This window comes from Botryllus schlosseri, chromosome 10, assembly GCF_051294905.1.
Source record: "Botryllus schlosseri isolate E-star chromosome 10, Bs_hap1, whole genome shotgun sequence".
Lineage (NCBI taxonomy): Eukaryota > Metazoa > Chordata > Ascidiacea > Stolidobranchia > Styelidae > Botryllus > Botryllus schlosseri.
In genome coordinates, this window is record NC_137245.1 from 18,000,513 (window position 1) to 18,053,966 (window position 53,454).

Here is a 53,454-nt window from a genome sequence, read left to right on the forward strand (position 1 = left end):
ATGGTATGTGAGACATCTCTCCAATTCCCCGGGACGAGCCGCCACTGACCAATGAACGAGCGAAGTGTGAGTTTTATTTTATAGATCTGGGTATCTAACAGAAAGAAAAGCTTTCATTTCGTAGCAGAATTATTGTGCATATTGCTTCGCGAACCCGAAAGTGCTGTTCAGTCTTAACTTCAGTCTCATCTCATGTGAAGGAACTGGTAATTGCCGTAACATTCAATCAGTTCACTTCTCAGTCTCAGTGGTCGCCTGTAAGCGGTTCAGAGTGGTACTGCGACCTTCCCAATGCAATCGGTACGAAACAACGATCTAACGGAAATTCGTTGTTGCTCTATTGCTGCGTCAAACCCATGCTGGTACTCGTGCATTATCAGTGCATTGCGGAGGTGGTCAGTAACGAAGTACTTCTACTTTTTGGAAGTACTCAAGTAGTTTTCCTCTATTTCTGGTACTTACTCAAGTAGATCTGATTTTCTCTACTTCTACTTCTACTTCGTAATATTTTGTGATCTACTTACTTACTTTTCGCTATTTTCAGTTTGTCAAGTAGAAGTAGTTTAATCCCTCAATACGAAAGATAGCCTGAGGAATTTCGGGGCTATTTTCAATGAGTACCAACATTTGATATTCATAAAAGTCAAAAAACGCCCAGAAATTTTGTTGCGCTTCGCGCACAGTAGTTCTGGAGTGACATATGTGTTTTCACGAAATTATCAGTGAATATAATTTAGGTACCGGATTGCTTGGTTCCGCTCACACCGCATTGTCGCCCATATCAAATATTCCATCACAGTAAATATGACCCACCATAACGTTTGAAACTACCGTTTCGCAATCTAGCAATTACCTATCATATCGTAATATAGCAGCCCATGACGTGTCCTGCTAATCTGGAAAATCCGGCTTTTTTGATCGTTACACCTGTTTTAGCAGATCACCTTTGAAGCTTTATGGACAAAATACATGAAATATATTTTCCGCTTCTTAGAAGTGGTATTTGTATTTCACTTTCAATTCCGAGTATCATACATATCATACGCAAGGGTTAGTACCGCATTTTCATATCAATACTATAATTTGCATCCCACGATGCAAAAGAATGCTTATTCTGCCGAGAATTGATACCTCCTAGGATGCATCAATACGAATCAAGCTCGCTCTGCGCCTTCCGCATAGCTCAATTTGCAGCTTTTGACAGTCCATGCCAACGAATTAAGACTGTTATCAAAACTACTTACTTAATTGAGTAGATTTAAAGTCAGTCAATTCTACTTCTACTTCAAGTAGTTTTAGGTCGCTTATGAAAGAAGTACTTCTACTCGTACTTGAGTAGATTTTTTCGTCGCTACTTCTACTTCTACTCGAGTAGCTTTCTAGACTACTTTGTGTGGGGGTTTCTGGTTTATTCCCACGGTTATTAGGCTATGCGGCCTCGCGTAAGAACGCGTGCATTCCACGATTGCCATATAACCTGAGGAGTATCCGACTCTCGAAAGATTAAAGGTCAAACAGCGAATGATTAGTGGGCTATGCTATTGTCGTTGGCGCAATTCGAAGTCAATTACGGGATTGCTATGGATTGAAATTGAATACTGATGTTAAGTATTAAATTATGTTTTCAAATTCATTATGGGCTATTGATTGCATAGGAGATATATCTAACGCTGCCAACAAAGTCCATATTTCCGAACGAACATGGTACTATAGCCTACGTTTACATTTACAGGACTTTTTTATATCAAGTGCTCGCGATTGTCGCGAACTATTTGCATGTGCATTGTTCTGCTTTATAGAGGCCAATATATGTAGTCAAACTATATCGTTAGCACAATTGTGGTGCAATACAGACCTCTCCATCGCCTGCAACGTTTTGGAAGCGTCAGACAAACCGCATACTATATTATGTGGGCTTAATCGCTTCATAGGTTTTCTAGAAGATCAGTCGCGCATCGCCGTTTGTATAATAATCCTAATCGGCAACTTTAGAAGGACTAATAATGTGTGAGCTAGGCCTAATATTTATTGCGATATGTAGAGAATATTTAGATTACATTTAGAATATACGAGGACCGACATAGGAAATCAGTAGAATTCAATAGGGACCTATTTGCACGTCCATGCGATAAATACTCCAGAAGTTTGAGATATATGACCAGAATATATGGACGAGCTTTTCTCTTCTGTCACTAACAGTGTTTGATTTTTAAAATATACATCCATATAAGTAACTCTGGTGCTTGAATTCTAGTTTTGGCCACTCCAGTCAAAGCAATTTGGCCTTCTCATATCGAAATGGAAACGTATGTCTATATTTTGTACACATACCGGTAGGTGGTGCAGTGCATGAAAAGAGTGGACGCAGTCGGCAATACTTTATGCAGTGGTTTTTAACCTTTTGCGAGGCACCGAACACCACAAGCAGTGATCAGCGGATCTTAACTTCTGACACTTTGAATCCGTCCGACAGCTTGAGTATCTGAAAGTATGAATTCTATAGTCATTTACACCTGGTCAATTTCCATCATTTTATTCCGTAGCTGCCGATTTGTAGCACGGTCCACTACTATAGTCTTTTATAAAACATTGCTTACACGGATTAGGTGGCGAGGAGGAGCACAGATAAACCTCCAATACTTGGGTAGGAATTCTGGAGTCAACCTCGATCGGACTCGAACCCGCAACCCATTGTGGTTGCAGCCGTGGATTATACCACTACGCTATCTCGCTATCTTGCATACAGTGGGGGCTTTTGGGCAGTGTTGGGATGACTCGAGTCACCTTTTTTGTATGACTTGACTTGACTCGAGTCACTTTGCTAAAATGACTTGACTTGACTTGACTCGGCCGATCAGAAATGTGGATTGACTCGTGACTCGGAGCAAAATCCACGAGTCAATTTCAAGTCATCAAGTAATCGTTGTCGATCAAAATAACTGTATCTTGCATATGTTCGGATTGTTCGCGAAACGCTGGCATAACCCGTCTGAGCGACCAATCATTTAATGATCGTGCGTTTGACTGAGCCGCCATTGTTCTCTCACAAATTAATTGAACGCAAACGAAGTAATCGAAGCTTACAGATCACGTTGTCGAAAACTAGTATTGTAAAGTAATTTCTCTTCTCTGTTTTTACCTTAACCAAACCTCTTGTTTTCTTGAAACTGAATTCGAATATAGTTTATATAGTCCTCAACCATTGGCGCAGGCTCGAATTGTATCGTATCGATTTGTAAGTGTGTAATGTATTGCATCTTATCAATTTGTATCTATTCTCTATCTTGGCTGGTAACTATAAACTTAGGTTTAGCTGATCTACGTATATGTGAGCGATAGAGCGCTTTCTTACGTGTTTATTTAACTCTATATTCGTTCATCGGTTCAACATCAATGACCACTCAATCTGTATTTTAGACAGCTAGCAAAATGCAATGACGTTATCATGCCTCATACTTCGAAAAGGCAACTTGACTTGAATTATGACTTGACTCGTGACTTGACTTGACTTGACTCGACTTGACTCGAGTCACCTCTAAAAATCGAGTGACTTGACTTGACTCGAGTCACCTTTGAATATCGATTGACTTGACTTGACTCGAGTCAAAATGTGTAATGACTCGAAATGACTCGTGACTCGAAGGGAGTGACTTGATCCCAACACTGCTTTTGGGGTGGGCGAGGTGGGCGGTCGCCCGGCCCCCCCCTGGTCGAAGCCCCCCCCCCCCTATTCGGAATATGCGCTTTTTTCAAGAATAATAACGAATATACATGGAAATCCATGTAATAAGCAAGAATATGATTCCACACAGATGTGTCAATCATCATCAAATCTCTGCATTTGTTAGAAAAGTCCCATACACGTCTCTGCATGCGGTAGAATCACTTAGGTTTGATGTAGTCTATCCTTGCACACATGCAATAATAGACATGGCTGAATCCAGCAACTGGCCAAACCTTGCCGTGGTGAAAGATAGATCATAATCACAGATGGGAAAAGGGGGTCTGGGGGGCGGAACCCCCCAGAAGTTACGGTTAGATATTTATAGCCCCCCCCCCCCCGGTAAGTCTCGCCCAGGCTCCCCCCGTTCGTAGGGACACCACTGCTTGCATCGGTAGCCTATAGCGATGTGATCAGCTGTCCCTAGTACTAGCCTAACAGAGTGTTACATCCCATATCACCGTATGAGTTGGATGAACCAAATCGCTGAGTCCACGTTAGCAGTCACCTACGCATATATAGTGTCAGGTGATATTTACAGTTCGGGAACATTCTAATAAAACGTTCGCGGCGAAATTATAATAAATTAGACATGTGCTGTATTCTAATTCAACAATAGCAAAACCACTATGCTAGTATGTTGACCTTTGTGATGAATGCCTTGTAAAAATTACTACTAAAGAAAATGGTATTTGAGCACGGTTTCGACCTGTTGCACAGCGGGGATTCGTTCTGCCACTTGCCGGTACCAATAATTATTTATTTATTACTTTGAAGATACATACCTTTATGATATGTATATAGGCGGTTACGTGACCAGAAGGAGAGGTAGTAAACGAACGTTGTATTTGCAATTTGGCCGATCCTAAATTTCAAACCATGTCTATGTCCCGTGAGCCTCTTTTCTTTAAACGCGTTCAGCGGTCAAGGAGTGTGATATATATCAGTATATGCAGAACATCGCAGTCGGAAAAAAAGTGACTTATTTCCTTATCAGGTGTTCTAAATTTTTACCATTTACAGTCAGTCTTCTGAACCCGAGACAGTTAATTGCTCGTGCGAGGGCTGGGAAAGAGGTCCTCACACGATGAAGACTCGAGCAAGAATGATTTACAGTCAGTCTTCATCAACTTAGCAGGACAGGAAGGACTGTTGTCGAAGCTTCTTCCGCGACACGAGAACACATACGCCATACTTATTGAACGGTTTTTCGAAAAGTTATACCATTGAGCAACATTGGAATAGCATATTCATCGCAAGGTTATAGGCACGGTTTAGGCTTGATGCGTGTTAAGAGGAGTGGAAGAAGGCAGTTCAGTCATAGTGTCCGAGACATCTTCAGCATAAGCTACTTTATTTCCACTTCTGATTGCCGTTCACCATATCAATTGACCACGCATTAGTTGAAGAGCAATACGTGATCGATCTACGCACGATCAACTCTGTGCATAGAAGTGATATATTTCCGATATGAAACGGGTAACAGGATGGCGGGAATGCAGGCCTTGTAGACGAAATTACCTGAATGGAGCCTAAGGCTTCTTTCAATACTCCTTTTACGAGCGAGGTTGAAGTTTTATCAACCTTTGTGTCTCGCTCCAAATTTGAATATTGAAAACTCTTACATCAGCTGGAATATGAAATTACAACGGGACTTGACTAGAATTTGAATTCATTTTCCCACCTACCCATATATTCATTGCCACCGTACGGAGTGTTTCCGAATGTGCAAAAGCTGTCCAGGGCTCCACTCCTATAGCTCATATGTGAATAAAGCAGAACCACGACAAACATTCAGTGTGTGCAAGGATTATACAAGATCATTTCTAATGTTTTCAAAGACATCCTCGTGACTCTAGGGGAAATTCTACTACATTGTTACTTACAATATTATAAATAGAGCCACTTTTCGGTACTGTTTTACAGCTGGACTATTCTGAGATACTTTTTATTGCGCATCCAATTAAAGTATTTATTAGAGCGAGCACATTTAGGTATAATGGTACTAGATTCTAACATTAGTAAAAGCAATATTGATATAATTATATCATGATGCATTGTCTCGCGAATTCAAAATTTACATATTACTATTTATAATTTGCTGTTTCTTCAATACGTAATCATCTGTAGGCTACTAACAGATGAAAAAGATAACTGTACTCAAGAGACTATCATTGTGTGTCGGTAAAATGTTCAATCAGTTTCGTACAAATTTCGATTATTCAATATGGAATTCATGGGAGCCTTCGAATATCGACCATTCAGTCACAAAACTTGTTTGTTTTTAGATAATTATATTCGTGTATAACGACTGTTAGCTCTATTTTGATGGCGTGAAATACAGCTTCCAAACAATGCTGTTAGGGAGAGTTCGAATGAGCAGACCGACAAGAGAATTACTGGTCACATTTTTGGTAATCCAATTCGTATCCCTATCAACGGAAGGTAAGCTTTTCTCATCGGAACTCGTGAAATGATTTAAGTTCTAACGAACTTGAGCAGTCCAGGGGCTTGCAGTATCCTGTGGACGCATTGGTCTCACAATATCTAATATCTAATCCAACATATTAGGGTTGGTGGAGGTGGGATATTAGGGTTGCCGGAGGTGGGATATTAGGGTTGGGGGGATATTAGGGTTGTTGGAGGTGGGATATTAGGGTTGCCGGAGGTGGGATATTAGGGTTGGTGGAGGGGAGATATTAGGGTTGCCGGAGGTGGGATATTAGGGTTGCCGGAGGTGGTATATTAGGGTTGCCGGAGGTGGGATATTAGGGTTGGGGGAGGGTTCGCCGAGGGCCGAGTTTGTAAGGCTGGGTTCACCGAGGGCTGGGTTCACTGGTAATCCGTCAACAACTACCCGATAGGGAAATAGCAATGCCAAATTCAGCGCAATGATTCGACAACGGAAAATGACGACTTATAATCCATTTTTTTTTTATTCATTTTCTATCAATCAATCAGGTTTATTAATATTTTCATCGTTTCAAAACATCACAAGACTACGATACAATGAAAAGATAGGAAGGTGTCGAAACAACTTGGAGTAGACTTTAAGATCAGACACCCACCTTAGCCTAGGCGAAGTAAATAAGAGGCATGCACACTGAATGAAAAGTAATGCAGAGAATTTAAGACGCAAGCGACAAAATGAGGTGGCATGTGGCGGGGGGCGAGGTCGATGTTAGGTCGTGGTCCGGTAATCCTGAAGACTGGCTAGTATTGATTCTAGGCAACAGAATAGATTGTTACAGACGTGGAAAGCATTACCTTACTAAGGTGTAAGGCGGTCGGCATTTGAAATATTTTTGGCATCACTACACTATCTTATCTGTCAGACCACAAGTGCTTGTGCCAAAAAATGGCCTTTTTCATCGATCGAACAATATTTTCTTATGGGGAATTTTCGCTCAAATATCGGCTAGAAGGGTCCACGAGACGAAAATGGTTGGGATCCACTGCGATAGAGCACTGTTTCACTGTCATCGTCAGATTGTTAGCAAACAGGGAGTGAGGCAGAGTAATCTGTGCATCACCTGCTGGTTGTTGTTTCGCACACTGCCATTGTACTCAACAAAGTCAAATTTCACATTCCTTTGGGATTTTGAGAGGGTTCTGGTGCTCTGACATTATTAATGTTGACATTTACGTAACCAGTGAGACGATAGCGTTCAATTGATACCAATTTTTTATGGATATGAATACAAATCTATTTACCCATATGACAGGAGCTTTCTGCAATCTGAGCATTTCCATTGAGAGCGACACTTCTATCAGACTTGAATTGGGCAATATCACCACGCCGTACAACATCAGCATTATACCTCGCCATGACATATCGACATCTGGATTCATTTTGGACACTAAGGAAACTTCAGTGCAGGTTGGTTTATTTCATCCGCCACTCGCTTCCAATTTCAGTGCAGGTAATTGATGTTATGATAAGACGTAAGTAGTATAGTGGATCGGTCGGTCTGGGTGTGCCTGGGGCTCTTATGGGCCCGCTGGTGACTCGCCGCGAAACTCGTGTTGGTGATTCGCCCTTTTCGACCCCCCTATCGCTGGTGAGTCGCCATGTGTTCTTATGGGTGCGGTCATGATTCGCCGTTTCAGGTATAGGCTGCGTCGGTGACTCGCCGCGAAAACTCGTGTTGGTGACTCGCCTTTTTTACTATAGGCGGTGGCGGTGATTCGCCTGTCATGTATTCTTACGCGGTCTCTGGTGACTCGCCATGTGTTCTTATGGGTGTGGCCGTGAATCGCCCCTTCGGGTATAGGCATCTGTCGCACGGTGTTGAATATGTATCAAGTAAATAGTCACGTGGTTGGCCCTTAGTTAATGTGTATATCCCAAATTATTATATATGACCGATTCGAGTTAATCCTAACGTTTACGGCGAGTGCGACTTTAATATATCGTTATTCTTATGGCCGCGGCGACACGGTAACGTAGCTGATATAGACGCGACATGATAGCGTTACAGGTATAGGGATCGCTCACACGGTTCTACATGAAGACGTCGTAGTTTAGTCGTGACAAATGACCGATCGTGTTCTAACTCAAGTCTTTTCGCGCTGTGCCTATTGATTCCTACGTAACCTGAATAGCACGCCGACTTTCAGATCGGATTATTCGCACCTTCCATACCGCTGTTTGGCACCTACAGAATAGTCTGCTGTTTACAGTCGCAGCATTAAGTCGCGATTTGCCACAGAGCCGGCGTAGACGGTGATTCGAATATCAACAATAACCACGCTCACAGACTAACATTTCAAAAAGGTGTGAAATAGTTTGCAAAACCCAGCGTTCGCTGACAAGATAACACCTCAGACATAGCGATCACGCGGTGAAATTTTCGTAAGCAGTTTGTCACAGAACTTGATTTCGCTCGTAAGATTTAATAAGTAACGAATAACAGAACCGCCAGCACCGGTAACTTGAATAGCGACATATTGTCACTTATTTCTGCTCTAACCCTAATGATTTGTGAAGTGAACGCTTATTCAAAAAGGTGTGAAATAATTTTAAAATCCCGCGATCGCTCACAAGATAACACCTAAGACAAAACCATCGCTCGCGACTTGCTGTTACATACATTCCAATCACTCACAAGGTGCTATTTTGGTAATTAGTTTGTCGCAGAACTGGATTTCACTGGTAAGATTTAATATGTAACGAATAACAGAACCGTCGCAGATGGTGATTCGGATACTGACAAATTCTCACTTATTTCTGATCCAACCCTAATCCTCAGTGAAGTTGACGCTTATTCAAAGAGGTGTGAAATAATTGTAAAAATCCTACGTCGCTGACACGATAATGCATCAGACATAGCGATCTAGTTATAGTACGGTGTCGGAATCCATTCGCGAGATGTTCTATAGGTAAATTGAGATAATCCGAAACCGAATATTTTGACTTTGGCGTAGTGTGAATTGAAATAGGATTGACAAACGTGACTACCAACTTTCCACCAGTCCCGTTTCGATATTATAGGCACATTGATTTGAAACAAGTAATGAAACATTGCAACTCTATTCGCGATCCCGCTTTCCGTTTGTCAAAGAGATATTTTAACATCCTACCATACTCAAAAGAATTCTTCACAAAATTAACAATTGTTAAAAATCTAGTTTTCACTTACTTGATTATATCACTACAACTCACAAATTTGAATTAATTCATCCTGGCTGTATTCGTATGATCGGTCTTTTTTATTCGATTGTAAAGGTCGTTACTATTCTGAAGACAAAGTATTTACTAATCGGTACATATACGACTTCACATGAACATATTATATTTTGAGTATACGAGATTTGAATGTCTGAACAATAACTGATAAATAATTTATCACAATTAAATCCGTATATTACGGCGTAAAAGATATTGGAATGTCAGCAACTCTGTAAGGTCATAGTTACTACCACATTACCTAATTTACCCGACCAACTCGTCATGATCATTCCTGAAATCAACACAAACATGACCACTGACTTGAGTTAACCACAAAACAGCATCAAGTTTTAAATCCACTTGTAGCTTACGGCTTATTTGAATGCGGGTTATGTTTTGTTGTAATTGAGTGTACGGAAATAGTATTACGTCTCGACATCTCACCATCTTACCATATTCAAAGAGTCAACCACGAAAACATTGTCAAGTAAATCCGTTTGTAACTTACCCGACCAACTCAAGCAGTCAGCCAAGCATACACGAGTCCATACAAACACTAAAACCTGAAATCCATAACAAGTTCGGTTGTACTCATATCCCTACGACCCATCATTTTTATTCAACTTTAAAAGTCGTTACTATTCTGTAAGATAGAGAAATTACTACGCGGTATATTCTGCAAGACAAAGTAATTATTACTCGATATATTTTGTAAGACAAAAGTAATTAGTACCCGGCGCAGGTGACTTGAGATTAACATAATAAGTTTGAGTATACGAGATTTGAAAGTCTGATCAACGTAGTTGCGACTTCATTTCTTACAATCGAACGCTGGTGTTATATTCAAAGTTATCATGCTGTAAACATAAGGATTGACACATTGATTTGACATATGAGATTTTGTAATAGTTGATCATTACTTCATTATTAAAGTATTTGCGTTAATTAGACCCGGTGTTGTGGTAAAGGTTATTATGACAGCAACAATCTTTTCAGTACCGTTGTTATTAACATATTGAGTTGTAAAACTATGCGTGTCTGAAATGTTCGTGATTGGAAAATTATTCCACCTTGGTACATATCACTCTGCGTATCGCGATATCAGAAAATATTTTACAAATGTAATTGTTTCCAGTAACCAAGACTAAAGATGAAACAACAATTTCGTTTGCTGATTAACAACCGGGGCAATACTTTATTGTCGGGATCTGCGACATCGAATTGAAACATATGCACATTACGCAGTACGAAAATATCACTTTGGGCTCCAGGGCGGCGTCATTTAATCCGTGTTAAACTCTGTTCACACTCTCTGTCGAAAATGCGCGAAATTTAAAAACATTACGGGGTCACACTCTAAGACTTTGATCATCAAAAAGTAAATAGAGGTATCTTTACTGGACGGATTCTATTGAACCGGTCTTGATTAATACAAAACCCATAACAATAATATCGAAGTATGTGCTACACTGAAATCCAGAAAAATGTGTTTGTATTGCTGTTCAAAGTAGTGTTATCGATTTGAACCTCCAGAATAATTCTCATCATCTAACCAAACTAATGAAAGTTGTTGGTAATTTGTAGGATATTCACTGAATGCGTACTAGAATTTGTGTAACGCACACGATCAGACAAATTGGAAATTTTCCCATTGTCATTCGTCAAAGTAAATGTCGTCACAATACTCGGCCTCTAAAATACGTTACTTGGATGTGATTGAATCGCTGGTAGCTAACTCGATAAATCAAACCCCTAAGAAATTTCACTCACTCGACGGATATGGAACAGCGTCGATTAATCGGTCTATATCGTTTTTCTAAAGGTAAATCATATCCATCCAATAGAAAACAATTTTCACTAGCTTGGTAATGAAACCGAAGTCTTCATTCAATATTTTGTTTGTGTCAAATACTTTGCAATAAACACACTGGAGGGGTTGAGCTTTACATCATCAGACTGTAATCTGTAAATCAAGCTTACATCCGATTTGTAACTGTATTGTTTACCTAACCGAGTTGTATGCACAGTTTGATATTTTTGTCATTTAGCGATTGCTGAACATACCACTTCGAAACACTGCGTTGATCTCAATTCCTTTGTCGTGATAATCGAAGTACATTTGTTTCGATTTCATAAAAACCAACTTTTCTATGACATGAAAAATTTTTGAAAAGTTATGCTTAGAAGATTGGTGCATCTCGCGAAAAATAATATACCACTCATATTGATACTGTTACTCCATTGACCGGTATTTTCAAACGAGTCTGCAAACACAACAAGTTTTACTTTTGTTGGACACTAATTATTATTCCACTCATCTCATTTCATACTAAGTGTATATGAAAGATATTCATGGCACACGAAAATATTCGATATTCCATGCTACGAACACACGCAATGATTGGTGACTCTTTCACACTATTTCGATTTAGTGTAACAAAAACAACAACAACAATTTTCACTCTCTTGACTTATGAAAACAACAGACGAACCTTCATTCAATATTTTGTTTTTGTCAACTAGTTACTTTTTATGAGACCCCCCACAACTCTTACAAAAGTAGGAAAGATATTTACATCACACAAAGTAATCAACTTCACTCGATATTCTCACATTACGAAACTAAAGAATGGTTGGTTTGACTCTACAAACTGTTTCGTTACCTCAAGAACTTTATTGTCTGAATGGTTGTTCATGTGTCTTAAGAACCAAATAGTTCAACACAGCACTAGTACCAACAGAAACATCAGAGTTGTTTACACAAAAGTTTGTATGTGCGCAGTATGCGAATACCACGTGTAAGTCCAGCACAATTGCAGTATCCAGCCGAGATTAGTTAACACCTATTTATTACAACGGAGCCATGTAAACTTTCGTGAATGTAAGGCATACTCACTTCTCGAGATTCTGTCAATGTCATAGCAATAAACCAGCTACTCCAACAACAGAGTACATACGTTTTCTAGTAATGACTCTCGAATCTTACACACAGATCAATCTACTTTGCTAACGAAAAGTGCTGAGTCATCACATGATTATCCTCACAACAACCAGTAGATGGAGCTGTATTAAAATGTTCCTAACCCTCTGCACACCAGTGACAAATTGTTTAGTGAATCGAGTTGTTGTTCAGCGTCAAGTCTCCATGCTGAAGCGTACATTAAACAGCGCAATCCAATTAAAACCATGAATCTATTTTCATTTCCTCACAAACTGTCACATACAGAAAAATAAATTTTATTCCGCCAAAAACATACTTGTAACCAATCGCTTTCATTAGACACACAACACCATAAAAGTATTTACTTTCTACAACATAGACATTCCGATGTAGTCAAGAAATATATTTATTAATCAAAATCATCGACTTCTGTTTACGGTGTTGGTGTGTGCATGTCATACATGTGGGGCCCGTATTAAAATGGACACCACACGACTGAATGTAAGGAGATAGAAGTCTATCGCATAGATTTACATGTGGTCTTCGCTACGGTTTCAAAAACGAATCATCTCTTTTGCATTGATCGAGACCGAACAAGTTAGTTACATGTATTCACGGTCATGATTGTGTTTGTCATATGTGAATGATAGGGTTACTGTCAAATCTACATACAACAACCTTCTGACACTCATAATAGTGTTTTCATTCTCTCCCTTCTTAATTGTAGACTCACGACAAGTATATTGTACAACGGGACAACTACGTTTAACAAGACCAACGACACTGAACACACGCCTCTTACCCTAGTAACAATATCGTTTTCGTTTGGAAATATATTTTTTCCTAGAGTAGCAAACTATTTTCGTTTAGAAATATATTTTTCCCTTGAGTAACAAACCTTTTTTCACGTGGAAATATATTTTTTCTCTGGGTAACAAACCTTTTTCACTTGGAAATATATTTTTTCCCTGAGCAACAAACCATTTTCACTTGGCGATCCACCGTTTACCTGAGTAAAAATATCATTTTCCTTTGGAGATCTGGCATTTACCCATACTAACAAACCATTTTCACTTGGAAAAATACTTTTACCTAGAGTAACTAATCATTTTCTTTTGGAAATATATTTTCTCCTGGGTAACAAACCCTTTTCGTTTGGAAAACTATCATTTACCTGAGTACCAATACCGTTTTCACTTAGAAATCTATCTTTTCCCTGGGTAACAATATCATTTTCGTTTGAAAACTGACAACCACACCGGACAATTTGATATTTTTGTATATTGTTACAACGGGCAGTGACAAAATATACACCAACAACGACTCCGATACATTTGTCTAATCAAATATTCACTTGCTCTGATGCATCCCATCAAAATCATTGGTTACTCGCATGCAATAACAATGTGCTGTTGTACATCGACATGTATGTTTTCGGAATTGGCGAATAAAGGGGTTTCCGATATGTCCGCGATGTCCGGGTTCGCGCTTTGGATTTTCCAGAGTCAAAATGTCTGAATAAAACACCTCCTCGACTTTGGTAACTGGTAACAGGCTTCTCTGTTTCCTTTCTCTCCAATACTATTCGATTTGTACAGATTAGCGATTGTAACGTCGTACTGTTTCTATGCGGGTTGTGTTTTTTACAATGCAATCAAACATAGCTGAGTTGGTCACAAAGAATCGGCTTCACCCGTTACATTGATACCATACACTCTTAGGTCTTAACGAAAGGAGGTGTATTTCAACCCCCTGTACCCCCTGATATACGAGTGTGAATATACATACACATTACACGCGACGCCAGAAACTACCTCAGACTAATACCGTGGTATAAAACAGTTTAACGAGATAGTGTAATGGTTATGCGTCCGGCTTCTCGAGCGGTAGGTCGTGGGTTCGATCCCCGGCCGGGTCATACCAAAGACTCGAAAAATGGTATCCGCAGCTATCCTGCTAGGCGCAGACTAGATGACTATATTCTCCAGCGTATTAATTTTATTTCAAAATTGAAAAAATGAATTACATTGTAATAAATGCTGCTCAATGGTTGTGTTGATGAGAAAGTGATGATTAATTACCAAATAATTTAATTTTTTGCCTTCATAATTCGAAACAATGTTAAACATGATACATTTTAAATTCTCCATAAACCCCTATCCATGTTTTTCTATCAAGACATTAATATGCATTTGGGATCCTACAAAGCTTATTGTTTTGGTCGCTGCCTGCTGCGTGTAGCTTGGTGAAATAGCCTTGTTGTTGAGCGAAGCTTGCAGCTCGTCTGAAATTCACCCTCTCTTTACCGAGTGTCCGTCTTCGTGTTTTTGTCATGAGACGGACTGAAATCAATACTCTTTAAACACGCCGACCTGCTCGTCACAAATTAAAAAGACGGGTCTACCACTGACTCGAGTCAACAAATATTTAGTGCTTCAAACCTTTGACTTTCAGCTTTCGGCGTTCTTTTTTGGACAGGTCCGTTTATCCTTAATGGGTGATGATGTCTCATACTAATCGGGAGTGCTAACTGACTTGTTTTACGTATATTAGGGTTTTGGAAACGTGTCACGTAACAATTTGAAGCACATTCTGTGTACTTTGTAATAATGTGACAATGGCAACAAAGAAGGTTTGAAGGAATTCAACTATACGGAAAGAGTGACTTCTTGTGACTTTAATTGATAAGGCATACTTTGCTATATTGACTTTATTTTGAATCTGGTTTACGCATGCGAGGTATACGTAGGCCGAGTAATCGCGGCATATTAATGAACAGGCTTCAAGGTACACTAATTTCCTGTTCAGTTTATACATTATACATCCTATTATTTTAGTCCGCTGATAAACATTCAAAAGTAGGTTTTATGCCTTGGATCCCATGCAACTTTTCGTGGGCCGCTCAGAATTGCTCCGAGGGTAGCATTTAATGACCCGCAGGCCGCACTTTGCCCAGTTCTGCCATAAACTAAAGTCAGTCTCGAATTGTGACGCAATAAAACCGATTCCGCAGCTTGGTGGCAATTAGCAAGTGAAATCACAGACGTATTTCCGATTGTTGCGCCGTCGATTGAACATTGTCACTCTCGCCACGCCGTTTGTCGCTTGCTCCTGAGCTATAGCTATATTTAACGAAATATATTGGTATAACGCCATTTTAATGATATACGTGTGTAATACCACGTAGAGACATTGATGCATTCATGGGTGATTCTTAGCTGGTTCGGAAGTTGATATACGTTCATGAATATTAGCTGGTTCGGAAATCGATATACATGCATGATTATTAGCTGGTTCGGAAGTCGATAGACATTCATAAGTAGTTCGCTGATTGCGAGAAGATATATCGCATTTTGGGCCGTACGTGATTGGCAATAAAGTTACAAGTCGTGGAGACAGAAACAAAATATATTCGTCAGTGTGATCCATCGAATACGTGTGCAATAGACAGGTCGTGGTACGTCAGCCAACAAGGCCGTAAGGCGTGGTTACGCCGGTCCGTCGAACGGAAGAAGAAACACGCAGCGAATCGTAAACGCAACCTTTCTGGAGTCAGATATACAATTATACAACTACAAACGTTCGCTCTGCGTTAAACTATACATGGCAATTGAATGGTCTCACTACCGAACCGTTACAATCAGATAGTGAGACCCTTAAAATATTCTTACAGCAGAAGTATCCTATTTAAAAACCAACAAAATTATGACTTGACTTATAAATTAATTACATTTCCTTATTCCAGATATCGTATTTGAAATCGGACACGCTGTATGATGTTAAAGTGGAATCAGCAAACTTGGATTGCACCGCACATACATGTAAGGTTACTCTAGAAAGGAATACAGTTTATTGTCGGTTATACCATCGCGGTACGCTGGCGACTGAGATGCAAGGGAACCGTAAAGAATATCGAGTCAGCACCACTTTTTTCACTCTCCACGCGAGTCGCGAACCCCTCGATTCGGGGATGCCATGCAGTTTTACAAGCAAGTCTTCTAACATAACATATGATCAGGGATGTAACCAAATCACAAGGTTCCGAGTCACAAGTTAATCATCCTTTTATAGTTTGATTCGAGTCATTCTCCACTCACCACCTAGTCAAGTCCGAGTCGTAGTGTTAAGACTCATCGAGTCCGAGTCCAAGGTCAATATAGTTTAATAATGTTCGCTGTTCGTGTTCAGCATCGGTTCAAGTCATGTTCAACTCAGTTTCTGCAACACTGCATGTGTAAAACTGATCCCTCACCTTCACAATATGCTCATTTGTCTCGCTCTATACTACCAGAGATGACCTTCTACATTGTCAATGTACTCAAGTAGCTTTTACCAAGTTGCACTACTTCCTTAAGTGGTTATGAATTTCGACTACTTTTACTTTACAGTTATCAGTTTTTGGGAAAAACTGCGAATAGAATCGGAGTGGGCGAGTAGCATATTACTACGTTTCACCAGTGTTTGGATCAAGTCACTACTTTGGACTCACGAGAAATTTTGTGTCATGGCTAATCCAAATTTTGACTTGAGCCACAAGACAAGTCATTTAAAAATATTTCAATACAAGTTGTGAGTCAATTCACGAAAATTTCAAAGTGACGCAAATCTCGTCACGCCATCGCAAGTGTTCAATTTCAAGTCGGCAAATATTTTCATTTTCATGCAACTCGTTTGAGTGGATCTGTGGATGCAGATGCCTATATAGCCGATCGCTAGACCGCGTTAATCTTGGTGCCGGCCAATTCAAAACTACCAAGACGTTGTAACTCAATGGTTGATTTTTAATTTGCTGTGAATGATGCTCACAACTCCATGTTAAGTACTATGGTCGTATAATTCAATGTAAGCGACGGATATGTGTATATGTGCAGCTACAGAAGTTAGGCGAAAACAATTGTTGGATCAAAGGCAACAAAAGTTGTGTTCCCCAGTGTTATATATTGGTAGTTGTAAATTATATTTGCAATGCAATATATATCCCAAGATAAATGTCTAAATCGAAAACATATTACTCGAAGCGGCGCATGTTCTTAAAAAAGCTTAATAGGACCGATTTCATAGTGCTACTAAGCCGATTCGGATAAAACCTTAACATATACACCACTCATATTCTGTATATAAGACAAACTTTTGTAACATGGACTCCAGATCCTGAAAACCCCTGTAAAGCAGTGCTAGAATGAAATGGTTGAACCATACTGATCCATAGGAGAAGTAACATTAAAGTTGATATGCAGCAAGATAATATTGTCACATCTTGATACAGTACCCATACCCACACATTGGGGGTTCCCGGGTAATGAAGGTCCTCACAAATTTGAGATTGCATCTGCCCGTGAACCTACGAGGGTTAAAAATCAATATTCCGGACTGAGAAGTTAGCAGGCATATGGTAGAGGTCACGCTTATCCATATGATTGTCATATATTGTTTCGTTTCGTTTCGTTTAGATCCTGCACCAATCCAAGTTATCGTGGGACAAGAGCCCACACCACATTCAGTACTCTTATTTGTGGGTCCCAATCCCCGAGTTACTCAGTGGGAGATGGAGCTGAATTTTATCAACGGAACTGGGGTTAGGAAATGGAATACTTCAGCGAACACCTTTTTCGGATTCAGGTTGGCGTGACTCATGGCCAAGAGTCCAGATCAGAGATGTCCGGACTTTACATAAGCGGCTAGATTTAAATAACGACGTGTAACCACATCGCATACATATGCTTTCTTGTATAGCGAAAAGGCCAATCATATCAGAATTGGTAACGGTGATAGCCCTATATTGACATACACCAGGGGTCGGCAAACCCCGGCACGCGTGCCATTTGTTATTGTACCGCAGTATACTTTGAAACTGGTAAATCTACAAGTTTCTGACCACAAATTACTACTATTTGGCTGTTCTGTGCTATTAAAGAAAGCTTCTTGGATCTGCGTGTGTGATCAGGATTGCAAAAGTACTCAGAGCGGTCATTAGTCAGTCGACTAATGCGTACAACGGGAACTGTAGCTGTATAGCGTCGACTCCAATCAAGCACTATACCAGCGTGTCTTGCAACAAGTCGTTGCAGCGACCGCTAGACGCGATTTATGGAACCTAACGTCTCGATTATAATGCGATAATGTAATAAATTGAATAATTGCCACGCAAGCTGGTAAAAATTTTAAATTTTTGACATTTTGGCACGCCCCATACAAAAGGTTGCCGGCCCCTGGCCTACACATAACAATGATTAATGACCGACGGCCGATCTTGCGAGTCGCTGAAAATTGTTAAGGGTAAATTGAACAAATTTTTATCAGATATGGTCATTGGTGTGAAGTCAGGGCTTTGGAGCTGGTGTAAATTTGAAACTGCTCCAGCTCCGGGGCTCACTGATACTGCTGCTCCGGCTCCGCAAACTATCGAATAGGACAGTCACTAGTGCAATAGCTGCCGTTGCAGCTATGAACTGAACACACAGGGGTCGTCGCGACGAACCGTTATTTTGTGTGAGTCCTGAGACAATTACTCTGCACAGACTTCCGAGAACATCATAGCAGCGTGAGAGCTCACTTTACTCCACGGCATTGCTGTGTACCGCATCAAAACACTGATGAGACGTTTTAATACTGGCGCTGTACTCGCTCATATCAAGCCATATTGTTGACTGTGATCTTGAAATTGTGCAATTGTTCAAGTGTAACTGCAGCCAGCGCAACATGTGCGGTTGAGCGCATGTCGAGACCTTATCAGTAGAAATTCGCTTTCTACCAAATACTCAATGGGTTGAAATTTGATATTGATACGCTTGTTACCAGTCCTTCCGGTGTCAATCAAGTTTACTGGAATAGAGAAAGTTTTCCTTCAAAATAACAGACAGTTGCAGAATTAGTGCCACTGCGAATCTGCTGTTGCATCGATATTTGACAATGGACGCCGCGCATTACTCAATTACACCGCGCCAGTAACAAATTAAACTACGCGCTCATAAATGATACTGCGACTGCGAGACAATTCAGGAATACGTCTGGTTCAACCATAAAAGAATAAACGCACAACGCATATGATTACATACTAGAAAGCGCGCATCCAATCACTAATTCCTCTCTTATATCCAACACCATAGGGTTGGGCATCGAATTGTTCGCGGACTATACCGGCGTTGTGGCCTGTGGGATGCTTCGTTGCTTTTCTCTATTTACGTTCGCAGATCCTTGCAACATTACACGATCATGCACAGGATTGAATTCTAATTCACAAGCATGCGCATTGCACAATAACACATTGATAAATTTCACGGTACAATTAAAAAGCTATCACCAACGAATGGGCCTTTGCTGGTCTAATGCATAGAGTGGATAGCGAATCTTTGCGTGCGCGCCTCCAAATCGAAATGTGCAGCTGCAGCAAGGTGACGTTTATCCTCCGGCATCGCTTCGTCTAATTATCTCATTAGTTAATTTGCTCATCTCACACAAGAACCAGTCCCAGTTTGTGAAACACATAGTGATCAATGACGAAATCGCGGGTATGGCGAATACCCACATCCAACAATACGGTAATTACGGAGCATGCACCCAGGTCTACCCGTTACCCAGGTCTAGCACGTTATGTATGGACAATTTTAACATATTTAGTTTAAGGGTTGCATTTAAAACAAACGCCTTTGAAAAAAATTGTGTCATTTTAGGTTGTAAAATTATGCCATAATTGTGCAATTACTTTACAAAAAACATGTTCTATAAGCCTACGGACAATTACCACCCGATTTAGCCGACGTATATCGATATGGGATGGTCGGAACCCTCAAAATTGTCGGCTCATAGTCAAATGAGCTATATTTACCCTATATTTTCAATTATCAATGTCAATCCATTATGACGTCACAATTGAATATGCGTGACGTCGTGACTTGAGAAAGTAACAGTAAAAACATGTTTTAAATTAGAGCCTTGTTTCAGACATGCTTGTTTTTATTTGATATTTGTTTTAAATGCAACCTTAGTTTAGTTAAAGGTGCCGTCATCGAGACAACAATTCTAAATTTTTGTGAACGATTACCGTAAAATTTTGTGGACTCACACATTCGTAGTAGCATAGCATCTTATGAATTACATCGGAGCCGGAGATACTTTTCGAACAACCAGCTTCAGCTCCGGCTCCGGCTCCACTAGAATTTCATGTAGAGCTCCGGCTATTTGCTCAGGCTCCGTCTCCGGCTCCAAAGCCCTGGGTGAAGTCACATATGAATATTTGATATTTAAGTGTCTTTTACTTTCTTTTAGCCACTGAAGTTTAACGTAACGTAATAACGTAGATGATAAGCTGAACTGGAAACCTATTTCACGGGCCACACACCATATCCAATTCGCACTACTGCCTGCTTTCCGCTGATCACACATGCCTCGTCAAGGTGTTCCCCGATCCTACAAAGACAGGACCTGTGAAAAGAGGCGTAGCTAAATGGAGAATGGAACGACAGCATTGCCCTTCCCAATCTTTGACGTAGTGACGTCATTTGGTTTAACTGGGTCACAGTGGAACCACTGAGTTATACTTTCTCATTAGAAAATTCCTTTCTCGAGTTTCATCAAATTGGATATAGGTCGACAAATATGATTAGCGTTTTACTAATATAATCAAAGACTGCTGCTCGAGGAGGAATATAGTTTAACATTCAAACCCAAAGAATTATAAAAATGCAACATGCCTTCCTTGCTTTGTCTTCAAATATTTGATTTCGGTTTTGTGCAGCAGTTGAAAGGAATTGTTGTAGTCAATTATTTGACTCCGTTTCTAATTGACTCTGTTTCTTCGTTTCTATATAGCGTAACAGACTTGCTCCCGAACATGGATTATGAAGTACGCGCGAGGGCGTCGCAAATACTTGGCGAACCCGTTGAAAAAACTGCGTTTGGAAATTGGACAAACTTCACAACAGGTAAATTAGGCGGCTGAATAGTCGTAAAGCAGCATAAAAGTTGTTTACATCAGAAACGAATTGAATCCAATGTCTTTTGTTCTATATGGGATACTGCAGAGCGATGCATACTTGTCTGCCTCACATTTCTGGTGTCGGTATTCGGTGATTAAGCTTTAAATCCAATATTAGCTCTCGACGAGCGCAAGTACGTTCAACGGTTATCCGCTAGCGCTGGTTATTTCCGCGCCAATGCATTGACGGGGTTGAATGTTTTGACCAACATGGGGTGGCTATATTTTGGGCCAAGGTTTGAATGAGTCGTAAAACATTTTAACCAGTCAATGTTGAGTATAGGATTTGTGCAACTTGCGAATTGTTCTTCGAGTGAGCTGCCGGAGTATTGTATATTGACTTGGATAACGGTAACAACGGCATAACACTTGATGTTGGTGAAAAAAATGAGGCTTTAAGACTACAATGCCAAACATATAAGACATTATTCCACACTGAGTATGAGTTGTGAATATGGTAAATATATTCAGTCACATTTAAGCAATCTATCGGCCCTTGCAACTATTCGTAGACCGAATTAGAACTTCGACTTTGGCTGCTCCTATTGGTCGTAACCAGTCAGTTGTTCACCAGGGATGGTGTGAACGTGAGGTGCATGTTCGCGTTCTGTGTGTGAACCTCAGAAATTTAGAGGTCCACGTTCACAAACGAACCTTGGTAGGTTCTGCACTGTGAACCTTTATTCATATAACACAATTTTTCACGTCATCATAACATCTTTGGTTGAAATTTATTGCATTTCAACTGCGAGCCACTCTATGCATGGCACTGGCAGCATAAAAAAATCAACACTAAACGAGCATGCACACTGCACATTGACAATCTCAAAAATTTTACTTGCTTTCTCACAAAAGTTTGCTCGAAATATCCAGCTTTCCATTTGTGAATATTTAGTGACTCTCTGCTTTGAGCTGGATTCTCAATCGCACAACATCAAAAGCATAATACGCTACAGTCATGGAATGATGCTTATTCCACCAATCGATGAAATTGATTTCGCTGTCTAATGTAAAATATCTAGCAGTGTACTGCTGTATAGCTTGTTGATGGTGCATTAACGGTAGTAAGTATAGAAACACTCTGCTAAATATCAACGTAGCAATACTTAGACGTCGAATACAGTGTCCGGTCTGGCCTAGACCGTTAAGGCGTAAGCTTATATTTCCTTGCAATTCCTCGTCGAAATTGTTGACAAAGCGGCGGAAGATGTTGATTTTATGGGAATCATATCATTTGAATGCTCCAGTTGATACATTTGGCGACGTTTGAAAAGTCGGTATGTACTTCAGCATTGTGGCATAATGCGTACTGAGTCGTCGCTAGGTATCGTGTAGGCTACTGTACAATAATATATCACTTCACTGAAATGCAACTGAATTAGCAATATGACGTCGCGTGACGTCACGAGGTACACGTTCGAGTTCATTCAGAACCTTTAAAAAAGGTTTGCGTTCACACGAACCCGAACCTTTCGAAGGTTCGCACGATCCCTATTGTTCCCGCCAACAGAAAATATCACAAAATTATCGGATGAAATCTGTAAGTATACTATCAAGATATTTCATATCAGAATATCGTCGACGAATATTTCTTCGTAGGGTGGTACGCGAAATTGGCATCGATGTCGGCAAGGAAAATTAGTAAATCTATAATATTTAGTTGGGAATAGGAGATATCCAGAACCAGAATCATTTAAATTTTGCAATGTCTATAAAATTAAATCAAACTTTGCACGTCGGCAAAATTCAGACCACTTTGCTTAGCGATATTCTGTCGCTGCAACATATATCATTAATTTACATATCTTTTAAACCGAGTCCGACGATACAACACGTACACGTCTATACCGTTTAGGTATGCTATCTGTGTTTGGAAGAGTCACTCTCACAGACGTACCTTACGAAAACTCCTCCTTTCCGGATACACAAAGCGATATTGCAAGTAAACTACGAGCGGCTTCGATGAAAAAAGGCAACTTCTGGGATCTATCGATCATACAAATCACAAATACGTCCGGATTTGCGACTGTGGATTACGAGATCGAAATTTTCGAAAATTCATTTGTGCATTCGCCCAATTTCACCTTACCGCCAGAAGAATTTAGCGAATCAATAATCAACAATGGAGGTAAGTAAATATATCAAGCCGAAAGCGTTAAAATAGGGTTGCATTTAAATCAAAAATCAATTTAAAACAAACATATTTAAAACATTACCCTTGTTTAAAACATGCTTTTAATTGTTTATTTTTAGTCACGTCGTCACGAATCTTTAAGTGTGACGTCATAATGGATTGACATTGTCATTTGAAAATGTAGGATAAATACGGCTGCTTTCGCAAAAAAGGCTTCCGACCCATGTTATAAACGGACCAATATTATCTTCAACGGCCGGTGGTCATCATCATCAGAACAACCATTCCGTACCAATGATCTATAAACTGTTGAAACGACGACGATTTCGTGCATTCCAACAATTCCATATCGTATGCGGCGACTATATCGGGTGCAAATAGTCCGTAGGCTTATACTACTTGTTTTTTAGAAAGTATTTACACAATTGTGGCATCATTATACAACTTATTCGGGATCCGATCCGATTCAGGCCGTATCAGAAAAAATATCAATCCGGCTTCGGAAAAATCGAAAAACCGGCTGGATATCTAGTCCAGCTCCGGTACATGCTCCACTCTACAAACTATACATCAAGGATGACACATAATGCCTATGGTTGCCATGACGACTTGTTCAGTTCGTCTCAGTCCGAGTCCGGGTAATGCGACGAAAGGTCACAATTTTCGGGCACGAATCATCTACGGTTTATGTTTATCATCATGATTAGGTAATGTAATGTAATTGCAGATCTTCCACCGCATGTTAAGCAATTGAAAGCGATGAGATAGTGAAGTTACATGACTTTGAAGGTTTTCGGAGAAAATCAAAAATTTTGACTCGGGCCGCACTAAATGTTCTCGCGGGCCGCGTCTTTGAGAGTGAGACCACTGCTATGGACGTAGAACACCATTTATATAATAGCATAGTGGTAAGCATTCATACCCGCTTCTTTATTCACGAGCTCCATGCTGGGTAATTTCAAGCCTATAGGGACCCCGGCCCTGGATCTTTAAAATTGGTGAAATATTTAACCAAATCAAGCACTGAAAAATATTTTGCGCTCTGGGCATTTGAAATGTTGATATGACTTTGATTAGGACTTCTGTAAGTTTTTTGTTCTGCGTGAGCATTTCTACGCGTTGGCATCGGTTAGGCCCATATGCTCATGTCAATTAAAGTGAAAAGTGTTTCCGTAAAATATCGCTGGTTGAACCCCAGCAAGTCCAACACCAACGGACCGAAACAGCACTTTGTCAGACCTTACTAAAAGCGTTGGTTTTGACTCCATGGGGAGATCAACTAAACTTCTCCCAGATCCCCCTTCTTCTTCTCCGGGTCATTTAATCACTACTATTTTATATACGATTCACAAACACACACATACACACACACACGCGTGCGCGCTCTTTCTGTAGAGAACCAAGTTCGGTATCACGCGATTCATCGGTTAACCGGAATAGGCATCTGCAATGTACAATGCTATGCGAATGCACGAAGTATCCACAGGAAGATCAGGCGACGCGTAAAGAAATATTTTGCGAAAAATTAAGAGAATACAACACAAATAATAAACGATCGCTCCATAGTGCGATCGCTACCCAAATTTATACCCTTCGAGAACCATACTTTAAGAATCACTACTACATAGAAACACAATATTACATATATTCGTTTCCTTGTGATGAGTTGCATGCAACTAAAATGGTATACTATTCTAATCCGATTTTGCTTACATGGAAGTTTGCAACTGTGTGGAATCAATTCTCCATTGTATATGGTTCAACTTGGCAAATAAAGTAATAGCGGAAGAATGCAATATGATTAAGTACTCTTTATTATATATATATAATATATATATATATCACAGAAAAAAATGCAGCAGAGTTTACTACGTTATCATGTAACTTTGTGACATTAAGTTAAGCTGAACTAGGAATGTATCATCATGAAGATGACATGAGTTAAAAACAAAGCTTATTCCTGTATAAATTCACGTAGGCCTAGGCCTACCGATGGAACGTAATTCAAGCCCATTTGTTAGTAACTACGGTTTCGAACTTGAAGATATCGTTACAGTCAGTCAGTTGTCAATTGTTCTTATCTTTCTTATTAAAACGAGAGGATGAACTCGTGAACAAAGTTAAATTCCTATGTCTAACAGCTCGACCTGGATTTCGAATGGATGCCATCATGTGAACTATAGTCAGATTACATGTTGGCCTCGCCGTATGCCTCACAATATATAGGCCTAATATCTTCTGGTATAACACCATTATAAAAACTTTGTATTCTGAAAAGGAAATGCGACCGGAACACTAATTTGGATCATAGACAGCCAACACGAACTCTTCTACAATACTACGCTCAATCCTCAATGCCGGACAATAGTCAAAAATACCGACGAAAATGGTGTGTGTAATGTACTGATTGATTTCCGAGATAGGGAAGCGTCGTGCGGGGTGCGAACATTTACCTTAAATCAAGAAAGTATATATGAAAAATTGGAGGTAATTGTTACTTCGCGCCTACTAGTATTCATTTGTTTGCAGTCATTGTTGCAAGCACCGACGAGGTCGTCAATTGGATGGATAATAACACCATCAATGCTTTGAGTGTTACGGTTCTGACTAATGATAGAGCTAATCGCCTGCCTTTTACAAGAATATACGAGGCACAGAATGGTTCAAGTAAAGCAACATTGGAATACTACTTCTTTAATAAAGGTTGGGAGTTTATATATACCGGGTACTTATAGACAGATGAAAAACGCTATTCATGACATGAAATATGCAGATATTCGAAGAAGCACTGTACCGACGTTCAAGTTCAAGTATACGCTGCGAAACGACTACGATTCTGCGATGTTGTTTTTACCAAACGTGGAGAAATCTGTGAAATATGAAATAGAGTGGATTACTGGGATACTGTCAACATTATCGCAGACCGAGATTGATGGCTCTGAATACTTGCAGGTTTTGTTAGAATGTGTACATATAATTAGATAAAAAGTTAGTTACCATGGAAAGGGAGGTGCTGCTGGTTATCTTGAATTGTGAATAGTCAAATAGTTAGTACTTCCACGTTTATGATACGCAAGTCGATTCTGTATACCTGCACTTACGGGGTTACTTCCAACACTTCCACATTACTTCTACTACTACTTGAGCAGTTTTTAAGATAAAATTCTGACTTTTGCGTTATGGATTTCATCAAATACGAAGTATCGCATTGATTCATGAGGTTCCTTTTTATGCATGAAGTTGTCATCCCGGCGATGGACCCCACGCGCATAATGGTGATAGGGTATAATCTCGAAAATTGCACCAATTCATGATGCTGTTAGTCCTTCCGCAATAGTCGATGAAATAGATCTAACTGTTCCAAAGTAGGCGCTATTGCCTATTGGGAATTTGAAAAACTAATAACCTCTAACTTTTCCGTCTACTCAAGAAGATTCTGCCTGCTCAAACCCACATCTTTCGTGAATCACATAATACTGGACCTAATTCGCTACGGAAAGGGTGTGTGTGGCTGTGAAATGTAGCCTATGTAACGATGGAATGTATGGGTAACGACGACACGGTCCGTTGAAGAACTAGGCGTCTGGGATCCCCAAAAATTGTGTTGATTACCCAATGCAGGCCCAAAACCCTTAAAATGCTTATACATGATCGAGTGGTGTCTTCAAAAATTTAGGGCGCGTAATGATAAAACTTGAGCAATGTTCATGCCACACAGTTAAGACTATCATGAGGTTATCGCAAGTTAGCTTTGAGTCAGTGGCGTAGCCAGAAAATATTCGGGAGGGCTGAAAATAGTTGATGAGTACTAGCTAGGCAACTATTCGATGAGTTCTCGCGACCCCCTTAAGCAATATAAGCGCATACCATTATTATAGATCGAATTCATTCATTTCCTTTAAAAAAATTCGCGCATGGCACTTTTAGATATGAAATGCATTCAGATTGTTCATTACATTTATTTTAGCGATTTGGGCTCGTTCGTGAATCTATCACGTAATGCCGGACTTTGTTCGCTACTGAATGCGAATGTGTGGGTGTCTAAGTCGTCCAAGTCGTATGCATAAAGGGTAGTGACGAAATTGTCCTTAGAGAGGTTGATAGATCTGGAGGAGCTCCTCTGACCTCATATGTTTTCTGGTTACGCCCTTGGTTCCTTGCAACTGGTTTTCTGCACCTCCCCTATTAATATATTCCCGTAAAAACTAGCATATACTAACATTAAAATTACATTATTTTAATATGCCCATAAAACTAGGATTTAGGTCGCGGCATAAAAAGTTCAGGAACCATGAATAACCGCTGACGGTAGCCTAATAGAAGAGCATTCACCTTCAGTATGTCTGTACAACCCACCTTAAATCATGTAACAATAGACAGGCATGCCCGATGTCTGCTAGTCCACGACAAATAAACTTCAATAGGATATATATTGCAAAATAGTTATAAATCTAATAAATATCAAATATACTATAACTTATACTGTTCGCATAGATCAGAGATCGTTTAATTGCGGAGTGTCAATTACCCCATGTCGAATTGCGGTTGCCCTCAGAAATGACTCAGATGATCTCGTCATTCGGACAATGGCTAGCATTTGTGATCTGGACCGTCGGTGTATCTGTATGTATATATTTGAAGGTGCACAATTAAGCACTCACCTCATCACCAGATTCCATTGCACAACTTAACTGCGAACGAGACCTATGCAGTTACAGTCATCGTCACCGCTAGAAATCATGATGGAGGCGAGGCATCTACTGAAGTAAACTTCGCCATTAGTACAAGTAAGTCCGATGTCAGTGCTGTTTTGATACAATATCCTTAAATTAAGATTGCATGCGACTCAACATTATTTTCGAAATTGCATATTCAACCGAGCATTAATGCATTCATTATCACACTTTTCCTGAAAAACATATGGGATTCAAAGTCTTGAATATGCAGCTTACCGGCTCGCGTGCAAAATAGGCAAGTGTCAAAAGGCAAGTGTCACCATAGCGAGGCTTTTAAATAGTGAGACATGCAAAATAGAAAGGGTCTTGAAATTGAGCCATTCAAAATAACCAGAACCGTACTCACTACCCTAGCACAGTGACTCCCAGAGTGAGCGTGAGCGTGAGCGTGAACCTCTTTTACGCTAGCGCCCCTTATTTTCAGATATCTTTATGGTCTGGCTACCACATATTAAAATGGCTGTACTGAATGCGATAGGGAAGTGGTCGAATGGGGGGCAAGATTTCGGGTAAGCCTACGGGTTTGACTTTTGAAGTTTTTTCGGCCTTGAATTGTGCCGAATGACAGCGCGAACAACATGCGATGTGAAAATTGTTACACATTTTGGTCTAAAATCAGGATGTCATTACAACCTTCATGTACGAACCTATAGGGTTCTAGCCCAATACAGACAACTGCATTTTATCTGTGTTATGGGCGATACAGCGTATTTGTATTGGGTTGTCTTGCTGCTTTTCGCGATAGGTAAATTAACCGAGGGACTGTTATAGACCACAGAAATATAAGTAACTGTTGTATTTTTGTAGTAGTTATGTATCAGACGGCCGAGACAGACATTTTATTGCAACTTGGAAGAGGGCTTAAGTTATCACATTATTGGCATGGGAATGGCATCTCATCTAACAGTACACTGAAGCCGATTTGTCTGTAGTTCCTTCCATAAGTTTTTTTTCTTCTGATTGTTAGCTAAAAGTACATTTGAATCCGCTTAATTCGGAAACCGGAAAACCGGGACAACCGTTTTTTTTCGGCGAAAATATTCGCGTACGGGACAAAAATAAAATTGCATGTAAAAAAATCTCGTTAATTCGGACACAGACTCGCAAGTACTATCGCTAGGATATGACACAATTAGCAGTAGGCTACTTCGTTAGTTTGACGCAAGATGAATTATTTTAGTGAAGCAATGATGATGATCCATGCTGTATATATATATATATATATATATATATCGACTTTCAATCAAATAATTAAATAAAAGGGCAAAAGAAAACAGGAAACAAAAGAACATCAAGATAATCCGTTTTCGGCCCTTGTCATGCGCCTCCAGCGTGGGCGGTCGTGGGCGTCTTCGAGCGAAAGCCCGCGTTGCGCTAGCTCGGTCTCTATTGATCTCTATCCATGCTGTAGTAATCGTACATACTACGTAAGTAAGTGTATAACAGCAGTCTGTAATTCTTAGACAAAAATATAGGATCTAATACGAAACCTCACTAGATAGGCTGACACATAAGTATCTGTAGGACTGGACAAAATCGAGTGCCTGAGTGATTCGATTCTGAATCATGCATTATGCTTCGAGTCGAGTATTCGAATATCACTCATTATGACGTAATAACAGTATGTAAAATGTACAGTACATGTACATGTTCAAATTTGAACCTTTTATGCGGCCAAAAAGAATAGAATGCCTGTTCTCCATCAGATTGAAGATAATTTGATATTTTTTCGACTATACCGATTTCATTGCGCTTTGTGACATGTTGTGGATTGATCATGACTAAAGAAATATGTTATTTCCAGTAACGTTAGTAGCTTTGTACTATGTGTTTTGTATGCTGCGATACGGGCAATCAGGGTTTCTAGGCTTCCACAGTGGGAACTAGAATCGAAACTATAATTCTCGTTGATAAATTTACTTTCAGTGGCGTGTAGCGTATATTTTCAGTACTCGAAAAATTCGCCTTTTAATACTCGACTCGAGTCATTAGAATTAATACTCGATTCAGATTCGAGTACTCGAATCATTGTGCCCAGCCCTATGTATACGATGCAATACAGTGAATACACTACCTATCTACAGTTCTACACATCCGTGAGATACATTTCAACCTGCTCCTGTTGACGAGAAATATAAACGCATAATCAAATTATATTCGTTAGATTTAAATCATACAAGAGGGTTGGTAAATGTGAGCACTGCGCAATGTTAGCCCTGACCAGTCTCTATAGTAAGGAGATACATTGCTATTGATTAATACAGCAGTACAACGTAAGCTGTAAGTTACGATCATTTCATTTGCGCTCAATTCATTCGGGATGTAACAATGGCCGACCAGCAAAAAGCCCAGTCCTTGAATGACTGCTGGTTGCTCTGACAAGTCACACCAGCGTATCGCGAACAATCCGAGCATACACAAATACAGCGATTTAGTCCACACCGATTACTTGATGACTTGAAATTGACTCGTAAAATTTGCTCCGAGTCATGAGTCAATCCACATTTCTGAAACGCCGAGTCAAGTCATACGAAAAAGTGGATTCGAGTCTTCCCAACACCGCAATCAACCCATATAAGGACATACCGGCCAACCGAATTTTTGTCGATTTAGCCTTCAGTTAGAGTTGTTAGCTCTTCAATAACTGATATTCTGCCAGGATGAAAGGTTTTAATTTCTATTGTTTGATATTGTTTGTTATTGATATACTTGTATCCAGTGAAAAGACCTTCCAGCCTTTGCTGTCTGCCTGATGAATTACTCAGTCAGTCGGTCAGTCACCCAGTATGATTTCTCTCATATCACCAATAAACACAACAGGCAAATTGGTATGGATTGGGGGACGACGGGAGAATGTAAGGTCTTAAATTCATTCACCACTCTGCGGAGTTATATACGAGTAAATATGACAAGATGCAGGACAATAAAGACTAACGAATATGACAATCAAATATATTGACAATGGACCTAAAATTGACAAAATGATAAAATAACGTTGGTATCGGCAGTAAATTTACAAGCAGGACACAAGTGAAGTATAAAAATACATGAACACAGTGTAAAATATAGGCCTACATCAAGGCAAGTTCACTGAAGACGAAGCAAGTGGAACAGTGGCACATCACAGTTATTGGAAACCATAACCAATTTAGTGTTTTTCAAGAAGAAAATTGCGGTATTTGATCTTAAACTGATTTTACTGAATTGATCTCTATTCTCCCGGAAGGTTATTACAGTACTATTTTAAACCTATATATATATATATGTGTGTGATACACATATATATAGTATTTATTGAGTTCTTTGGTACCGTAATATTGTACATTCGACTCCGGGTTATTCGGACAGTTTGGTTCCGCTCTCTTTTGGCCGCTTTAAGCGAAAAACGGCTTTGTCAGACTTAAGCGGAAAACCTATTGTCGTTATATGGTCATGCTTAAAGGCATTCGAAACACGGTACTGTTGGGTAATTTATTAATTGCAGCTGCACTATACTGCAGCCCAGATTGGTCCAGTTCGCATAAAACGCACATCAGTTATACATACCTTGAGGTTCGTTGTATCGTATACAGGGTTTTCGATACCGAACCATTCAGCAAATACGGTATACTGTAATATTGTGTAACACACGCATATAGGATTGAAATAGTAATTTTTGTATCCCTACCAACGCAACTGAATTCGCTGAATTCAGCCAAACGTGAGCGGAACCAATGTGTCCAAATTAAGCGGGGTCCTCTCTATGTTTAAAGTGGCACTGCGCTCTAAATATGCAGTGGTCTCAAATTAAAGATAAAACCGGGAAAAAATTTTGGCCACAGCCATTTTCTTCAGAAAGTCACCGTATTGGAAGTGCAGCTAATTGATTTTTTCAACTATACCGGTTGCACTCTAGCTGTAAAATTAAATCTCTATGCTGCCACAGCAGGTTAACCCGTTGTGAAATTGCTGGCACGATATCTTCACTGTTGCACTTACTCGACCCAGTTTTTCGACGCGACCACCATATCGCAGTATCATTTCGTTATATAGTAGCCTACGTGTAAAACATACTACTCACTCTGCTTACACATGATGCAGCACCACGGACTATCATTGTAAATTGCAATATACAATCAACTCTGCTTAATTCGGACATCGGATAACCCGGAAAACAGCCTTATTCGGCCACTATGCTCTGGAACGGAACAAAAGTTAAAACTACGCGTTAAAAACTCCGGTTAATTAGGACAACTCACCACTTAATTCCGACAGCGTCGAAATTTCTATCGTGTACTTCGATCGTTGTAACACAAGATGAGTGATTACGGCGAAGCGAGGGTGATCCATGCAGTAGCAGCATCGTGCTCATATAAGGCCGTGCCAGCATCATAGTCTCTTCTAATTCGACACAATCGCGTCCATCTTATAAAACATAATGGTACAGAAAAGTAGATTTATGGCAGGGTTGTAATGACTCGAGTCTGACTCGAGTCACGATTTTATGATGACTCGACTTGACTAGAGTCATTTTCCCAAAATACGAAAATTACGTGACTCGACTTGGACTCGAGTCATTGCGCATGACTCGAGACTCAGACGGCCAAGACCGACATTTCATTGTAATTTCGAAGAAAAGTAAAGTAACTACACTAACGGGATTTCGTATAATGTCACTGGTACTTGAAAATGCGACCAGAAACTGCCAAAAGTGAGGAAAATTAGTATATTATGAACGCCATCCATTCGATATCACCACATATAGTTATAATACGTGGGTTTAACAAGATTTTATCTGGAAACTGATCAGCCAACACAATGACTTGGACTCGGACTCGAGTCATAATACCACGACTCGGACTCGATCATCTGCTCGCTGAGTTGAACTCGGACTTGACTCGTTGGTGAATTGAAAATGACTCGACTTGACTCGAGTAAAAACTATAAAAGTGGGATTGACTTGTGACTCGAATCATTGTGACTTGGTTACAACCCTGAATTTATGGTTATTAATGTTGAAGAAAATGCGGCATCATCATACAACTATTCAAACTTCACATCCAGCCACGGCCGCAGAATGTACGTACGGGCCCATTTAAGCATTGTGTTTTCTAGATTTATCATTCAATTACCGTTGATAGCTTTTCCAGAAATATTTTTCTGCCAAGCTAAAAGATTTTTGATCGTTATTCCCCGCTGCTCCGTGGTGTAAATTTATCAAGTGAAAATACCGTTTCAGATATTCCAGCATGGCTTAATGCTATTTTTGAAGTAAAACTGTAATTTTTTGTTTTGGGGTATTCGTGGTGTTTGTCGACTACTATGGTCATTTACACCAGGCCGATATTCTTCTTATTTTCCGTTACTGCCAACTTATAGCACGGCCCACCTCTAGGCTTTTGTAAGACACCGCTGACACGGATGAGGTGGCGAGGAGGAGCCTAGGTAAACCTCCAACACTTAGGTATCGAAATTCGGAAGTCGACCTCGGTCGTACTCGAACCCGCACCCATTGGTGTTGTAGCCGCGGACTATACCACTGCGCTATCTCGCCACGGTAAAACTACAATGTTTCAACTCTAAATGGGTCAATTACAACAATAATACAGTATTGGCTAGTATACAGTATCTGTTGAATTGCTTGATATCGAAATATTGCACAATAATCAATAATCGCCAGATTATAGCCTATCTTCATCTGCTCAAGACACACACAATGTACAAGGCGATAAGACACAATCCGATGTAATGAGCCGACAGGAGGATGTCGCACGAGCAGTTGAGGTCTCTTTAACTGGCATCCACTTCGACCTAGTGTTATATGTCACAGTTCTTTTTCAATGTTAATCTCTATCCCGCGGCTCCTTCTTGCTCTTTCCATTCCTCGTGAGTCAGAGGTGGTCAGTAACGAAGTATTTTTACTTTTTCGAAGCACTTCTGGTATTTACTCCAGTAGATAGAATTTTCGCTACTTTTACTTCTACTTCGTAATATTTTGTGATCTACTTTTCAGTTTGTCAAGTAGAAGTAGTGTAACCCTCCGATTAGAAAGAGAAACTGGGGAATTCTCGGGCTGTTTCCACGGAGTTCCAACTTTCAATTTTAAGAAATTTCAAGTCAAACCCAAAATTTTTGTCGCTCTTCAGACAAAATCGATATGGAGATACAAATATGTTTTCACGAAAGTGAATATTATTTAGGTAACAGGCTGCATGGTTCCCTTCGCACCGCATTGTCGCCCATATGACATATTTCATCACGGTAAATATGGCCCGCCATAACGTTTCGCAATCTAGCATTTCCTTATCATATCGTTATCTAGCAGCCCATGGCGTGTCCAAATCTGGAAAAGTGGGCTCTGACTTTTTGAGCGTTAGATCTGTTTTAGCAAACCACCGTTAAAACTGTCTCGAAAAAATACATGAAATACATTTTCCGCTTTTCTGATGTAGTATAGCTATTTCTCGTTTAATTCGCATTATCATTACTTAGAGTTCTAATTAGTTTCAGTTCTTTTGTCTGGAGAACATACATGTTTAAGATTAAAAGCAAGTGTAGAATCGCCTTCTATTTTCCAAAAATACAATTACACTATATGGAATTTTTACGTCACGCCATATTTTTATCATCGTATACGAATCGCGCAAAGTGGTAACATCGTATCCATACAACTTCTCCGTATTGCTCTTCGACTAAACTAAATGCCGTAATATGCGTGGGGGAACATGCCATGACATTTTCCAAAACGCGATGTTCGAGTAAACAAAAGATTAGTATCTCATTTCCATAGCAAATCTATCATTTGCATCTCATGATGCGGTCGAATGCTCATGCTGTTGGAAATTTATACCATCTGGGATGCATCAATATGCATTGTACAATATGTACATGAAGCTCTCTGCACTCTCTGCATTGTTCAATTTGCAGCTTTTGAAAGTCCATGCAAACGTAGTATGACCGTTTTCAAAACTACTTACTTTTCTGAGTAAATTTAAAGCCAGCAAATTCTACTTCTACTCCAAGTAGTTTTAGGTTTCTTTCAAAATTTTTACTTCTACTTGTACTTGAGTAGACTTTTACGTCGCTACTTCTACTTCTACTTCAGTAGCTTTCTTGACTACTTTGACCACTTTTGTTGGGAGTGCGTTATTTCACTGGGTCTTTTTCTGGGCTTGTTTTGTCGCCGTAAGAATAGCGACGCATGGGGAAGAGAAGCCCATATAACAAGATCAGTGGTTCTAAATCTGGGGTCTGAGAAGCTGTTTCAGGGGTTCCGAGAAACCTCCACATTTTCAAAATGGTTAATAACCTACAAACTGATTTTTTTTTGTAATTTTTAATTAAATCACGCGGCAGTTTCTCTTCATAACTGCTAAAACTTCAGAACTCGCATAAACAGTATGGCCGTCTGAGATGAGATGTAATATTATACTGTGCAATCTCATTTTAATTGTGAAATTGCCAATAGCCTACTGATACAAACGTATTGCTGTTTAGAGATATTTTGTTGAGGTTTTGAAAAATAAAATTATTTTAAAATTTTCTCCAGTAACATACATAGACGCGATTCCAGAATATATTCAAGATGAGCTGCGAGATAGAAATGACTAGATTGGATGTTATATGTTCATAAAAAATCTGTTTTTCAATTTTGGTATCATATATATATTGCGATCATATCCAAGGTATCGTCGGAAGCGTTACGCGTTGGTAGTACATTCGTCACCACATTTGCGGAAATGGATATACGGTACTCGGTCATATCAAATTGATGGCGCGGATTTTTTAGACAAAGTCACATATTTCAAGAAATGCTGTTACAGAATAAAAAGCTTCCCAATTTCTACATAGATAGTAAGTTAGATGTTAATTTCAATTAATGTCATATCGTTGCTGTTTACCACTAGCCTACAGTTAATATTTGCACAGGACAGATGATGGTTGCACGATTATTGAGCTAAATTTAGACTAAAACTGGGCGGTCCACGGAGTTCTGTGACGCTCGAAATGAGGTCCGCAAAGACAAAAAGGTTGAGAACCAGTGCTCTAGATAAACCAGGTAGTAGGCGCTTAGCGTCACCACTATACGCTAACCCCCCTCAAACACACAGCTATCCTGACGGTATAATAACTCTTGTACGTTTTTTCAACCCCGGCCAATTGCTGCAGTATAGCACAGCTGCAATTCATTTATTACGCAAGAGTACTGTATTTCCGCCGCATTGGCTGTCATGAAACGAACAATTGATTCTCCGCTTAATTCGGCCTAAAGTAGCAGAACCCCAGTGTTCGAATTAATCGGAGCTGACTGTATTCAATACAGCCTACACATGTATAATTGCCTGGCCATGTAACGAACAATTGATTATTCGTTTCATTATCACTTTAAATATCGGTACCCCTCCCCAGAAACTGCAAATATAACGAAAAACACGCATAATATACAGAAATGAGTCAAACTGTGTTCGCAATTAAGAGAGGGCGGTATATTCTTAGTATAGTTTGAGGCCGCTGAGATGCAACAGTCTAGAGTTATGCTGCCCGCGGCTGCGGGGCCATGAGGCACATGCATTTCCGCGCCAGGACATATCACGACACAAAAATTTCCGCACGCCTGGGAATCCGCGAAGCGAGCTCCGAGAAATACCGACAGCGATGAACCCTTGACCCCCAAATCACGTTGACGGTATCGAATAGTCCTGCCCTCGGTACATATGCAACCTGCGAAGAAAAATATTGCACACTTGAATAAGATACGAATTTGGAATCGTACGAGTCGAAACAAAGGAGTTTTCCTCAACAATAATATTAGTGATTGCTGTGTAGTAAGCGGATAGACATAAACGGATGGTTCTTGCGTTGCCGTTTTCCTGCAGAAACATGCACTCTGTAAAAGAAACTCATCATATAACGCCGCAATTCGGACAACAGTATACTTAGCGTTAAGACATTGATACGGAAGTTCACATTAAAAGTAGTTTCGGGATCTCAGTCCTAGAGCTTTAACCCCGCGTCGTCCGTCTTTCTTTTCAGTCATCGGGCTGCTTTCTCTTGGGGGAATGTTGGCTCACATGTCGGAAAAAGTGGTCTACAAAACCAATGAACTCCGGTACGAATGGTTAGCACACTTTGAGCAGCACTCTGCCTACATTCTCAAGACTATGACTTGTACTCTCGACCTATTGCAATTCGAACTTTACTCGGTTGTGAATTGAAAATTGTTCGACTTGACTCGAGTCAAAAATATAAAAGTAAGATTGACTTGTGATTCGTAACCTTGTGAATTGTTTATAGCAGGGGTGTCGAACTCAAATTGCCTCGCGGGCCGGATTCAAACATTTTGGTCTCTCGTTATAGAATAAAAATATTGGAATAATTCTTCATCAAAATTTTGAGAATAATATCGTTTAATCATTGTCTGTAATGACAATTGTTTGTGCATGTTTATAACTTGGCGGTCGCTATTTTTGCAAAATAAAATTCAATATGTGTTTCCAAGGCCCATACCAGATTTTCAGTTATTTTACCAATCACACGAAGCGTCAATACGAAATCCGATACAACTCCAGCGCACCGCTCATCGCATAGGTAAAATGGAGCTGTGTACAGTACAATTTACTAGAGCCCGATCTATCTGAGCACGTACTATCAAACGGGTGTGATAAAATCCTAGAAATAGTACAGTTTTATACGAATAAATGGAGTATAAATCCTTCGGCTGAATTCCAGTCGTAGCTACATATCTACCAGTCACAAGCACAGGTGGACAAATAAAACAAAGATGCCCCGACTTCTTCCTCGTCGTCTTGAAAGCAACCCTTTTAATATGGGGGTGACAACGGGAATCTCTGACACGCAGTGCTTGACAAAAAGAGGTTACAAATCATTGCCCTACGCCAGGAGGAGTAATGGTAGCTGATGTCTATTTGCAACTTCGACACAATAGCCAGCAATATAATATGAATTTGTACATATTAACTTTACAATATCATGAATTATTCATCCAACCAGTCAAAAAAATTGTATTCATTTATTTCAGCACCAAAGGTTTGCAACCCCACAGTTAACGAAATCTGTTACACAAATGAAGATGGTGAATCATTCCCTGACTGTGACATCGGGTACACAAGAAATGAATCAATGATTTGCAGCAATTTAAAATGCCCTTCTGCAGAGTGTGCACTGAACGAAACTTGTTTCGAAATGAACTCAATGAAATACCCGGGATTTTACTGCTGTACCACTGGCTTCACCTACAAAGGTGATAAATGTGAAGACTTGGATGAGTGCGAAGACGGCACGGACAACTGCCACGGAAATGCAACGTGCATCAATAATGATGGGAGCTACAGCTGTGTTTGCAGTGAAGGATATACCGGAAATGAGACTCACTGTATCGATATCGACGAGTGCAAAGAAAAATCGGACCCGTGTACTGACAATTTAACTTGCATCAATAACGATGGAAGTTACAGATGTGATTGCATCGGAGGATATACCGGAAATGAGACACACTGTGTCGATATCGACGAATGCAAAGAAAAAACGGACCCATGTACAGACAATTTAACATGCATCAATAACGATGGAAGTTACAGATGTGATTGCATCGGAGGATATACCGGAAATGAGACCCACTGTGTCGATATCGACGAATGCAAAGAAAAAACGGACCCATGTACAGACAATTTAACTTGCATCAATATCGATGGAAGTTACAGATGTGATTGCATCGGAGGATATACCGGAAATGAGACCCACTGTATCGATATCGACGAATGCAAAGAAAAATCGGACCCGTGTACAGACAATTTAACTTGCATCAATATCGATGGAAGTTACAAATGTGATTGCATCGGAGGATATACCGGAAATGAGACCCACTGTATCGATATCGACGAATGCAAAGAAAAATCGGACCCGTGTACTGACAATTTAGCTTGCATCAATAACGATGGAAGTTACAGATGTGATTGCATCGGAGGATATACCGGAAATGAGACCCACTGTGTCGATATCGACGAATGCAAAGAAAAAACGGACCCATGTACGGACAATTTAACTTGCATCAATAACGATGGAAGTTACAGATGTGATTGCATCGGAGGTTATACCGGAAATGAGACCCACTGTGTCGATATCGACGAATGCAAAGAAAAAACGGACCCATGTACAGACAATTTAACTTGCATCAATAATGATGGAAGTTACAGATGTGATTGCATCGGAGGATATACCGGAAATGAGACCCACTGTATCGATATCGATGAATGCAAAGAAGAATCGGGCCCGTGTACAGACAATTTAACTTGCATTAATAACGATGGAGGTTACAGATGTGATTGCATCGGGGGATATACTGGAAATGAGACCCACTGTATCGACATCGACGAATGCAAAGAAGAATCGGGCCCGTGTACAGACAATTTAACTTGCATTAATAACGATGGAAGTTACAGATGTGATTGCATCGGGGGATATACCGGAAATGAGACCCACTGTATCGATATCGACGAATGCAAAGAAAAATCGGACCCGTGTACTGACAATTTAACTTGCATCAATAACGATGGAAGTTACAGATGTGATTGCATCGGAGGATATACCGGAAATGAGACCCACTGTGTCGATATCGACGAATGCAAAGAAAAAACGGACCCATGTACAGACAATTTAACTTGCATCAATAATGATGGAAGTTACAGATGTGATTGCATCGGAGGATATACCGGAAATGAGACCCACTGTATCGATATCGATGAATGCAAAGAAGAATCGGGCCCGTGTACAGACAATTTAACTTGCATTAATAACGATGGAAGTTACAGATGTGATTGCATCGGGGGATATACCGGAAATGAGACCCACTGTGTCGATATCGACGAATGCAAAGAAAAAACGGACCCATGTACAGACAATTTAACTTGCATTAATAACGATGGAGGTTACAGTTGTGATTGCATCGGGGGATATACTGGAAATGAGACCCACTGTGTCGATATCGACGAATGCAAAGAAAAAACGGACCCATGTACAGACAATTTAACTTGCATCAATAACGATGGAAGTTACAGATGTGATTGCATCGGAGGATATACCGGAAATGAGACCCACTGTGTCGATATCGACGAATGCAAAGAAAAAACGGACCCGTGTACTGACAATTTAACTTGCATCAATAACGATGGAAGTTACAGATGTGATTGCATTGGGGGATATACCGGAAGTGAGACCCACTGTATCGATATCGACGAATGCAAAGAAGAATCGGACCCGTGTACTGACAATTTAACTTGCATCAATAACGATGGAAGTTACAGATGTGATTGCATAGGAGGATATACCGGAAATGAGACCCACTGTGTCGATATCGACGAATGCAAAGAAAATACGGTCCCATGTACAGACAATTTAACTTGCATCAATAACGATGGAAGTTACAGATGTGATTGCATCGGAGGATATTCCGGAAACGAGACCCACTGTGTCGATATCGACGAATGCAAAGAAAAAACGGACCCATGTACAGACAATTTAACTTGCATCAATAACGATGGAAGTTACAGATGTGATTGCATCGGAGGATATACCGGAAATGAGACCCACTGTGTCGATATCGACGAATGCAAAGAAAAAACGGACCCATGTACAGACAATTTAACTTGCATCAATAACGATGGAAGTTACAGATGTGATTGCATCGGAAGATATACCGGAAATGAGACCCACTGTGTCGATATCGACGAATGCAAAGAAAAAACGGACCCGTGTACTGACAATTTAACTTGCATCAATAACGATGGAAGTTACAGATGTGATTGCATCGGGGGATATACCGGAAATGAGACCCACTGTGTCGATATCGACGAATGCAAAGAAAATACGGTCCCATGTACAGACAATTTAACTTGCATCAATAACGATGGAAGTTACAGATGTGATTGCATCGGAGGATATACCGGAAATGAGACCCACTGTATCGATATCGACGAATGCAAAGAAAAATCGGACCCGTGTACTGACAATTTAGCTTGCATCAATAACGATGGAAGTTACAGATGTGATTGCATCGGAGGATATACCGGAAATGAGACCCACTGTGTCGATATCGACGAATGCAAAGAAAATACGGACCCATGTACAGACAATTTAACTTGCATCAATAACGATGGAAGTTACAGATGTGATTGCATCGGAGGATATACCAGAAATGGAACCCACTGTGTCGATATCGACGAATGCAAAGAAAATACGGACCCATGTACAGACAATTTAACTTGCATCAATAACGATGGAAGTTACAGATGTGATTGCATCGGAGGATATACCGGAAATGAGACCCACTGTATCGATATCGATGAATGCAAAGAAAAATCGGACCCGTGTACAGACAATCTAACTTGCATCAATAACGATGGAAGTTACAGATGTGATTGCATCGGAGGATATACCGGAAATGAGACCCACTGTGTCGATATCGACGAATGCAAAGAAAAATCGGACCCGTGTACAGACAATTTAACTTGCATCAATATCGATGGAAGTTACAGATGTGATTGCATCGGAGGATATACCGGAAATGAGACCCACTGTATCGATATCGACGAATGCAAAGAAGAATCGGACCCGTGTACAGACAATCAAACTTGCATCAATAACGATGGAAGTTACAGATGTGATTGCATCGGAGGACATACCGGAAATGAGACCCACTGTATCGATATCGACGAATGCAAAGAAAAATCAGACCCGTGTACAGACAATTTAACTTGCCTCAATAACGATGGAAGTTACATATGTGAGTGCCTCGGAGGATATACCGGAAATGAGACCCACTGTATCGATATCGACGAATGCAAAGAAAAAACGGACCCGTGTACTGACAATTTAACTTGCATCAATAACGATGGAAGTTATAGATGTGATTGCATCGGAGGATATACCGGAAATGAGACCCACTGTGTCGATATCGACGAATGCAAAGAAAATACGGTCCCATGTTCAGACAATTTAACTTGCATCAATAACGACGGAAGTTACAGATGTGATTGCATCGGAGGATATACCGGAAATGAGACCCACTGTATCGATATCGACGAATGCAAAGAAAAATCGGAGCCGTGTACTGACAATTTAGCTTGCATCAATAACGATGGAAGTTACAGATGTGATTGCATCGGAGGATATACCGGAAATGAGACCCACTGTGTCGATATCGACGAATGCAAAGAAAATACGGACCCATGTACAGACAATTTAACTTGCATCAATAACGATGGAAGTTACGGATGTGATTGCATCGGAGGATATACCGGAAATGTGACCCACTGTATCGATATCGATGAATGCAAAGAAAAATCGGACCCGTGTACAGACAATCGAACTTGCATCAATAACGATGGAAGTTACAGATGTGATTGCATCGGAGGACATACCGGAAATGAGACCCACTGTATCGATATCGACGAATGCAAAGAAAAATCAGACCCGTGTACAGACAATTTAACTTGCCTCAATAACGATGGAAGTTACATATGTGAGTGCCTCGGAGGATATACCGGAAATGAGACCCACTGTATCGATATCGACGAATGCAAAGAAAAAACGGATCCGTGTACTGACAATTTAACTTGCATCAATAACGATGGAAATTACAGATGTGATTGCATCGGGGGATATACCGGAAATGAGACCCACTGTATCGATATCGACGAATGCAAAGAAAAATCGGACCCGTGTACAGACAATTTAACTTGCATCAATAACGATGGAAGTTACAGATGTGATTGCATCGGAGGATATACCGGAAATGAGACCCACTGTACCGATATCGACGAATGCAAAGAAGAATCGGACCCGTGTATAACAGACAATTTAACTTGCATCAATAACGATGGAAGTTACATATGTGATTGCATCGGGGGATATACTGGAAATGAGACTCACTGTATCGATATCGACGAATGCAAAAAAAAATCGGACCCGTGTACTGACAATTTAACTTGCATCAATAACGATGGAAGTTACAGATGTGATTGCATCGGGGGATATACCGGAAATGAGACCCACTGTACCGATATCGACGAATGCAAAGAAGAATCGGACCCGTGTACAACAGACAATTTAACTTGCATCAATAACGATGGAAGTTACATATGTGAGTGCCTCGGAGGATATACCGGAAATGAGACCCACTGTATCGATATCGACGAATGCAAAGAAAAAACGGACCCGTGTACTGACAATTTAACTTGCATCAATAACGATGGAAGTTACAGATGTGATTGCATCGGGGGATATACCGGAAATGAGAGCCACTGTATCGATATCGACGAATGCAAAGAAGAATTGGACCCGTGTACTGACAATTTAACTTGCAGCAATAACGATGGAAGTTACAGATGTGATTGCATTGGAGGATATACCGGAAATGAGACCCACTGTGTCGATATCGACGAATGCGAAGAAAAAACGGACCCATGTACAGACAATTTAACTTGCATCAATAACGATGGAAGTTACAGCTGTGATTGCATCGGGGGATATACCGAAAATGAGACCCACTGTATCGATATCGACGAATGCAAAGAAAAAACGGACCCGTGTACTGACAATTTAACTTGCATCAATAACTGTGGTAGTTACAGTTGTGCTTGCATCGGAGGGTATACCGGAAATGAGATCTATTGTGTTGATATCGACGAATGTGAAGTTGAAACGGCCAACTGCACGGAAAATACACGCTCTGATGAATGTAATGAGAATCCTTATCAGTGCCCAGTTAATTCGACTTGTATCAACACGTTGGGGAGTTATTTGTGCAATTGTAATACCGGATTTATCGGCAACCTCACCCATTGTTTTGAAAATCAGTTTCGATACAATATGACCTTACTTGACGCAACTACTTTAGAGTTAGAAACATCTTGGAAGACAGGGATGACCATTCATATCTCTCTTTTCAATTCTACATCTGTTCATTCAAGCATGGCTTGCCAGGATGTGGCAGGTGAGTTACCTACTTTCTTTTCAATATTTGAGTTGGGAATATTTCTAAGTCATGTTCAGATGACACCAGAAAAATCAGCATTTCTAACACCCGAACTACAGTATCAAGTCTATCTCCCGGGAACTCATATTTCATTGAAGGCCGCAGAGACGACAACGACAAGATGTTGATTGCAGAAGTCGTTCGAACAAGTAGGTTCTACTTCGGAGTATATATACATCAGGGCCTTCGAAAAATCAATAGTATCCCTATTTTTTCAACCTGTTGAAAAAATGAAGAAACCTATTTTAACTGAAAAATTAGTAGCCGAAAGCAATGCTATGACAATTTCATTAAACTAAGGGTACGATTTGCTTAGCTTTACCCGTGATGTGGTCAAACTTTACATTACACTGGTCAACGGGAATTGTGGCGAGATAGCGCAGTGTTATAATCCGCGGCTGCAACGCCAATGGGTGCGGGTTCGAGTCCGACTGAGGTCGACTTCCGAATTCCGATACCTAAGTGTTGGAGGTTTACCAAGGCTCCTCCTCGCCACCTCATGCGCGTCAGCGGTGTCTTACAAAAGCCTAAAGGTGGGCCGTGCTATAAGTCTGCAGTTACGGAAAATATGAAGAATATCGGCCTGGTGTAAATGACCATAGCAGTCGACAAACACCATGAATACCCCAAAAACAAACACTGATCAACGCATTTTTCTAGGCATACAAAGTAAGAGCACTGACTCCAATGGTGGTATTTTCAATAAAATTCTATATTTTTGCCGTAGGGGTGGGAAAATTATCCAGTCGGTTCCGCCTTTAATTCGATGCATCAATCAGCTTAAATTTCACCTCGATCACTACGTATTTTTCCGGCTCGAGTAGGGGCATGGGACTGAAGGGAAAACTGGAAAGTAATACCTGTCACGTGACTAAGAACTTCAAACAAAGAACTAAAGAATAACCTACAGTGACTATAATTAGACGCGGTAAGCAAGTAGTGGTGGATTCAGGCAGACTGTGGCCGCGGGTCACAATATCATGTAACACCGTACACCAGGGGTGTCAAACTCCACTGACGTCGCGGGCCGGATTCAGCACTTCAGATCGCTCGCGGGACGCACCAGAATTCGTCAATCCCAAAACACCTCAAAATTCATGCTATTGTTTTTCATTTGAATAATTCACTAACCAGCCTATATACACGAAAGTACATTGCAATATAGTACGGATCATTGGGGTTCTATTCAGCTATAGCTGCACCTTTATTCGCATACAGTGGAATTAACAATAATACGATGATTAGGGGACTGAATACAGTTATAAACAGATAAAGCAGTGGCTCTTTTAACGATGATATAAGTTGGCATAATTCTATGCTCCCTTCGATTTAGTGATATGATGACGTCAATCCTGCATACGCGTTGTGAGAAATGCAAAATATTTAACTGTAAACGCGAACTTTGCAATTTGCTTAATATTATTAAATGGCGATTCGGGTTTCTCTCGAGGTTGGGGACCTCTATTATATTTTCAATGTAACCTTCACATAATGGTTTCGCATTGGCGTTTTCGCTTCTGTGAATAACTTGTTTTTGGTCAGTGAAATGAATTCGCACTTTCTTGCCTTCTCGGAGTTGGGTGTCAATGTCAGCTAACTGCTCCAAGTGGTGACTAGAAACCACAACACCGCAGTCGGGTAGTTATAATGTGGCCTATAAACATACTCGGCATGTGTTGTATTGAAGGACGTTTTATGGAAGTATTTATTTCGAAAAATCTCAGCATTTGTAGGAAATGTGCTGAATGTTACATGCATTTTTCAATATACTCGGAATTCCTTCGCGGGTCGGATGAAATCGTCTGGCGGGCCGGATGAGGCACGCGGGTCGTATGTTTGACACCCCTGCCGTGCACCATCGCTGGCCGGGTCTGACCCGCTGGTCGTAATATAAGGTTATTTGGATACCCTATTTCAGGATCGCAAGTCACGTGAAATTGAATCATCTGCTTCATAGCTTTTCTAATTGTGACAGACATTATACAAATAGGTCATCCATCGCTTCACCAGGCAATGAGATTAAAAGGTAGATCCGCCGAACTACGTGCAGTCCCCTAGTTTCGTTATTTGTATTCGGTCAATTTTGTAAATGAAATGTGCATACCATGAGTGCATGATGTGCATATGCCGCTGGGCAAGGATGGTGCAGATATAGCCTTCTATGGGCTTTCTAAGTCTTACACCACCCCTCCATGCTATCCCAGTAATAGCATGGGAGTCATGGATACCAGTGTTACTAATCAGGTCTTTGGTCTGACCCGGCCTGGGATCGAACCCACGAGGCCACGACCTACCGATCAAGAAGTCGGGCGCTTTACCATTACGCTATATCTTGTCGACTTGCTCTTCAAAATGCTTTCTCAAACGGATCTGTCACCAAATGAGGACCACTACTAATTAGGCTTCCGTTCAATGACTTAGCTTCATATGTTAATTCCTCAATAGTGTCGTAATCAGATTTAAAAGTCACTGTGTCACTACCAGTCGACTCCATAGCCTCTACAGACATAATCCCACTTCGGTACACACTGGATATAACACAACCACAGATCCAGGAGTCATCATCGATTAGACGTCACTGATTCGTGTTTTGCCAGTCGTGGCATTTTGCGACTTGCATAGTTCGATATCTCCGAAAGAAGTATATTGGCGAAATCAGGAGAAAAAATCGGATAATTTAGATCAGGGCTGGCCAACCTTTTCGGCCAAAGGGCCACATTCGATTGACGAACTTTTGCGCGGGCCACAATCCGCGCGAAGCGCGAAATTTTTTTGAAGTTCATAGGTCAATAATATTGTCACTTGACTCTATTGCGGGCCTACTGTATATCGCTGGACTAAGTTTGCGAGGACTGCGCTATTCGGCGCATGGACATATCGATATCGAAAGCTGTGACCAACATGCGTCAATCATTTCGTGCCTAGGTTTCACGGTGGACGGTCTCACTGCGAGCGCAAACGCAAGGTCGCATATGTTAAACGACATTTTGTCTAGTAATCGCGAATATAGTTATAGACTCAATATGATACATTAGGTGTTCTTCCATTTTCAGCAAAGGGCAACAATATTAAAAACAAGAACCGAGTGAAAACATATTGCGCTAAGCTCGTAGAAAATTTTTCCCTTTGATAAATCTATCGCAAATTATTCTGCTTTATTGTAGTGTACGAAGATCTAACCAATATGTGAATGGCTGATGGATCTGTCAATGCGTCGGAACTGATATTTTAGTCATCACATCTCAAGTATTGCGGCCAGACTAATCAAATTTTTGGTTGGCCTTGCAAGCTCAAAATCTGTGCAATCCATTTTTGATGATATTAGAAATTTTGGAAAATACCTCGCGGGCCACTCAAAACCTGCTCGCGGGCCACATGTGGCCCGCGGGCCACGGGTTGGCCGGCCCTGATTTAGATATACTCATTCTAGTCGATAAGGTTGACCTTCGAACAAAGTCTCACTTGTAATTGTGGAATTGTTCTGTAACCAAGTGGTTACTGTATCTATCTCTGTAGTCAATCACGTATATTATACATTGTATCAGTGATTGGAATTTGCAATGTGACGTCACTTGACGTCGTCGAACCGTACCTGACCAGGGTTCGCGCCATCCCTAGTTTCCACATACAGTTAATCAATTGTCGGCTATTCCGAGTGTTCATCAAAAAACAAAATGCTATTTTACGTATAGGGTTACCATACGACCTACTTTAGGAGGATTTGTACTCCTTTTTCAGGTTATTGAAATTGTCCTCCGAGGACACCTGAATGTCCTCTTTTTTGGCAATTCGTCCTCCTTCACAGCTTTTAGAACTAAAATGATGGATAGATTTGAGTAAAAATGGGCATAAATTACGCTAAATAGGAAATTCGTGGTTAGAAGGTAAGTGACGACCTTTGAAAGAAAAACTGTATTTCGGGAGTTAAGCCGGAGCATTGACCTTTTTTTAGTCAACCAACGACAATTTCGTGAAAATTTACCATTTTTTCCGGATTTTACTGCAGTATTGCAAGTATGAATACTTCGAAAAAGTACCCCCCTTTCCCGGTTCCAAGATATGGTAATCCTAATTTTTTTCGCATATCAGATCGTGTTGCTTCGCCGTACATGAGACAAGTTGACGCAAGTAATTCTTCAATTCGTGTTACCTGGAGCAAATCGTACATGGGAATCGCCTTTCACACTACGCTTCGTGGAACGGGTTACGATTTATTCAACGAACAGAGGTTAGAGAAGCAATAAAAAATCTAGATCCAATCTGTAACTTGGAGAGAAAAGCTTTCTGCGCGGCAATATCTGTGTCATATTTCGACAGGTGTCTTGAATCATACATTGGATAATCTTATTTTATTTTATTTCAAGAGCAACAAAAACGAGTTATGAATCTGATGATCTGGAATTCGGTAGATCACATGAGTTTTGCATTCGAGTATTATATTGCACGATACCACCCGGGGAGCAGAATTGCACATCAGTTTATACGTGTATGTGAAATGAGACATAATGTTTGACACGAACTAACTCGACTAAACCTATTCAGTACCTTCAAGTATTGAGCACTTTTACTACGCTACAAATGTGAACTCATTAAGAGCGTGGTGGTCGCCAGTACGGGGAGCGACAACGTATTTAGCGTCGCTAGATGAAATCAACAACACGCGAAAGAGATCTACAAAAAAATTTCCAATCGACAAGGTTTGTTTATCTTTATTTATTAGGTAGCCAGGATGAAAACTTTGGAGGCACAAATGAAAATTTAGTAGGGGTATTTTTTTAGCAATGTCATGACGTCACAGCTACATTTGATGTAATACCAATTTATGACATCATAATGCACAAGCCCCTATCGTCTCCACTATAGCTACTTGGTTCCCGTTCAACTTATATCTAATAAAATATGTTGTTTATAAACTATGTGAAAGTTTTGAAAATTGGGATATTTTTTGTACGACAAAAATCAAACTTACAGTCATATTTATTTTTCATAGAAAACAAATGGGACAGAACTTGTCTTTGATGCGTTGGAGCCAGGTAAAAGCTACAGATTTTCTATTGCAGCGTCTAACGAAGCTGGTACAGGACAGACGAAAGAAATACTAGTCACCAGTGGGTCACAATGCTGTCATGATAATTCTGTATATATATAAACTGCATTGATGTCGTTTTACAGCATCTCCGCCCGCGAATTTTGAATGGTGGTGGTTAGTGGTTGGAATTGGATTGGTCTTGATTTTAGCAATTGGACTCGTGATTGCGCATGTCCGTTTGGTAAGCTAGATATTTCGAGATTATAGTTCTAATCCTGATTCACGTTTCATCTTTACTTTAGATGGATGTTTATAACCCATACGCAGAGTCTTACAGAAATACGTTCACCCCTACCAAACAACATCAAATTCATCCATATCGCTCATACTAATTTATTCCATTTATCCATCAATTTATTCCATCGTTGAATTAACAAAATCGTTTAAATAAACCTGTGATACTAACTTGGTAATTTTATGTCGCGTCCGCAAGAAGTTTCACGTCACTGCATTCGCATCTTGCCTGTAATTCACGCATGTAGTAGGCTTCAGGTATGTAGCGTGGACAAAGTAATGAAGAATGAGGCGACAATACTGACATGCTCACACGTGGCCCATGTATGATGGCAAAAATGTTCAAAATACAAAAGTCGAAGGGAAGCGAGAGCATATTCAGCTCCCTCTCTGGACAGATCCGTAGTGTTGTAACTAACTGATAATAGAGAGGACTGATATTTACTTGGACCAATTTCAAAACAAAAAGGATAGCTTCGACAGTAAGCGTTGACTCCATTGATTTCTTCATCGTTTTCAACGTAGTACAAATAATGCCTTAAAAACAGAAAATGACATCACTCGCCCGTCAGAACCGTGGTAACAATTGTGATTGGTCGTCTCGCAATAATGCATCATGTTTTTGGAATGAACCGAGCAAAGTATAACCGTCCATTTTAGTTTGGTGAGATCCAAAACATGGACTGGACAATGGACATGGATCGAGTTTTTGATCGCATTTTATTACTTTTTATCGACAACGAGCACAAAATAAATCAAAAAAAGGATATTTACGCGTCCTCAGAGGTGACTTTCTATTTATTGAAAAAAGAGGACAAATCCCCCTAAAAGACGACGTATGGTAAACCTATTATAAAACCCCGCTTACTCGGATCAGATGGCGAGGGGGCCTAAATAAACCTGTAGCACTTAAGTCGGAATTCTGGAGTCAACCTAGACCGGATTTGAACACGCAATCCATTGGTGTTGAAGCTGCATATTGCACCACTGCGGTATCTCGCCACACGTAATTCAATTAATATTTGTTGGCGGCCGTCGACATGCCAATTGAATTTACGAACTGACTCCCGAATTTTTGAGAGATTTTAATTAACCTTGATTTTTTTTCTCCGCGCTAGGCGCGATTTCATGCGACTTCGTTTTTTTAAATATAGGGCTAGCGCCCTTTGCAATCTGAGCAACACGGTACAGATGCGAACCGCAGAGAAAAAAGGACGCTCCATATAGAAATACCAACTCGGAATCGCGTGCTCCTCACGAAATAAAATTTGTTTCTGGTACGTTTGGGCGATTCCAATATATTCCCTATATGCCGAAAATTCTGATGGGAGGTCAAGAAACAACAGCATGCAACAAAGTGACTAATTACAATTGGCCCTTCCTAAGATGCATCATCATTTATAACTTGCCCTAAATTTTCGAAATCGCCCCCTCCATCAACTCTACCGGTAAATCAGATCACATGGGCTGAGAAAGGATAAATGTTTCATAGTAATATGTGAAACTACTAATATTAATAACAAAATACATTCGTGAATCTGAACAATATTTGCGCCACGCGCGACCATAACCAATCCTATGACATAACCACTCGCCATTTCGGTACGTATAAAGCCGATATACATGAATAGATTAGTCCGGGGTTCACTGGAAATGGGCATGGACAGCGGCCTGGCATAGCAAAAAGGTTCGTCAGCTCTGCTTTAGTATAACACCGACAACAGTAATACCGACGCAAGTTTCAAAACTTCTTCATGATGGTGAGCAAAGCCATGAATTTTACTGTCTAAAATTTCATAGATCTTGGTTATCAAGATTAGGCTACTCGAATCCGTGGCGAAATATGGCACAGCACCGTAAGAAATGGATTATTGCATCGCCATTCTGTAAAATTGCCGTAAAGATTTTGGAATATAACGGAACGGAATTTCTTATTAATTGGCAACTGTTGGTACCAGACATGGGGTAATCGCGATTAGTAATCGTAATCGATTACGACGATTACAGCATTTTCAAGTAATCGTAATCGCAATCGATTACATTCGAAAAAACCCCGAAGTAATCGTAATCGTAATCGACTACTTCCCACATTTAATCGATTTCTTTGTGAAAGAACGATTACTTTTTATTCGTACAAGGACTGTGACATAAACTGAACACTCGTGAACAAGGAAGAGATATTATACCAGTTATTCAGAGCGTAAACGTCTGGTTTGAAATGCCACTGGTCATTATTACGTCAGAGGTAGCCTATTAGCTTTGCTCGTCTTTGCGTAGGAAGTGTCCAGGTCCACACATAGTAAATAGAGATTCGATGTACATTAGTGTGATTGTAAGAAAACCCACCGTGCTGTATATCGGGTTATCAATACATTTCAGACACCACTACTTCGCAACAGGATAATTAATCACCTCTCAGCCTAAGTTCAAATAGCAACTTTTGTATTGATGTTTGGTTCTGCTTAGTTAAACTATTGAATGCAATAGTTCTAACTCTATAGTCAATTGCAGTTTAACCGTGCTGCTTCGCGAGCAGTAGGCCTATATGATACGAACGTACACCAGACAAAGGTTTGAAATTTTGTACTCGTCAAATAAAACATTACGGTTTCCACAACGAAGCAATAAAATCAACAGCTGCTGAGTGCTGATATATATCATAACCGAGCCGTTGTTTTGCCGTTTTCGTAATGGAAGCGTGCATTACATTATCTGCATCAATTTGAAGGCAGAACGTTAAGTTCACTTTCTCGTATTCTCATATTATTATACTCAAAACGGTTGCCAATTGCTATTTCACAATTCTTTATTGAACATTTGGACCTGCCGCCATAGCCATCGCCTTATATACCATGTTAGCGTGGGTTGTAGCTAGAATCAGGATTATTGTATGTTGTTAATTCGCGACCTCCGGTCTGTTATATAACCAAAAGATATTGATTGTAGTGGCCCAAACATAGCAGAATAAAAGAAAAACTTGCGTGAGACGCACGCACGAATTTTCATGTCTAATCCTCTGTGGGTGCCCGGGTGGCATTTGCATCCTGGGCTCAGATTGAAAGGAATAGACTGTTAGTGACGCCCACCCAGCCCGGCTATTGACAATGGACACATTATCTAAGTTTCGGCCAATGTCTTTCTTTAGTAGCACACTTCGTGGAGTCTCATGTTGGCCGAAACTGCACATGTCTTTTGATGTGTCGAGGAGCGGTATTGACTGGCACCGAAATGCCTATTACTAATGAATTATACAAGCCTTATTTCTTGTGGGGGAGACGTATGCATTTTCAAATCAAGCTATCTAGAGACATTTAAATCGCTCAAAGAGAATTTCCAAGTTAATGAAATCTATCGAACATACTCTTATAATTTATGTTGGTTTACGAAATACTTTTGAGTACCCTCCCCAACCACTCTCCCCACCCTATTGGGGAATTTGGGGTGTGGCAGTTATGGTCCTGGCAAGAATGCAAAACGTTGTGTGGGATAAACCGTACGTAACAGAGAAATGTCCCATCTTTTGTAAATACAGCTGTTATATCATTAGGCCTTTTCAGCGCAATCCATGTATTGTCTTCCAATATAACTACTACCATGCAAAATAAATGTAATCGTGAGTAATCGTGATTACTTTTCCAATGTAATCGTAATCGTAATCGACTACTTCCTGATTTTGCTGTAATCGTAATCGTAATCGCGTGATTCAGAAGTAATCGTAATCGCAATCGATTACATTCATGAAGTAATCACCCCATGTCTGGTTGGTACATCAACCATTATGAATCCATATCGATGACGTCTGCAATCACAGAAAAGAATAAATAGAATGGCACAGAATAAATCACTTGGAAGAATGAGTATGTGTCAACAACAAATCAATTAGAATGCACCTGAATTCTGCAATTTTTATTCTTATTCAAAACA

General features: G+C 40.2%; 2 protein-coding genes across 3 annotated transcripts in view; both read left to right on the forward strand.

The window, feature by feature from the left end:
- The first annotated feature begins 5,792 nt into the window (after nucleotides 1–5,792).
- Nucleotides 5,793–28,465, forward strand: LOC145447923 (uncharacterized). The gene is made up of 10 exons (XM_080326193.1): nucleotides 5,793–6,166; nucleotides 7,447–7,601; nucleotides 16,079–16,154; nucleotides 17,784–17,952; nucleotides 21,142–21,254; nucleotides 23,163–23,435; nucleotides 25,720–25,908; nucleotides 25,971–26,144; nucleotides 26,215–26,393; nucleotides 28,114–28,465. Exons 1-10 carry the CDS (start codon nucleotides 6,076–6,078, stop codon nucleotides 28,267–28,269), a joined length of 1,575 nt encoding a protein of 524 aa, XP_080182319.1. The 5' UTR covers nucleotides 5,793–6,075; the 3' UTR covers nucleotides 28,270–28,465.
- Nucleotides 28,466–43,912: 15,447 nt separating this feature from the next.
- The window catches only part of LOC145447924 (fibronectin type III domain-containing protein 7-like), a 13,359-nt gene continuing 3,817 nt past the window's right edge, over nucleotides 43,913–53,454 (forward strand). The window contains exons 1-8 of one of the 2 annotated variants that reach the window (XM_080326196.1): nucleotides 43,913–44,165; nucleotides 44,225–44,356; nucleotides 48,297–48,435; nucleotides 48,572–48,693; nucleotides 48,750–48,904; nucleotides 49,198–49,315; nucleotides 49,380–49,477; nucleotides 49,539–50,047. In XM_080326196.1, coding sequence (XP_080182322.1) covers nucleotides 44,042–44,165; nucleotides 44,225–44,356; nucleotides 48,297–48,435; nucleotides 48,572–48,693; nucleotides 48,750–48,904; nucleotides 49,198–49,315; nucleotides 49,380–49,477; nucleotides 49,539–49,628 — 978 coding nt within the window. In that variant the 5' untranslated portion in view covers nucleotides 43,913–44,041 and the 3' untranslated portion in view covers nucleotides 49,629–50,047. Of the gene's footprint in view, nucleotides 44,166–44,224; nucleotides 44,357–48,296; nucleotides 48,436–48,571; nucleotides 48,694–48,749; nucleotides 48,905–49,197; nucleotides 49,316–49,379; nucleotides 49,478–49,538; nucleotides 50,048–53,454 lie in introns of those variants that run through there. The other variant, XM_080326194.1, reaches the window with a different exon arrangement.

What these genes read in the sequence shown, in the direction of transcription:
- LOC145447923 (XM_080326193.1), top strand. Translation starts at nt 6,076, where the DNA reads ATGCTGTTAGGGAGAGTTCGAATGAGCAGACCGACAAGAGAATTACTG. An exon ending in GGATTGCACCGCACATACAT is followed by an intron (nt 16,155 to 17,783) that starts GTAAGGTTACTC and finishes CGTTTCGTTTAG; the next exon opens with ATCCTGCACCAATCCAAGTT. An exon ending in ATACTACTTCTTTAATAAAG is followed by an intron (nt 26,145 to 26,214) that starts GTTGGGAGTTTA and finishes TGAAATATGCAG; the next exon opens with ATATTCGAAGAAGCACTGTA.